The sequence below is a fragment of the Lepidochelys kempii genome, chromosome 21, assembly GCF_965140265.1.
Source record: "Lepidochelys kempii isolate rLepKem1 chromosome 21, rLepKem1.hap2, whole genome shotgun sequence".
NCBI classification, from domain to species: Eukaryota; Metazoa; Chordata; order Testudines; family Cheloniidae; genus Lepidochelys; species Lepidochelys kempii.
The window spans coordinates 16,452,041-16,521,987 of NC_133276.1; the positions used below are offsets into that span (position 1 = coordinate 16,452,041).

Genomic DNA, 69,947 nt, shown 5'->3' on the forward strand with positions numbered 1-69,947 from the left:
GGTTACTTGGCCACTGTGATTTATTGCTCAATGTTATGGGAGCCTGCTTAGTTTTCAACCTACTCTATGATGCAGTGTGTGTGTGGGAGAGATTTTATTGTAACAGCCTCAGAGATGCTGCTGAAGGGGATCAGCTGAGCAAGGACTTTGGGAGTGGAAGCCACTTTTGGTGGATCCAGGCGCATTCAGTTCCCCATCATCTCTGGCAACATCATGATTCTTGCTGCCAGGGAGAATCGAGCTGGATTCAGTTCCGCTTAGTGAGTTGGCAGAGTTACCAGCTAAAGGTCAATGCCAGTGTCTTCACTGCAGTGGATGCTTGAGGCAGCAGAGAGAGCTCAGCTTGGCAATACCAGACAGAAGCTAGAAACTGAGCTAGGGATGAGCTGAGGCGGGGGAATAAAACCAGTTCAGGAAACTCATCTTTACAGTCACTGGTCTAATCACTAACACACCGTAACAGGCAGCCGCCACCTGAGTGCCTCCTCAAGGCCAGGGCAGCTAACCAGTATCCTGCCTCAGTTTCCCTTCTTTAGAGCTCCACCCATCCAAAGTCCTTAGAACATTTACCTTCAGGGTCTAGTTTATTTACATACAATTCAAAACACTCAGTGCTTGTGCTCCCCCCAGGACAGGATCCTCCCATGCCCCTGGGCCACTCCCAGCCCTACCTGGCTGGAGTCTTTTGGTCCCTGTGTCTCAAACTCGCCTGCAACCTCCTGCTCTCTACAGAGCGTTCTTCTTTCCTGCAGCTTCACTATAGCACAGCTTCCTCTCAGCCATGCTGGCTGTTCCTACAGGGCAGCTGCCCTCTCTCAGGCCCTATTGAGAGGCTGTTCATGAGGCACAGATGAGCTGGACCAGTTTCCTATTAAAGGGCCCAGTCCATTCTGTGACACCCTTTGATGGAAGATAGAGATTTTAAAGCCAGCAAACAGAAGTGGCTAGGGCTGGGAGCATATGCAATAAGCAGAGCCTAGCCTACCTCCAGCCGGGATAAGCTTCAGATGAAGCAGTGTAGACAGAGAAGGAGGCAGACAGCCAGAACAAGGGAGTGGCGATATTCAGATATGGAGGATGCGGTCTTCTTCTTCTTCTATGTCAAGAGTAGCAGAGTGTATCGCTATGATGCTGCCTTCGGATTTGCAAATTTGGGCATTGAGTTGTTATAGGTTCCATGGTCTGTTCTGGGTGGCCACAGCCGCACTCTGGAGAATTTTTAATTTTCCATTTGTGCATCAAGGATCCGCGCCTGCCATGGTTTGAGCGGATGCAGTTTAGGCTTTCCCATAAGCTTCGTGGAAGATCAAAGCCAAGCACATCCCTCAGCCCTCGCGGCTTCCCGCAGCCCCCATTGACCTGGAACAGTGAACCGCGGCCAGTGGGAGCTGCGATTGACCAAAACTGTGGATGCTGCAGGTAAACAAACCGTCCCTGCCCTCCAGTGGATTTCCCTGATGGGTTGCGTGCCAAAAGTTGCCGATCCCTGATCTAGACTAGATGAGAGCCTGGTAAATGGGACAATTTAAAGGTATTTCAGATATCTCATTATGCTGCTTATTCCGCAAATGCTGTATTTTATTGCAAAATTATTCCAGCCCCAGCAGATTCCAGATCCTGTTATAATAAAAAATAAAATAAAATAATGGGCATATTAGATGGTCTCGCTCCCCTGGAGTCTGCCAGATTAGTGCTTGCCTGGGGGGCCCCCACACAGACTGTTTTATACTGAGATGACCCAAAGACATACAAAAAGACACGATCACGATAAATCACATAACCCTTTTCTCTCAGTTCCTCACCTAGCTTACTATTAGATTAAAAGAGCCAAGAGTTCTCAGACATTCTGGTTTACTTTCCACCATTTTTGCTGTTTCCTTTTTTGCACCTTGCTTCCTGCAGACTAGACCAATCAGTTTCACTTTGTTTCTAAAAGTTTTTAGTTTCTCTGATGCTACCAGAGATTCTTGAATCCCACTCTAGGGGTAAACTATTGTTACCAACTAGTGCAGGGGTGGGCAAACTACGGCCCGGGGGCCACACCTTCCGATGTTTTAATCTGGCTTTCGAGCTCCTGCTGTGGCTTTGCATGGCCCTCAGAAACAGCGGCATGTCCCCTGTCTGGCTCCTACACATGGGGCAGCCAGGGAGTTCCGTACGCTGCCGCCACCCTAAGCGCCACTCCCACAGCTCCCATTGGCTAGGAACTGTGGCCAATGGGAGCTGCAGGGGCGGTGCCTGCAGACCAAGCAGCGTGCAGAGACGCCTGGCCGCACCTCCACGTAGGAGCCAGAGTGGGGACATGCTACTGCTTCCAGGAGCTGCTTGAGGTAAGCACCACCCAGAGCCTGCACCCCTGACCCCCTCCCACGCCCCAACCCCAGCCCTGATCCCCCTCCCCTCCTCGAACCCCTCGGTTCCAGCCCGGAGCACCCTCCTGCACCCCCAACCCCTCATCCCCAGCCCCACTCCAGAGCTTGCACCCACAGCTGGAGCCCTCACCCCCCACCCCAACCCCCTGCCCCAGCCCGGAGCACACTCCTGCACCCTGAACTCCCCATTTCTGGCCCCACCCCAGAGCCCTCACCCCCTCTTGCACCCCAGCCCCTAATGTCATGAGCATTCATGGCCCGCCCTACAATTTCCATACCCAGATGTGGCCCTTGGGCCAAAAAGTTTGCCCACCCCTGAACTAGTGGAATTACTCCTTTAGCTCACGGAGGTGAGAAGTTGGTGCTTCCCGCCCATAGGGGTAATGTAAAGGGAAATGGCTCTCTCCTCTGATGATCTAATCTACCTCTTTGTGTGTCTGATCCAGCTCCTAGTGAAGACAGTGGTAAAAGTCCCATTGGTTTCAGGAGAGCAGGATTGGGCTCTAAGTGCTTGAAATCTTTAAATGAACACAGGATGTGATTCAAAGCCTCATCTAAAACATGGCATCACTCGTCGCAGAGCGCTCCTAAAGCAATGCCTGGGCATTGGTTCATCGCTGACTCAAAAGTAGATCTCGTGATCTCCAGTTTGGGAGACATTTGGGTTTTTTTTGGAATCTGGGTTCACTCTGGAACAGAATGAAACCAAATTTGCCAACATTTCTTTGCAAATTAAAAAAATTCATTTCAGAAATACCGAAACAGGGTGTTTCTAAAATGAAATGAGACACTGACGTTGTTGTTGATTACAGAACTGCTATTGAATAAATACTAGCCATGAAAATGAGAAGACAGTCAGTTTCACCGAGCAGCTGCCTGCGCTCCCAGGGTCTGTGGCTTCAGGGCAGCCCTGCCGTACAGACTATCCCTGGGCCAGAGACCCCAGGGCTTCTGGACTCCCAGCCTACCTGGCTCTCTGGGCTGCCCAACTCCTGAGCTGGTGTAACCTTTGGGTGGGCTAGAGTTCACTTCATTGCCCATCTCCAGTGCCTTAAAAAGAACACCCAACTCCCACAGAAAGTAGCTGGAGACCCAGAGTTCAGTCTCTAAGGATTTTCAGCAAGGATTGCACCAGGTCAACCTCCCCACATTCAAGTCCCAACAGGAACTAAAGAAATAAATTTAATTAAATAACTTTATTATTTGTTTCTTTACCATAAGATTTTATAATCTAATGTTTACAGCATGACATGGCTATTTTATAATCCACAGACATTACCTTCACAGGTTTCAGAGTCCCAGCCGTGTTCGTCTGTATCCGTAAAAAGAAAAGGAGGACTTGTGGCACCTTAGAGACTAACCAATTTATTTGAGCATGAGCTTTCGTGAGCTACAGCTCACTTCATCGGATGCATTCAGTATTTTCCACTGAATGCATCCGATGAAGTGAGCTGTAGCTCACGAAAGCTTATGCTCAAATAAATATTAGTCATTACCTTCACAGTTTTACATAAACACAAATTAAAATGAAAATCTGAACAGTTCAATCCCCACAGAAATAGTGAGAAGAAACAAAGTTCCGAAAAGCTTAGGTTTTGATTACCTAAGTCTCCATTAGAGTCTTTGATCACCAAATCTAGACAGTCTGCTGAGTCTAAAAGAACATCTTCCCTCCACTTGCTTGTAGGAATCTTCAGTTAGATCCATGCTCTTCCTCTGCCGAAATCACTGCTAGCCAGTCGGCTGACTGATTAACCAACCACTCAGTTACCTGTCTAGAGTTAAAGAAAACTCTGTTACAAGAAAATACACAACTGAGAATAGCAAACTAGAAATGACTCCTTCCCCATTACTGCATTGAAAGAAAAGTTGGCAACTCAGACGAGTTGAGAGAATGTAACTAGAACAGTTTGGCTAAAATCAAAACATTCAAAACATACAATTAAAATAGAAGTTATTTTCCCTCCCAATTTCCCCTGGCTATAATTAGCATTTCCCAGGCTTCCCTGTTCGAGGGTTCACAATATCACTAACAGGTTTCAGAGTAACAGCCGTGTTAGTCTGTATTCGCAAAAAGAAAAGGAGGACTTGTGGCACCTTAGAGGCTAACCAATTTATTTGAGCATAAGCTTTCGTGAGCTACAGCCGATGAAGTGAGCTGTAGCTCACGAAAGCTTATGCTCAAATAAATTGGTTAGTCTCTAAGGTGCCACAAGTCCTCCTTTTCTTTTTGTGAATATCACTAACCTGCTGCAAAATCCTTCCGAGGCAGGGACAGCAGCCTGCTTCCTGCTCCTGGGCTCAGCTTCTCCCAACTCACCCAGGGCACCTGGCCTTCTGCAAAGCAGCTGCCCTGCCTGCTCGCCCTCCTGGAGTCTGACCCCAGCAACAGGGAACCTATGGGAGCAGACCCAAAACTACCACCCCCAAGTCCAGAAGCTTCAGGATGTGGAGTGCTTAATCTGCCTCGCAACAGCATCCACGGCCGCCGCCTTCGCCCCCAAGCTCAGCCGGAGCCTGGTGAGTCCAGACCCGCACCACGGCCCCGGGATTCATTCCCAGGGCCCAGAACCTCTTCGCCAAGACCTACCCCGAGATCTGCAAGGAGTGACTTTGCCAGGCAGCAGCTGAGAGCCGCAGGCAAGGAGCAGGAGCTGCAGAACGCAGGGTGGCTGCCCCAGGGCACCAAGGGCAAACTCCTCACCACCAAGTACAGGACTCCGGTCCCGGCAGGCCTGGCAGCAGCTGCCCCGTATGTATCGCCCTTCGCCTTCCAACCGCAGGGCTCCCCCTACTCCATGGAGGACAACAACCCCCACAAGTGCTTCATCTCGGGTTTCACCGGCTTTGTGCCCCGTGCCCGCTTCCTGATTGGGGCAGGCTACCCGCTGACTCCCCACCACGCCCTGGTGGAGTTTGGCCAGAACAGAGGGAGCCAGCCTGAGGTCGGGAAAGGCAGCACGGTCCTTCCTCCGCTGCTGAAGTCGTACTCCACAGACATGGGGCCGCTGCCCCACTACGCAGGCTACGTCCCAGGCTACAAGTTCCAGTTTGGCCACACCTATGGGCAGCTTACCCACAACGCCCTGGGGCTGAGCACCATGGAGAAGCAGATGGCTGACTAGCAGCCTGGGCTGGACCGGTTCCTTCCCAGAGCTGTTTGGAGCCTGCCCCGCGGTGTGCACGAGCAATAAAGAGAAGGAGCCACAAAAAACAACAACAACAACAAAAACCAGTGACCAGACACAACTCACTCCTACCTGCCCCCAATGGGTCTCTTCAAGAGATATCTCCCTATTAGGCACATGAGTAACACTGGCAGAGAGTCTGGAAGCCCTGGGTTCCCTGGCGGTTGGTGGGACTGCCTTGGGGCCACAGACCCTGGGAGCCAGGCTCCCAGCTCCATGGAAAGGAATTGGAAGCTCTGAGCCCCTGCTTGAGCCAGGGCACTCAGGGTTTCTTGGCTGCCACTCCACAGCGGGGAGCCTGGCTGAGCTAGGAGCCTAGCCAGCTTGGAGAGCCCTAGCTCCAACCGAGCTCTGGGGGCTGGCAAGCTCCCTGCTGCAGATCAGGGAATGTAACAGCTGTGAGAACTCCTCCTCCAGCCAGGCTCTCCGCTGTGGGGCTGTCCACCCTGCAACACCAGCAGTTTTCCATGGAAACCTGCCTATGTTTTGTTGAATCTGCAACACTTTGAATAAAACATTTTGCTCCAGCAAATTGGCATTTTCCAACTAAACTAAGTTTCCCACTCACCGTACTTGGAAGCCCTGTCAATCCTAGACACATTAATTACTAGTGTTACAGCAATTGCTATCAATGGGTCAGCTGCACGGGCAGCAGCAACAGCATGAGCACTAGAGCAGACAGGCTGTCTTAACCACTGTGTCTGGAAAACCATCTCTGAGCGATTTTCCATGACCTGGTGGTAATAACTCCTTTGAGCCCTGCCTGCGTTCGTGCCTTAGTACCTGTTGCTGCTGGACCATTCGTCATAGTGTAGAAACACCGAGGTGGATGTCACGTTCACGAGGGGTGTTCTGGTGCAGTTTATTCCTGGCCTGCTCCTCACAGGAGTCTCAAATCTCTTCACAGTTGCACAGAAATGATGGACTGAGAAGTAGCTTGTGTATCGGTTGGGAGTTCTTACTGTGCGAAGCAGCTGCCAGGATGCGAGGTTCTAACGTAACACAGCAAGGCAATATGGACTAGTGTGGAGAAAGCGCTACATCGGCGACCGTTCCGACGAGGGTCCTTTGACTCAACCGTTGATGGATACTCCGGAACCCCACCCCGAAACCCGACTATTTGTGAGGAAGACCGACGAGCGTGAAGGCCTCTCGTTGTCCGCCCCTATGGAGGAAGGCGACCACGGCTCGGGGGAGTCACCGGTGGACAAGGTGAATGGAAAAGACGTCGCTCAGATAAATGAAAGATTAAGAAGGGACGGTCGAGGATGGGGTGTAGTGGGGTTAGGAACCGACTCGGGGTTGCGTAAATCTAAAAACAAGCAGTGGGGGGGCTTACACTGTTTATTTTCTGAAAAATTTCTCAACAGCTCGACAATGCCTTTCTAGAGGCCTTTGAGACTTTACACATAAGGAGCCCTGTGGGAGTAAATATGTCATGCATCAGCTGTTTTTGCTCATGTCTGAGACACAGATCTCAAGAGGAAAATCCAGAAAAGGACAAAATGGAAGAATGAACCAGCTCAGACTCCCTAATGGTAGGGGTCATGGCATCAATTTTCACAGGCGGCTGTAAAAGGTCGTGTTAAACCAGGCGAGTAATAAAATTTGTCAGTATGAATGTGTCCCCTCCATACTCGTGTTCGTAAAAGACGGTACCAGTAACAGTCATGTCTACGCAGATGGTTCTGTTAAAGAAAATATATTACACTCCTGGGGAAGTTGGGAGTTTCAGCGGGGTGAACCCTCTTTTTCAAGTGGCCAAAAAGCATAGTAAAACTTTAAACAGAAGACAGGTAATAGCTTGGCCTTCAGACCAGGATGCTTACACTTTACCATCTTTCTCACCCACACCTATGTATTTACTTAAAACACAAAACCTCATAAAATAACCAAACCAATATGCAAAATATATTTACTGGGCTTCATCCATCCACCAGCCGTTGATGCTGGTCAGTTTTCCTTTTCAGTTGTCTCTTTCCCTTTTCTTTTGAGTTTGTTTACCCTCTGGTGTAAGGATCTCTCCTGCCATACTGTGAAGCAGACAACATTATTATTATGAAACGGTCTTGTAAACTTAAGGAAATGAAATACTCATTAGGGTGTTTTTCTATTTAAAAAGTCATAGCTTTAAAACAAAATAATCCATTTTAAGCTGTACAACAAACAGAGGTTTTGAGTTTATTTCTAACACTTTAAAAAAAACACCACCACGAACATTTTTAAAAACACATCTCATTTTGAAGAATAAAACCAAACTGCTTTAAAATCAACTTTTAAAATCCCTTTTAAAAACACATTTTGCACAGAAACTCCCTGTTAGTTTGAAACTCACCAAACCAAGCTTTTGACACGGTCTCCCACAGTATTCTTGTCAGCAAGTTAAGGAAGTACTGGCTGGATGAATGCACTATAAGGTGGGTAGAAAGCTGGCTAGATTGTCAGGCTCAACGGGTAGTGATCAATGGCTCCATATCTAGTTGGCAGCCGGTATCAAGTGGAGTACCCCAAGGGTCGGTCCTGGGGCCAGTTTTGTTCTTTTTGTTCGTTTTTGTTCTTTTTGTTCAGTTTTGTTCGTTTTTGTTCTTTTTGTTCAGTTTTGTTCGTTTTTGTTCACAGTTTTGCACTTGTGGGGGTTGTTGTCCTCCATGGAGTAGGGGGAGCCCTGCGGTTGGAAGGCGAAGGGCGATACATACGGGGCAGCTGCTGCCAGGCCTGCCGGGACCGGAGTCCTGTACTTGGTGATGAGGAGTTTGCCCTTGGTGCCCTGGGGCAGCCACCCTGCGTTCTGCAGCTCCTGCTCCTTGCCTGCGGCTCTCAGCTGCTGCCTGGCAAAGTCACTCCTTGCAGATCTCGGGGTAGGTCTTGGCGAAGAGGTTCTGGGCCCTGGGAATGAATCCCGGGGCCGTGGTGCGGGTCCGGACTCACCAGGCTCCGGCTGAGCTTGGGGGCGAAGGCGGCGGCCGTGGATGCTGTTGCGAGGCAGATTAAGCACTCCACATCCTGAAGCTTCTGGACTTGGGGGTGGTAGTTTTGGGTCTGCTCCCATAGGTTCCCATAGGATTTGATAGCTGCTTTCAAGTACCTGAAAGGGGTTTCCAAAGAGGATGGCTCTAGACTGTTCTCAATGGTAGCAGATGACAGAACGAGGAGTAATGGTCTCAAGTTGCAGTGGGGGAGGTTTAGATTGGATATTAGGAAAAACTTTTTCACTAAGAGGGTGGTGAAACACTGGAATGCGTTACCTAGGGAGGTGGTAGAATCTCCTTCCTTAGAGGTTTTTAAGGTCAGGCTTGACAAAGCCCTGGCTGGGATGATTTAACTGGGAATTGGTCCTGCTTTGAGCAGGGGGTTGGACTAGATGACCTTCTGGGGTCCCTTCCAACCCTGATATTCTGTGATTCTAATACTTTGCAGCCATATACTTTTTTTAAAAAAACACACCTATGTTACACACACACACACCAGCAGTTTAAAACACCAAACCAACAGTTTGCAACAAAATATTTTTAAACACCCACATTTATCTCTAGCTTAGGCCCCTGAGTTGCTAACAATTTAAACATTAAAGCCAACTCTTTTAAGAAGACAAACAACCCCATTTAAAAAAACAAACAAAAAACCTCTCATTTTTTGCATAATAAAAACCAAACTGCTTTGAAAAACCAACTTTTAAAAACCATTTTGCACAGAAACCCCTGTTAGTTTGAAACACACCATACCATCAGTTTGCAGCCATAAAACCCCAGCAGTTTAAAACCAACGGCTTGCAACAAAATACTTTTCAATACACTCACATGCATTTAAAAGCCAATTGCAGAAAGTTACCTTCTACCACAGGATAAAGGGTTGCTGGCACATAGTTGTTCTGTTCCCCCCCATGTATGTTTGGGCCTTTGGGTTAAAGAACAAGCAAACATTTTAGTTACTATTACCCCAAATACATATGCAACCTGTGTAATACCAGAAGGTTTTTTTTGTTTTGTTTTTTGGTAATTTAACAGTATTAAGCATAACTATAATTCAAAATGTTTTTCACCTTGGCCTGATGGTGAAATGCAGCTTAAAGTTACAGGTTCCATGCTAAACAGATCACACTGCAATAACGATAGGTACCATTATTTAATAAGGACAGCATGGCCAAAGAGTGACATTATATAATATATATTTTCAGAGTTAAAAACAGGGAGCATACCTCTTCTTGCAGTCCAGCAGCAATTCAATTCATGATAGTTTCTGTTGAAAGAGGATAGTCTCCAAAAAATGGAGGTTTTTATACCATCCTAGCTCTTTGTTTCAAACAGACTTCAAAAGTCTGTAGTTAGCAGGTTGATTCGATCACCACAACTCCGAATTAATAGATACTTAAGGACTGTAGGTCCCTCTCCCTAACATTCCTTTTTGTGGTCTGGGCTGGGGGAATTAAGTTGTATGCACAACTGGGCTGCTTTTGGCTAATTTTTTTTCTTTTTGTTAAAATACATTTTTCTGTAGGGCCTTCTTACAGCATTAAACAGTAAATCACCATACACAAGAATCCTTAACGTTACTGTACCCATTCCTAAGTGTGGGGCCCCTTGCAGCTATCAATGAATGTCTTGGGGCTTGTTTGTTTTTTAAACATGTTTCTTTCATGCTTAAAGTTTGGGGACTGTTTTTGAAATAAAATGGATGTATCACAACCATAGTAAGCACCCTACAAATACCCATAGCTTTTAAATGTTTGATTGTCTTCAGAGCAAATGCTTGTTCTGAAGTATGGTGGAGGTTTGTGAACTCTTGAAACATTTCAGTTTTGGGTTAGACCCTCGTTTCTTTTTGTAAATATATTATTTTAATGACTTTTTGTTGCTAGAAAGAGTGACCCATAGCGTTCAACCTACTCCTGGGTTATATTTAAATGGTCCAATAGCGTCTGTGGACTCCTGAGGTTTTATTTCATTTCATATTAATCAGAGCTCATCATCCTGGATTATCTGGATTAAGTTTAGAAGTGTGAGCAACAAGGGTGATGTCGTGGTGGGAGTCTGCTATAGACCACCGGACCAGGGGGATGAGGTGGACAAGGCTTTCTTCGGCAACTCACAGAAGTTACTAGATTGCAGGCCCTGGTTCTCATGGGAGACTTCAATCACCCTGATATCTGTTGGGAGAGCAATACAGCGGTGCACAGACAATCCAGGAAGTTTATGGAAAGTGTAGGGGACAATTTCCTGGTGCAAGTGCTGGAAGAACCAACTAGGGGCAGAGCTCTTCTTGACCTGCTGCTCACAAACCAGGAAGAATTAGTAGGGGAAGCAAAAGTGGATGGGAACCTGGGAGGCAGTGACCATGAGATGGTCAAGTTCAGGATCCTGACACAGGGAAGAAAGGAGAGCAGCAGAATACGGACCCTGGACTTCAGAAAAGCAGACTTTGACTCCCTCATCCGAGAGTGCTAAAGGAGTTGGCAGATGTGATTGCAGAGCCATTGGCCATTATCTTTGAAAACTCATGGCGATCGGGGGAAGTCCCGGACGACTGGAAAAAGGCTAATGTAGTGCCCATCTTTAAAAAAGGGAAGGAGGAGGATCCTGGGAACTACAGACCAGTCAACCTCACCTCAGTCCCTGGAAAAACCATGGAGCAGGTCCTCAAGGAATCAATTCTGAAGCACTTGGAGGAGAGGAAAGTGATCAGGAACAGTCAGCATGGATTCACCAAGGGCAAGTCATGCCTGACTAATCTAATTGCCTTCTATGACGAGATAACTGGCTCTGTGGATGAGGGAAAAGTGGTGGACGTCTTGTTCCTAAGCTTTTGACACAGTCTCCCACACTATTCTTGCGAGCAAGTTAAACAAGTATGGGCTGGATGAATGCACTATAAGGTGGGTAGAAAGCTGGCTAGATTGTCGGGCTCAACGGGTAGTGATCAATGGCTCCATGTCTAGTTGGCAGCCGGGATCAAGTGGAGTGCCCCAAGGGTCAGTCCTCGGGCCGGTTTTGTTCAATATCTTCATAAATGATCTGGAGGACGGCATGGACTGCACCCTCAGCAAGTTTGCAGATGACACTAAACTGGGAGGAGAGGTAGATACGCTGGAGGGTAGGGATAGGATACAGAGGGCCCTAGACAAATTAGAGGATTGGGCCAAAAGAAATCTGATGAGGTTCAACAAGGACAAGTACAGAGTCCTGCACTTAGGACAGAAGAATCCAATGCACCGCTGCAGACTAGGGACCGAGTGGCTGGGCAGCAGTTCTGCAGAAAAGGACCTAGGGGTTACAGGGGACGAAAAGCTGGATATGAATCAACAGTGTGCCCTTGTTGCCAAGAAGGCCAATGGCATTTTCGGATGTATAAGTAGGGGCATTGCCGGCAGATCGAGGGACGTGATTGTTCCCCTCTATTCGACATTGGTGAGGCCTCATCTGGAGTACTGTGTCCAGTTTTGGGCCCCACACTACAAGAAGGATGTGGAAAAATGGGAAAGAGTCCAGCGGAGGGCAACAAAAATGATTAGGGGACTGGAACACGAGTTATGAGGAGAGGCTGAGGGAACTGGGGATGTTTAGTCTGCAGAAGAGAAGAATGAGGGGGGATTTGATAGCTGCTTTCAACTACCTGAAAGGGGGTTCCAAAGAGGATGGCTCTAGACTGTTCTCAGTGGTAGCAGATGACAGAACAAGGAGTAATGGTCTCAAGTTGCAGTGGGGGAGATTTTGGTTGGATATTAGGAAAAACTTTTTCACTAGGAGGGTGGTGAAACACTGGAATGCGTTACCTAGGGAGGTGGTGGAATCTCCTTCCTTAGATATTTTTAAGGTCAGGCTTGACAAAGCCCTGGCTGGGATGATTTAATTGGGGATCGGTCCTACTTTGAGCAGGGGGTTGGACTAGATGACCTCCTGAGGTCCTTTCCAACCCTGATATTCTATGACTCTATGATTCTATGAACTGAAAAGGAATTCACCAGCCTCAATGGCTGATGGAAGGATGAAGCCCAGTAAATATATTTTGCATATTGGTTTGGTTATTTTATGAGGTTTTGTGTTTTAAGTAACTACATGACAGGGATTGGTCCTGCTTTGAGCAGGGGGTTTGACTAGATGACCTCCTGAGGTCCCTTCCAACCCTGATATTCTATGATTCTATGATACATAGGTGTGGATGAGAAAGATGGTAAAGTGTAAGAATCCTGGTCTGAAGGCCAAACTATTACCTGTCTTCTGTTTAAAGTTTTACTATGCTTTTTGGCCACTTGAAAAAGAGGGTTCACCCCGCCGAAACTCCCAACTTCCCTGGGAGTGCAATATATTTTCTTTAACAGAACCATCTGCGTAGACATGACTGTTACTGGTACCGTCTTTTACTAACATGAGTATGGAGGGACACATGCATATTGACAAATTTAAACAAGTTTTATTACTCGCCTGGTTTAACACGACCTTTTACAGCCGCCTGTGAAAATTGATGCCATGACCCCTACCATTAGGGAGTCTGAGCTGGTTCATTCTTCCATTTTGTCCTTTTCTGGATTTTCCTCTTGAGATCTGTGTCTCAGACATGAGCAAAAACAGCTGATGCATGATATATTTACTTCCACAGGGCTTCCAATGTGTAAAGTCTTAAAGGCCTCTAGAAAGGCATTGTCGAGCTGTTGAGAGATTTTCAAAAAATAAACAATGTAAGCCCCCCCACTGCTTGTTTTTAGATTTATGCAACCCCGTGTCGGTTCCTAACCCCACTACACCCCATCCTCGACCTTCCCTTCTTAATCATTCATTTACCTGAGCAACATCTTTTCCATTCACCTTGTCCCCGGTGACTCACTCCCTGGCAGTGTTGCAGCCAGACAGGGGTTGGCCACCCCTGGGTCACTTCCCAGGTCCCTCTCAGGGTGTACTTGGCTCTGCAGAGGATCATCCTGGTCATTGGGGAAGAAGGCCTCTGTCAGCGCTTGCAGCTTCTCCCCGCTTGGGTCTGTAAATGGCCTTGGCCAGTCCTGGGCTCCCTAGGGGTCTGCAGCAGCCTCCCGGCTCAGGAGCTCACAGGAGGCATCTCTGTCCCTTTCTGCAGCTTCCCATTGTCTCCCCTCTGCTTCTTCTGGCTTGTGTGGGGTTATTTTCATGCTTGTCTGCTGCCTAGCTACAGGGAAACTGCGCAGCTGCATGGTCTAGTGGTTGACACTCAGGAGCAGGGAGTTGAGACTTTGGGGTTCTGTTCCCAGCTCTGCTGTTGTGTGACCTGGGGGAGTCCCTGGCCTCCTTGGTTTCCCTGCGAGTTAGTGGGTGATAATGATCCAGACCTGCTTTTGAACTCTGTGGATGAAAGACCTTTTATAGGGATCAATATAACTGGAGCTTCAGCCACCAGGTGCCTGGGATTTCTTCTCCCTCCTCTTCCTCACACTGTGCTTCCTCATCCCTTGCCAGCTCCATGGCCAGAAAGAGCCCCTGCCCCTCACCCCCATGCATAGCACCTGCTGGCTCTGCCAAGCTCTCTCCCACCATCACTGCCAGCCAGGACTCTGGGGGGGACAAGGCTGTGGTGCTGGCCACAGGGATTGACCAGTACCTACAGGAGCTCTTCCACCACCTGACTTTCAACTGCCAGGACCTCCTGCCTGGATTGGGCTTCCGGCTCCTGTGCTCTGTGCTGGGGCTGGCAGGCAGAGCTGCATCCCCGAGGAGCTGGTGTCCCATACCTTCCACATGCTGTTCTGTGCGACTACTTCTGCCTCAGGCCCCAGCTGGGTGGCTGCCGGTCTGGGTGGAAACGGAGCACATGGGGAAGCCGATCTGGCTGCAGGCATGCTGGGAGAAGGGCATCTCCTTTGACCTCCCAGGGAGTGGAGCGGAGCCTAGTAGAACCCACATATCCTGCAGGAGACCTGGCTCCATCCTCAAGTAGGAGGATCCGCACAGCTGTGCCAGGGATGGCCCAGAGTGCACGGGTAAGGGGCTGGGAAGGGGAGGGAGCCCAGGGAGACGGTGGCTGGGGTGGGAGCACAGCAGGTGGTTGAGAGAAGGGTTCCATGGGCTCCTTTCTTCTCCTCCCCCAATCCCCGTTCTCTGGCTTTGGCCAGGATTCGCTTCTGACCCCTCCCCCACCCCAGGGTTAGAGACCTAAAAGAAACCACAATACACATATGGGGTGGGCCAGGGCACCCCAATTCTCCCATCCCTTAACTGACAAAGAAGACTTACCTATCCTGGGAACCCCCACTCCTTTATCTAGGCTCCAACAAGCACCTCTGTAGATGCTGCCCAGAGACAGAATATCTAATTCCCCACCTGGGTACAATTGCCAGTGTGCGCTCCCCCTCCATCTGTGCCAAACTGCACCTTCATAGGGGGAGGGGGGCATGCTGGGACACTCTGGGAATGAGGTTTGAAAGAGACTATTCTGCATGAAAACGTCACTATCTCTCGAAGCCTCAGTTCCATTCAGGCAGCCAGGAAGGAGTAAGAGTCTGTTTCATAAGCCTGGAATTCCAGAAGTTAGCTGGTTTTTTGGCTGTTCACTTCCTCCTTGTTGGGAAAGGTACAGTCCAGTTGTTTACCGCTGCTTTTCACTGCATTTGTATGCAACAAAAACTCCCTTTGTGTTTATATACAAATCAAAGGGTATAGTGTATTATTTATTGTTTGAAAACATTATTTTCTATGCTCAGTTTTAAAACGTTTTTGGAAGAAACCCAGAGGAATACTGCATTGAGGCCGATTAAACAAATATTAGACTGGATAGGCTAATATGTATGTGTTATCACTGCCCTCTCCTGGAATAGACCAGGACTGCTGAGTTGTAAACCACAGGACCTGCAAACCCACTAGCTAACAGGGGTTCTCCTTTTGCTCAAGTGGTAGGGGCCTGTGTTTTTGGAGCAAGAGGATCAGGATTTATTCTTGCTATCCTTGTCAATGCTAAGTGACCACACCTAGTACAGCATAAATGACAACCGCCAGGCGCTCAGATACTGCAGCAAAGGTGCTCAGCAGGAGTTACCTGCTTGTACCTGGATAGACAGAACCCTAAAGTCTTAAGGGACCAGCATTTTGTTACAACAGATTGAAAACTCAAATGCAGTTTTGAAACATTATGGTCAGAAAAATAAAGATATTTGAGAGATCTGGGTGAGGGAAGGAACTAAGAATTAAAATTCCAGTAAGAAACTTGAAACAGCTGACCTAAAGCTAAACCCAACAGAAGCCCAGGTTAAAACAGTTCTGACTTTCATATAGTGTGATGGACAATAGCCACCTTTTATTGATGAGTGCAACAGAAGGGAAGACAAAGAACTGTTGTCATCCAGGAATCTCAAAGGCATCGCATCCATATTGCCTTGTTGAGTTACGTTAGAACCTCGCATCCTGGCAGCTGCTTCGCACAGTAAGAACTCCCAACAGATACACAAGCTACTTCTCAGTCCATCATTTCTATGCAACTGGGGAGAGATTTGAGACTCCTGTGAGGAGCAGGCCAGGAATAAACTGCACCAGAACATTCCTCGTGAACATGACATCCACCTAGGTGTTTCTACACTATGACGAATGGTCCAGCAGCAACAGGTACTAAGGCACTAAGGCAGGCAGGGCTCAAAGGAGTTATTACCACCATGTCATGGAAAATTGCTCAGAGATGGTTTTCCAGATACAGTGGTTAAGACAGTGTCATAATCATATAGTTAAGGGTAGCATAAAATCCCTCCTTTACCTGTAAAGGGTTAAGAAGCTCAAATAACCTGGTTGGCACCTGACCAAAAGGACCAATACGGGGAGAAGATACTTTCAAATCTGTGGGGGAAGGTTCTTGCTTTGTGCTCTTTGTGGTTCTCTCTGGGACAGCGAGGAACCAGGGCAGGGAAAACAGATCTCCTGAATCCATACCTGAACTAAGCATCTAAGATTACAAATTGTAAGTAATAGGAAGGAAATGCGTTAGATTATCTTTTGTTTTAGCTTGTGAATTTTCCCCAGGCTAAGAGGGAGGTTTATTCCTGTTGGGTTTTTTTTTTTGTAACTTTAAAGTTTTGCCTAGAGGGGAATCCTCTGTGTTTTGAATCTGATTACACTGTAAAATTACATTCCATCCTGATTGTACAGAGGTGCTTCTTTTATTTTTTCTTTATAATAAAGTTCAGTTTTTAAGAATCTGATTGGTTTTTAATGTCCTAAAACCCCAACGAGCTGGTCTGTGCTCACCTTGTTAACCTATTTGGTTGGTATATTATTCTCAAGCCTCCCCAAGAAAGGGGGTGAAGGGGCTTGGGGGGATATTTTGGGGAACAGGAACTCCAAGTTGTTCTTTTCCTGAATCTTTGTCTAACTCACTTGGTGGTGGCAGAAGTACCCATCCAAGGACAAGGAAGGATTTGTGCCTTGGGGAAGTTTTTAACTTAAGCTGGTAAAAATAAGCTTAGGGGGTCTTTCATGCGGGTCCCTACATCTGTACCCTGACATGGTGGCAGAGCAGTGGGATGATTTTGAACCAGAAGCACAAACCTCAGGATATTAAAAAAACTTTTTCCCCCCTTTCTTTTGGCTGCTTGGAAAGCAGGGAGGGGTTTTTTTTAGAGGACACTTTTTTTGTTCCCCCAGCCCCTGCTTAGTTCAGCCCCAGCCCCGATCTGCCCAGCTCCCACCCAGTCCCCATCACTCCAGCCTCATCTCTGCTCCTCCTGGGCCTCTTCAGCCCCATTCCCTCAAAGTGGTGGTGGAGAGCGGGGCGGAGAAGCGCTGTCCCATCCCCGTTGCTCACAGGAGGGGGAGGGAGTGGAGCCCTCTGGGCTGCTGGGCTCTGTGGTCCCTCCCCCCCATCCCCTCCCGTGAGAGCGGCTTTGGGTTGCTGAGGGGCTGGGGTGGGAGAGCTCTGATTGGCTGCTCTATCCCACGAGGCGGGCAGTTAGGGCAGGCAGCCAGTCAGAGGGCTCACATTTTCTGACAGGCTGGAGCTTCTGGCCCCGCATCAAAATCTCATCATTTGGCAACCAGGCCCCATGATATTCTGCTGCTGTCATGGGGGATCCTGGGGTGGAAAAGGTTGAGAACCCACTGCTCCGGCTGGTCCCTGGGGAACTAAGGGTTAACCTCAGCTCCGACTCCCTCCGCCCCCAGCACAGGAGCTGGGCTGGCACTGATCTATTTTAAGCTTTTCTCCTGCTGCCCATCACCATAGCACCTGGGCACCCTGCGTGTATGGCAACAGCATTAGTCAAGTCCCTAATGGAGGCCCCAGCCCCGCTGGGAGGGGCCTTTGGAAGGCTGGGTTCCTGGCCTAGGACTGAGCTGAATGCCAGGTGGGAGAGCTGCTCCATTCACTACCCAGCGACGTTGCTGTCTCCTGACAAACACTGAGCTCTGGAGCAGGCACCCGGCCGAGGGTCACAGTGGGTTCTCGCTGCTGGCTCCTCCGCTCAGCCCAGCCCCACAAGGCACCCGGCAGCGTTAACAAGCCAGTGACAGCACCACACCTTCCCCAAGAAATTCATGAGACTCAATTCAATGCCTCAAAAATGAAGTCTCAGATACCAAAGGGACCCCAAAGAACAACAGCATTTATTAAAGAAGGGAGCTTGGAATAAATCCAGACCAGCATGAGCCCTTGCTGTTTGGTACAAACCCACAGGGTGGGAACCCAATACTGTACCTTATTGCAAATAAGTTAATATAAAGAAATGGTGCCACAGACACTGTATATCCTTCCTCTGCAGCGTGGGGCGCGGGTCACTTGCTGGAGGATTCTCTGCTCCTTGAAGTCTTTAAACCACAATTTGAGGACTTCAATAGCTCAGACACAGGTGAGAGGCTTTTCGCAGGAGTGGGTGGGTGAGATTCTGTGGCCTCCGTTGTGCAGGAGGTCAGACTAGATGATCATAATGGTCCCTTCTGACCTTAGTATCTATGAATCTATGAAAATAAACTCAGTCTGCTACCGTAATTAGTGGGTTAATTTCTCTAGCCTAACACAGAAAGACACCTGGGCAGTTATAAATGCCACAGGGTAGTGAGCAATAGGGGACTGCTGCAGGGAACAGGGAGACACAGCAGGGATGTGCTGGCCGCCCTTCCCGCAGCCCCCATTGGCCTGGAGCAGCGAACCGCGGTCAGTGGGAGCCGCGAACGGCCGAACCTGCGGACGCGGCAGGTAAACAAACCGGCCCAGCCCACCAGGGGCTTTCCCTGAGCAAGCGGCGGACTGGCTTTGAGAACCACTGCTCTAGAGCCTAGAAAGGGGCAAGGCACGTACCCCTGTGGGAGAGCTGCAATGGTTTATGGGACTGCAGCAAGACTAATAGCCAATCAAATCCTCCCATTCCCCAGTTGCCCAAACACTCTGATCTTGACGGCCCTTGCTGCATTCTCCAGGAATGTGCCATTTGCACGGAGGTAGTGGGGTGCTCGGCAAACCAGCAGCTTCTATGCTGAATCAACAAGAGGACAATTCCCTGGCACTGGCCTGAACCAGGACACATAACGCATGACCCTGCAGGTGTCTCTCTATCAACAACGTACCATGACCCCAGCAGCTGCTTGCATGATCACAAGGCAACTGCTGCTATTCTTATCAGCTGCATGACACCTGTGAAGCAAGGACGTCTGTCCCTTGGCGAATATCCAGCAGCTGAACCAGTCCAGCCCCAAGCCGCACAGGAGGTTGTGGCCCTAAGCCGGCCCTCCTCCTCTGCTGCAGCCCACGCAAACCCATAGACAGACAGAGGGGAGTTCTTGTGGGAGGAGGCACCCCATAGTCCAAAGAGAAACGCCTCAGAAGGTAACAATGCCAGAATGAATCCAGTTCTTCCAAATGGCAGTGTCCAAATAACATGGTCAGGACTGGTGCACCCGGGGTCCTGCCCCCTTGCTAGCCCCGTCCAGGGCAACCAGCTGGCTTCCTGAGTAAGCCCCTGCGCCCAGGCTCGCTGCCGCCGCTTCTCACCAGCTGGGCGCAGGGCTCTCTTGGCGAGGGCTTGGCAGCAGGCCCAGGCTGGCTCTAGACCTGAGTGATGACCTCCCCATTCTCTGGCACGTAGACCTGCACAGGAGCTCCCTCGGGGGACTGCTTCAGGACATGGATCTGACACACCTGCATGGGCGTGAAGGAAAAAGCCTTTCAGGGCAGCCATCCCAGCCAGCAAAGCAAGAGTGTGACTCAACAGCCAGCCCGTCCCGGCCGCTCACAACCCCTGGGGGTTTGGCACTATTCCCCACCGCACACAGGGAGCAGAGGCCCGTGGGAGGAAGGGACTGGCCCAAAGTCACACAGGGAGCCTGTGCAGAGCCAGGCGCTCAGCCCCAGTCTCCTGGGGGTGCCCAGGCCCCTGCCCCCAGCATAGAGCACCCTGCTTTGACAAGGCCAGCTGCTGCAGGCCTGGCCTTTGGTGCATGGGTGGAGAGGGGCTGGGTGTGCATGGAGTTACCCCAGGGATTCCTTGGCCCTCTTGCTAAGCTCACGGGTGACGTGACCCCTCATGCTGCCCACCCTGCGGTGCTCGCAGGACGATGTGGTGTGCAGGGCCGTGCTCCCCCAGGCAGCGCTCCCGGGGCGAGGACAGCTGCCGGGCTGCGTGTCACTGCAGAGAGCAGCTCTCTGGTTCCTGGCGGGGGCGGTGATGGGAGGAAGCCAGGCACAAGCCCCAGCCTGCCTGGCGTGGGCCACTGCCCTCTGCTGCAGGCAGGGAGCTGCCCGGGCAGGAGAATGGACGTGGCTCAGGGAAGGGCCTGCTGGACAAGTGTTGCCGGTTCCACAGCTCAATGGGCTAAACCTGGGCTCTGGAGCCCCTTCCTGCACTGAGTGTGCTCGCCAAGGGCCTGGGCTTCCCAGAACGCACTGCCAGGGGCAGTGTGCCCTGCTCTGCCCAGGGAACCCCTCTGCAAGGCCTCTCTGCAGCTGCCCATGGGAGTAACTTGGGCCAGGCTGTGCGTGGCTCTTGGGAGCTGGATGTGACCAGCAGCACATTCAACTGGCCATGGGAAAACAGCAACACTCAGATGCCCCCGGCTGGGCGAGATTTGAACTTGGAGGCTTTCCAGCACATCGCCAGCCCCGGGGTCGGCCCGCACGGACCTGGGGGAAACTTGCTGGGAAGGGCTGGTCCCGCTTGCTGCTGGGGGTCGTGTGGCACGGGGAGGGGGCGAGTTCAAACATTAATAAACTCAATTCCCCCCCAGACGGGCAGGCTAAGACGAGTCCAATAATATGACATTAACCTTAGAGAGCGGGGAGGGCAGGGCCGCAGCTGGTATCAATCTGCATCGTCCCCCTGGCATCGATGATGCTGATTTACACCAGGGAGGGCCTGGCCCGCGGGCTGTGGTGCTGCCATTCCACATGCCACGTGTTACCCACACTGAGCTGAGCGTGGCCGTTCTGTGAGGAGCGTTTTACTCCCTGGCCGATCCCTTTGCAGAAGCCCAGCGGGAGGGAGCTGCTGATGGACGGTGCTGGGCCCCTGGCGTGGGCCTGCCCAGAGCAGCAGTGACCAAACGCTGTCGAAAGCCGAGAGCTGCTGGGGGCCCAAATGCTGGGTTTTGAGGGTGTCCAAGCTGGCATGAGCTGCCCTCGCTGAGAAGGGATCACGGGGGATTCCCACAGAACGGGCCCTCCCAGCAAAGCCCTCACTCCCGACCCGCAGCCCCTGCAATCCCAGCCCTGGGCTCCCCTCACACCCTGCTCTGCCGATGGGGTTTGTGTGAACTGGGGAATGATCCATGCTAGGACAGTGTATGACCCAGGACATGACTGAACCTAGGCCTGCAAAGGAGAAAGGCTGGTACATTCCTTTGCCAGCTCGCCCTTACTTGCTGGGCACTGAGAGGTGATGCTCAGTAAGGGGCCCCCAGCTTCTCCGAGTGCCCCAGGCTGTAAAGAGTCACTGGTTCCCTTCCCCTAGCACTTTCCCGGTACAGCAGCACCTCCTGCCCTGGCTGTCGCTACCCACCCCGTGCCACGTGCCGGTCCTTGCCTGAGGCTGCTGCCCGGCGGAGCGGGAGGCGTGCAGCTCCCTGCCCGGCGTGCTGCGCGCGCGGAAGGCCCCCTGCCTGTCCAACGAGTGGGGCCGCAAGGTCCGCAGCTTGGCGCGCTCGTGCCACGACTTCAGCTCCTCCGACACGGCCGACTTGGCGAGGGCCCTGCCGCTGCCAGGGGCGTAGTCCTTGAGGGACGGGGTGCGCAGGAGTCTGCTGGGGGCCGGGGCCAGCCGCTGGCCGTGCAGCTGCACCACGTCCTGCTCGGAGGGGAACGGAGCTGGGCTGCCAGCCCGCAGCAAGGGGTAGCCCCGGCAGAACTCCCGCCCAGCCACATGCTCCACAGCTGGGAAGTAACCGGGAGGCAGCAGCCGCCTGTGGGGGCTCTGGTAATAGTACGCTGCCCCGGGCCCCACGGAGCGCGGGCCCCTGAACTCCGGCGAGGGCGGCTCCGCGGACGGCGGGGGCATCGGCCTCCGGAAGGCGTCAGGGCTGCCGCTGCCAGCCGACGGGGTGCACGGGGTGCTGGAGACGTCCGAGCTGCTGTCCTCGGAACCGGAGTGGTAGATGGAGCGGGAGGCCCGGCCCGGTTTGGATGAAGGGAAGCAGTAGTCGGGGACGGGGACGGTGACGGTGTAGTAGGTGGGGCGCCGCCTTGGCAACACGCTCCTCCCCCGGGGCTCCGCTCGGTCCCGGGACACATCCAGCCTGCGGGCAGAGGGAAGCTATTTAGGGGTATTCTAGCACCGGGGGCAAGTGAAGGAAGCTGAGAGAAGCGGTCTCAGAAATCCAAAGCACCGTGTACACACAGGGCACGTGTACCAGTTGGAATAGCTCAGTTGGGAGAGCATTAGACTGAAGATCTAAAGGTCCCTAGTTCGATCCTGGGTTTTGGCAGACGTTTCCCTTGGTCAGAGGAGGTTAGTTTTGGCAGGGGGAGGATAGCTCAGTGATTCGAGCATTGGCCTGCTAAACCCAGGGTTGTGAGTTCAATCCTTGAAGGGGCCATTTGGGGCAAAAATTGGGGATTGGTCCTGCTCTGAGCGGGGGGTTGGACTAGATACCTCCTGAGGTCCCTTCCAACCCTGAGAATCTATGATTCTAATGTACAGACACACCAGCCCTCCCCACAGACCTCAATGGAGAATACCTCCGAAATCCTTCCAGACACCCTTAACCCTGCCCACCCCGAGCTCCGCTCTGCCTCCTTTCTTAACCCTGCCCACCACCTTAATCCTGCCCACTTCTTAGCTCTGCCCACGCCTTAGTTCCAGCCACCCCCTTAGCTGACCCCCCGCTTCCACCGCCATACCCCAACTAACCGACACTAACCAAGGACATTAATAACATCAAAACAAATCAACCCCCCTCCTCCACAGCAGAATTTTGACCTTGAGAAGGGAGCAGAGCCAGAGGCTCCATGGAGTCCACTAGAGACATGGCTCTTGCTAGTGATTTTATGTGGCAGGCGCCCAGACACAACAGTGATGGGTGTCAGGGTCAATGCTAAGGTAGCCAGCTGGAGTTGATTCTGCTAGAGCGAGGGCAGCTCAGGGTGGACGCGCTAATTGGGTTCCACATCCCTGCTTTGCATTCGGGGGAAGACAGATCAGTAGCACCAAAATCAGAAGCTCTCCATGAGCAGAAACTCTGGGGCTAGGCCCAGGGTCCCTCCCTTGCTGCTCCCATCTCCTCTCATTTGTCTCCCTTCTGGGGGTCCCGTCTCACACCCACATTCTGTATTTATCCCACACTCCTTATCATTTCCTACCAGCACTGCCTGGAGGCCTCAACCACTATCACCTGTGCTGCACAGAGACAGCCCCCACCCCGAAGAGCTCACAGACCAAACAGAGAATGGGTGGGAGGGGAAACTGAGGCATGAGGCTGGGAAGTGACTTGCCTCAGGTCACTCAGCAGGGCAGTGACAGAGGTAGGACTAGAAGCCTGTTCTCCCCGTTCAGTGTCAGAGCTGCTAGGCCACACAGCCGCTCTTCCTCTCCTGCCCCATCTGAGCCCAGTGCCACCCAGCTGGCTGAGAGAGCCCGTTGCTGGGCAGTACCTCATGGACTGAGATTGCCCTCGCCTCGCCTGCATCTCTGGGGTAGGGGGCCCACTGGAACCAGCCTGCCTCCACAAGGCCAAGGTCCGGATGGGGACAAAGTGGTAGGGGGGCATCTCAGGTGTCCTCTGAGCAGCTGGGCTGCGGGCAGGCGCTGGCATGGGTGTCCCGGCTGCGCTGCTGGGGAGAAACACAGTGAACAGAAACCAGTGCAGGAGAGCTGTAATCCCTCCCCTCCAATGCAACATCTGCACGGCTCCTTCCGTGGGAGCGGAGTGGCCCAGGGCCCTGGGGAGACGGGGACAGTGCCCAAACCTCTGCATTGGTGCCCTGCCCTTCAGCAACTCTGCCCCGCTGCAGGGACCCACAGAGCATCGGCGTGTAGCTCCCACAAGAGACGCAGGGTCCCGGTTCCCTCCTGTGGCCAGCGACCCACCCAGGGCATCACGTTCCAGAGGGGAGGGAAGGGAGAGCGGGGCAGAAGGGTGAGGAAAAGCGGATGGAAAAGATGATCCCCCGCTCAGTGTCCCAGGGAGTTCCGAGCAATGGAAGCTGGGGAGCGCGTGACCTCCAGAGGAGCGGGAGAGCCAAAGACACGCGTTAGCCTGTCCAGAGCCCCAGGCAATGGCACAGAACCCAGCCGCTTAGGCCAGGACATGAAGAGCATCAGGCCCAGCGGACACCTGGCCAGGACACTGGGGTCACCCGTCAGGCAGGGGCCCTGGATTTGCAATGGCTGCAGGTCTCCGCGCTCTGGCTTCCAGTCTCAGCTGTAGCGCCCCAGTGCGAGGTTGGGTCTCTGCCGGCTTAGAGGGAAGAGGCCACCAACAGCCCACCAGCACTTCCCCTGTGGTTCTCCTGCCTTACAAGCCAAGTTGTTTCTATGCCCCTTGTGGTTACAGCATCTCTCCATGGCTATTCCCCCAGACCCCTGATCCGCAGGGCTCCCCAGAGTAGAGATGGGGCGAGAGGTGCTGCCCATGCTCTGTACCTTGGCAGGCTGCAGGGCTCAGCCGCGTGCTTCTTGGGCTTCTCATAGAGCCTATCGAGGCTGGTCTCCTTCCAGGGGCTGTTCTGGATGGGCGAGCGCTCCAGCTCTAGGACTTCACCCTGCGTGGGTGGCAGCCCCTCACGCTGCTGGAGAGGGGCAGAGCGGGCGGGCAGGGCCGGGGAGCTGTGCGGTGTGCCAGGCTGGACTGGCACCATGAGCTGCTGGGCAGCATGATGATTCGGAGCCTGGGTTTCTTCTGAAACAGAACGAGGGGGGTGAAAGCAGTGCAGGAATCACGGTGTCTGCCCGTCACCTTCCCTCCAGCTCCAGGCTCAGATCCCCACACAGCCCAGAGCCCATCCCCCAGCAGCCCTGCCTGGCTCACCCCACATCAAATGCTTATCTCTGGGGGAACGGAGCAGATGGGCTCATACCCCTTTCCCAACGTGGCGGGGTGCAGACACTGCCCTGCCCGCATGCCCTGCCCACAGGAAGGGAAAATCCAAACCCTGCTCATGCCTTACCCTCCTCCAGCAGGACGGCATCGGAGAGGGAGCTGTCATCCGAGGAGCTCAGCTCTAGGGAAGCAATGGGGAAAGAGGCAGAGGTGAGGAAGGGCAGCGACGCTCACTGGGCTCGGCCAGGGGCCGCAACACAGATCCCATTGACTCTCCATGGGGCCTCAGTCAGCAGGGATTGTTGGGATTCCAGCAGCACGTAGACGCAACGCTGCACAAACCCCTAACACAGCTACACGAGCGGGGCTGGGTCTCCCGCTGCTCTGCCTCGGCTCCAGGAGCTGGGGTTAACTATACACAGCAACAGTGAAACTGTCTGTCGTCCCACGAGCTCCAACCTCTCCGGGGCCACCTCACCCACCACTGCAATGCAGCTGCCTCTGCGGTGGAACCCGTGGGACCATCCCAGGCAGGATCAAGCCGGTGGAGGCAGGGAGCACTTTGGTGCCTGAAGGGTTAACTGGCACCATGCAGGAGGCATGTCCCTACAGGCTTCCCACCCGCTCCTCTCTGCTGAGCTGGGCCTAGCAGCTGCTCCTGCGGGTTTCAGCCCCCCTCGCCCATCCCCAGACACGGGGAGCCCTCCAGAGGGCACCGGAACATGAGCATTGCAGGTGTGAAGGCACCCCCATCACTGCCCTGGTCTCGCTAGCTGCGCCCCGGCCACCCCTCTCGGGAAGGGAGATGCCAGCCGGGGGGCGAGGGGGGAAAGCAGGGTACCAGAGGGGAGGGCACACAGCGTAGACCCCAGAGCTCAGCCCAGGCCACGCAGCAGCGAGAGTCCCCTGGCCCGTGCAGAGAAGTCGAGTGCGCTGCCTCTTGCCCCCACTCCGCCACAGCCCCCAGCCCGCCTGCTGGCTCAGAAAGCAGCCCCACGCCCAGACACATGCTCAGTCCCTTTTGGGGAGACCGAGAGCCTCTTCACTCTCCTTTCCCTGCCCTGCACTCTGCCTGCATCACCTCAGGGGCTGGGTGGGGAGAGGACCATGGTGCCTGGGAAGTCCCCTCATCTTTGTGCCTCTGGTCTGTCGGGTGAGCCCTGGGTGGAGACGACGAGGCAGCCAATGTCAGACGTGGCTCAGAGGTTCCCCTTCACCTGCACCACAGGCCAAGTTCCACCAGCCCGCCCAAATCCCTGAGCTTTCAACGGGACAATCCTAACTGCCTGTTCTACATGGATGCTTTCAGCTGTTTAACAGCCCCTGGGCTCCACTTCAGAGTAGGCTGCATTTTGACAAGGATTGGAATTGCCCTGGATATCCCCTACCTGCCTCAGGGCTGTTGGGATGCTTTCATTAATTAATGTCTGAAAAGAGCTTTGAGGGCCTCAGCTGAAAGGCCCTGTAAAAAGGCAAAATATTATTCTGAATTCTTCTGCTCTCCTTCGCGCTGCTCACAGCTAGAGCTGGAGGCAACATGATGTCTCAGCCCTCCAAAACTTTCAGGAGTTTGAAAGTGTTCCCATTCTGAATTGGGACAAAAAGTCAAACTCTTGAAAATATTAGTTAACCAAAAACTGCAACAGTTTTGGTTCGAGTGACTCAGAAGATTCTGTTTTCATTTTAATCATTTTGAAACATTTCATTTCAGTTTCCACTTGTGTCTCTTTTTAAAATCTTTGTTTTGTCTAATGAGCTTCAATTTTGAAACCAAAAGTCTTTTGGAATTGGAAAACTGGAATTTTTCATTTTGAAAATATCACAACAAACCACTTCAACAATTTTGAAATATTCCCCCCCCCCGCGCACACGTTTTTCTGAGTCAGGAGATTCGCTGACTCCAAAAGGACTCCACGTACGGCTTCGCTTGGCACAAATCAGCATTTCTGCATGAACACATGATCTATGGAAACACCTCCTGCCCTGCCTGCCACAGCCCTGAGGTGGGGGAGTGCAGCGGGAGCTCTGGGGAGGGGACAAACAGAAGCATGCAGGAGAGACAGCAGCAGTTTGAGAAACGGAGTCCAGGAAGGCAAGTGAAGCCAGACTGGGGCGGGCAGTTCAGGGTGCTGCCGCGGATGACCACTCGGGCAAGTTGGTGGGCCTGATTCTTCTCCCACTTGCACTGGTGTCACTCAGGAGTAACTGGTCTGATTCCCCTCTTTCAGGCACAGCAGGAGGAAAGCAAAGCTAGGTGCTTTTAGCTGGAAGAGGAGACCTCTGGAACAGGCTGCTGCAGGAGCCCTGGGAAAGCTCCATAACCTCCAGCTATTCACTGGGGAGCTGAGACATATGTAGCTTCATCTCCTGCTCAAGGGTTTAACTTCATCAGCAGAGGAGCCAGGGAGAGCTTGCCCCCAGTCACGTACCTCCAAGAGCAGCTGAGCTCGGGGGCCCTGCCCTCTCCTTCCTCAGCAACAGCCATTACCGAACATTTACAGAGCTGGGAGACGGGCCCTGGCGGACCAGTGAGACCCTCTCTGGGGCTACAGGAGACCCTGCCGGAGTGCGAAGCTATAGCAATAACCCAGCGGACACCAGTCTCGGTGATCGGGGCAGTGCTGGCCATCCCTGTACAGCTCTACCAAGGAGTCATGGGAGTTACCACCTACCCCCCGGCCGACACGTCCCGCGGCACAGTTAACGTGCCAACCGTTGGGGCAGGACAAACCCTCACAGGGGCTGAGCCACCCAGTGCCAGTCCCAGTCACGCCAAGGCTACAAACAAGGCCCTTTGCTCCTTGGAGCCAGGCAAGCCAGAGGCAGCTGATCTCTGGGCCAGGGGCTCCCACTGGATCACGCCCGCTCTCTCTCGCACTAGGCAGGCCTTGATGGAGCAGTCGGCCAAGATCTGGCCTGCACACGCAGCTCACCCCCGAGGGCCATGGGGCTGGGCCTGGGCTCCTGCGTTGCCCTCAAGCGGCACTCATTGAGGGCATTCTCCAGCTCCTTCAGCTTCTTCTCCTCCTTCAGCACCATGTTCTTCCGCCGCTTCTTGATGTGCTTGCTGATGTTCTCTTCCCGGTAGAGGCGATGCGTGGCTGCGGCAATCTGCAGCTGCAAGGCCAGGTCTCTCTCCAGCGTGCTCAGCGGGTCCTGGATGGGAGGAGGACACAAGCCATGGAACAGCGCTTGGGGCTAGGAGGAACCACGTCCAGCTAGGCCTTCGCTCAGGGGAAACCTGAGGCTTCCATAGGCGCTGACTTCTGCTTGTGCCAGTGGGTGCTTGACCCCCCCCTCTGCTCCGGCCCCGCCCCGACTCCACCCCTGCCCCACTGGACAGATCAGGAAACACCTTGGACCCCGGGAAGTCCAGATCCCGGGCGCGCCCCAAGGCAGCCATACGGAGTCTGAGCTGGTTGCCCGCCCTGTGCTCTCCCCCGCGTGGGCCCGCAGGGCTGGGAGCGCTGCATACGAGGCATGTTCAGCCCCAGCTAGCGGGGAGTCCCAGGAACGATTCAGGCTCTGGAGAGAGCCCCGCCTGCCCCCCCCCGGTGCGGGGATCGCTGCGCACTGGGCTCCCGGCTCCGGCTGTGTCTCCTGAGGCGCTAAGGCAGAGGCTCAACAGGCTGGTCCCCAAGACTGGAGTCAAGGGAGAGGAAACATGCTCCCACCTCTCCCTCCCGCCAGAGGGAGCAGTCGTCCCCCGCTCCCGTCCCCCCATCCTCAGCACCACTCTGGACGCTGGGTCATTATCTTGGGGCGTGGGCTGGAAGAGGAAGCTGAGGCAGAGGTCACCAGGAGGTGGAGAGTTTGGCATGTTAACGAACTCTTGCAAATCAAGCATCAATGGACTCTGCCCATTTGATGGAGCCATGCCCTTTCCCCTCCTCCACCCTGCTAGCTTGAGCATCAAAGCCTCAGCACCTCTGGGCTTCCTCACAAGAGCTGGGACAGCTCCAGCTTGCTGTCCACCACCCCTCAGTGCTGGGCTCTCCTCCCTTGGAGACGGCTAGGGACAGACAGAGCCGGCTGGGACAGGCATCCGGGTCGTTTTCAGTACCGATGGGGTGGGGCAGCCTGGAGACTCCGTTGATCTACCGGGCGGGTACAGCAAGGGAAGCATCCGTCCCCTCACCGCTGCCTCCCCCTGACCTGGAAGGGCCTCCTCACTCTTTGGCCTCCGCGCTGAGAAAGCCAACAAGGGGCCGGAGCAGTTCCTGTGCTGTGGACCGACCGAGCCAGAGCCCACCAGACCGGGCTTGTGGGGGTGCTGGGGACTGTGGAACTGTTCTGAGACCCTCCAAACTCATTTCAAATGAGCCACCATGAAGTGGTGGCGGTGACCCATCCGTGCCCTGCCTAACGCCAGGGAGAGATCCCCGGGCTTCAGCAGGCTCCTTACCACTCCTCGTGAGATGACTGTCTTCTCGTCCAGTTTGAATGCGGTGCCAATCCTCCGCCGCACCATTGGGGGCCTGTCCCCCTGCTTCAGGGGGTACTCCTGCGGCAGTATGCCCGTGAGCTCCTGGGGAGGGCAGGGACAGACATCAGCCTCCAGGGCAGCACAGGGCACCACCAGGGGAAGAAGGGATCACACATGGCACGTCTTTTCCACCAGAGATGGGTGAGGAGCCGGGGCGCACTGGGGAGCGTGTCCTGCGTAGGAGTGTGCTCCCACCCTACACGCACGTGGCCCTGGGGGGCAGGCCCTGGAGGAGTGGGCACACCAGCCAACGTGCACGTGGTCCTAGCACACGGTCAGCTTTGCACTAACTGACTGGCACTGCCATGTATTCCCCATCCTCCTGGGATAGCCCAGACACCAGAGCAGCTATGGGCCCAAACTAACCCCTCAGTGCCAGGGCTAAGGTTTGCCCCAGCCATCCGGCCTGGCCGTGGCAGCCTGCAATCAAGGCCAGGGGGTTGCCAGCCCTCCAGGACTGGCCTGGAGTCTCCAGGAATTAATAACAGGTTTCAGAGTAACAGCCGTGTTAGTCTGTATTCGCAAAAAGAAAAGGAGTACTTGTGGCACCTTAGAGACTAACCAATTTATTTGAGCATGAGCTTTCGTGAGCTACAGCTCACTTCATCAGATGCATGCCGTGGAAACTGCAGCAGACTTTATATATACACAGAGAATATGAAAAATTACCTCCTCCCACCCCATTGTCCAGCTGGTAATAGCTTATCTAAAGTGATCATCAGGTGGGCCATTTCCAGCACAAATCCAGGTTTTCTCACCCTCCACCCCCCCACACAAATTCACTCTCCTGCTGGTGATAGCCCATCCAAAGTGACAACTCTTTACACAATGTGCATGATAATAAAGTTGGGCCATTTCCTGCACAAATCCAGGTTCTCTCACCCCCTCACCCCCCTCCCAAAAACCACACACACAAACTCACTATCCTGCTGGTAATAGCTCATCCAAAGTGACCATTCTCCCTACAATGTGCATAATTAAGGTGGGCCATTTCCAGCACAAATCCAGGTTCTCTCACATCCCCCCCACCCCCATACACACACAAACTCACTCTCCTGCTGGTAATAGCTCATCCAAACTGACCACTCTCCAAGTTTAAATCCAAGTTAAACCAGAACATCTGGGGGGAGCGGGGGAGGAAAAAACAAGAGGAAATAGGCTACCTTGCATAATGACTTACATGTAATTACATTATGTAGTACAGGACAGGACAGGCCTAACAAAGAAAATAACAGAATGCCACTAGCCGTCACCTTCAGCCCCCAACTAAAACCCCTCCAACGCATTATTAAGGATCTACAACCTATCCTAAAGGATGACCCAACACTCTCACAAATCTTGGGAGACAGGCCAGTCCTTGCCTACAGACAGCCCCGCAACCTGAAGCAAATACTCACCAACAACCACATACCACACAACAGAACCACTAACCCAGGAACTTATCCTTGCAACAAAGCCAGTTGCCAATTGTGCCCACATATCTATTCAGGGGACACCATCACGGGGCCTAATAACATCAGCCACACTATCAGAGGCTCGTTCACCTGCACATCCACCAATGTGATATATGCCATCATGTGCCAGCAATGCCCCTCTGCCATGTACATTGGTCAAACTGGACGGTCTCTACGTAAAAGAATAAATGGACACAAATCAGATGTCAAGAATTATAACATTCATAAACCAGTCGGAGAACACTTCAATCTCTCTGGTCACGCAATCACAGACATGAAGGTCGCTATCTTAAAACAAAAAAACTTCAAATCCAGACTCCAGCGAGAAACTGCTGAATTGGAATTCATTTGCAAATTGGATACTATTAATTTAGGCTTAAATAGAGACTGGGAGTGGCTAAGTCATTATGCAAGGTAGCCTATTTCCTCTTGTTTTTTCCTACCCCCCTCCCCCCAGATGTTCTGGTTTAACTTGGATTTAAACTTGGAGAGTGGTCAGTTTGGATGAGCTATTACCAGCAGGAGAGTGAGTTTGTGTGTGTATGGGGGTGGGGGGCGGATGTGAGAAAACCTGGATTTGTGCTGGAAATGGCCCACCTTAATTATGCACATTGTAGGGAGAATGGTCACTTTGGATGAGCTATTACCAGCAGGATAGTGAGTTTGTGTGTGTGGTTTTTGGGAGGGGGGTGAGGGGGTGAGAGAACCTGGATTTGTGCAGGAAATGGCCCAACTTTATTATCATGCACATTGTGTAAAGAGTTGTCACTTTGGATGGGCTATCACCAGCAGGAGAGTGAATTTGTGGGGGAGGGTGGAGGGTGAGAAAACCTGGATTTGTGCTGGAAATGGCCCACCTGATGATCACTTTAGATAAGCTATTACCAGCTGGACAATGGGGTGGGAGGAGGTAATTTTTCATATTCTCTGTGTATATATAAAGTCTGCTGCAGTTTCCACGGTATGCATCCGATGAAGTGAGCTGTAGCTCACGAAAGCTCATGCTCTAATAAATTGCTTAGTCTCTAAGGTGCCACAAGTCCTCCTTTTCTTTTTTCAGGAATTAACATTAATCTTTAATTAAAGATACTGTCTTCTGATGAAACTTCCAGGAATAAGTCCCACCAAAACTGGCCGCCCTAGGTAGAAGCTGTGGCTTTGGGCTAGCCGGTGGAGCCCCCTCCGTCAGACGCAGGGATCCCCAAGTTCCTGGAAAGCCACCAGGTTCCTCTCCAAACGAGAGATGGCCGAACAATCTCCATCCAGCCAACCCGCCGCCAGGCCCAGCCCACGAGATCCAGGGCTCCTTACTGCCTCGCGCAGACACAGCTTCCTCAGCTCCACCAGACAGGCCTCCAGCCGCGCTGCCAGCTCCTGCTGCTGCTTGCGCACCGCCTGGGTCAGGTCCTTCAGCAGAGACACGGGGCTGTCCTGGCCTGTGAGGGATGAGAGCAGGAGTCGCGATTCAGCAGCCAGAGGGGAGACGCAGGGCCAGCCCTGAGCACAGACTGGGGCCACTTGGGGCCTTGGATTCTAAGGTGCCTGGGGCTTGGGCACCGAATCTTGTGCCATCTCCGCAGCTCACCCCGAGCTGGTTTCTCCCCCAGCCAGCTGGGGCACCTTCATTCATACAAGTCACCTTGGCTGGGGACACTGCCCCTTTCCAGGATGAGAGCGGCAGCCTCCACGCCATGCGCAGGGCTGGGCACCAGGAAATCGATGGCTCTACTCCAGTCACCGACAGTGACTCCCCCCCCGTGGCCTCGGACAAGTCACTGCCCCTCTCTGTGCCTCAGTTTCTCCCTCTGAATAACAACACAAACCAACCTGCTGTTGGAGCCGTTGTGAAGATTTAACTAAACAAGTGGATTCACTGTGTGTTGTTACGCTGCTCTCTACAGCTTGCTCAAGTGCATCCCAGGATGCTAGTCCCTGTGCTGAAAAAGAGCCCAGAGACGATCCTGCCCCACAGAGCTCCCCACCAGTCCAGAGGGATCGAGCGTCCTCCAATTCTGCTCACTTCGCGTTAGCAGCTGGGAGGTGTTGGCTGATCCGGCTGCCAAGCCCGCCAGCGTCACTGATCTGACTGAGGATTTACTCGGGGGTCTGGAATTTCCCATCTAAATGTGTTTTTTTGATGCAAGATGCACTAACTGTCAAATCAAAATTTTCGGCAGGAAAAATTTCAATTTTGCCAAAATGTGTTGTTTTTCTATTGGGAAAATCAAAATGGGAGATTCGGGTCTGGGCTGGGCCAGCCCAGCGGCGACGCTCTGGTTTGTCAAACCCAGGTTTCATTCCGAGTCAGTTTTACATTAATCTGTCCACCAGCACTCGTGCCCCCACTGGCCTCTAGGGACTGGGCTCCTGGCTGGGCTATATCTCCCATGATGCACTGCGGTCACCCTGTAGTTAACCGAGGCAGTGCATCATGGAAGTCATGTGACCACAATCTTTTGACTTTTCAGCCCAATTTGGGATAAAAATTAATTTAGAAATATCGGAATTTTCCATGGGACAGAAATTCCAATTTTCAGCCCGCTCTGATACTTCCCACAATGCGTCTGAGGCTAGTTCCCTGCCCCAGCCTGTCAGCCCAGCGCCACTCCTCATCCTCTGTGGGCTGGAGCGGGGGCGCTGCTGGAACCAGGTGACCGTGACAGCTGATGTTTAATGACCCAAACAGAGCGGCCCTTCAGGCCCTCCCTGGAGTGGGATTGGGGCTGGTACCTAAAAAGGCTGACCTTTAGGGCTATCCCAGAGCAGGAATGGCCCATCTCAGGGTAAGTGGCACTTCAAAGTACAGGCTGGCCTGCAGGCTCCCAGCCCAGCCCGGAATGTTTCTAGCTGGAGCATCAGCAGGCTGCAGCCAGCTCCAGGTCACTGCCATCAGATAAAGCAGGGAGCCCTGACTGCAGGTTTCTGAGTGGAAACACTGCTGGTTTCATCCACAGCGGGGGCTGAGCTGGGTCCTGGGAGTGGAATGCAAATGGAGGGGCAGGAGAGAGCCATGTTTCCCCTTCGCACCAGGACATTCCTTTTAGCCCAGAATTTCCTACGGCTCAGCACCTGCCCTTGGGGCTGGATTTTGCCGAGAGCTCAGCACGCCTGTAGCATAGAATCATAGAATATCAGGGTTGGAAGGGACCCCAGAAGGTCATCTAGTCCAACCCCCTGCTCAAAGCAGGACCAATTCCCAGTTAAATCATCCCAGCCAGGGCTTTGTCAAGCCTGACCTTAAAAACCTCTAAGGAAGGAGATTCTACCACCTCCCTAGGTAATGCATTCCAGTGTTTCACCACCCTCTTAGTGAAAAAGTTTTTCCTAATATCCAATCTAAACCTCCCCCACTGCAACTTGAGACCATTACTCCTCGTTCTGTCATCTGCTACCATTGAGAACAGTCTAGAGCCATCCTCTTTGGAACCCCCTTTCAGGGAGTTGAAAGCAGCTATCAAATCCCCCCTCATTCTTCTCTTCTGCAGGCTAAACAATCCCAGCTCCCTCAGCCTCTCCTCATAACTCATGTGTTCCAGTCCCCTAATCATTTTTGTTGCCCTTCGCTGGACTCTCTCCAATTCATCCACATCCTTCTTGAAGTGTGGGGCCCAAAACTGGACACAGTACTCCAGATGAGGCCTCACCAATGTGTCACCACTCCTGGCCATTTCTGTTCCATGCTGCAGACTTTCCTGAGCTGCCTGGAGCTAAGAAGCTTCCTCTGACACATCTGGTACCGGCCCCTGCCGGAGCTAAGGTCCTGGACCGGGGGCCTGATCCTGAAGGCAGTGTTCTCGTCGGTGAATCCAGCTGTAAATCTTAGCAGTGGTTACCGTGCCCCGCTCACTGACAGCCCAGGGGATTCAAGGTAAGGTCTCAACCTTCATGAAGCTGGGGACATCCTCAACCTCCCCCCGCCCTCCAACCAGCATCTCTAGGTGTGGGGGGCACCTTTAGACTGACTTTGGGAATGACTGGGCACATAGGGAGCAGGATTTTCAACTGGAAAATCTGAGGGCGGGGGGGAGGGGGAGTTGTGACAGTATCAGCTGATTATTTTTGCCAAATAAATGCTGAAAACTGGAAGTTCACAGATACATTGATGACTCCACTCACTCCCGGATCTTCAGCCACCCCAGGCTCTCCTCACACAGGCCAATCTGCCGCTGCTCCTCCGTCCTAACACACAGCCCCTCTGCTACCCCAGCCTGGGGCTCCCCACCAGTTCTGCCGGTGCCCCTCTCTCCCAACCCGCAGCCCCTGCCAGCCCAGCCCTGGGTCCCCACAGCTCTGCCGGTGCCCCTCTCTCCCAACCTGCAGCCCCTGCTAGCGCAGCCCTGCCTACGGTTACAGTTACAGGACGGATGTGTGTGACATACAGGCACTTCAGGGCTCACGTGTCCCTGGCAAATGGCCTCCCGCTCCAGACACAGCTCTCAGTGCAGGGAAACCTACCTTGAGAAGGGCCCAGGAGGGGAATCCCCAGAAGAGACACTGACCCAGAACAGCTTTTCCCCCCACACCCGCCTTCCTGGGCTCACATTCCAGCCCCAGGCCGATGCAGAGGGCGGCAGCCGGCAGCTGGACTTAGCCTGCCATTCACCCACCTGAGTGCAGCATGATCCCGCTGTCCGAGTCGCTGATATCCTCTTTACTCTCCATGGGCAGTGGTGGCCCCGGGGGCAGGAACAGTGAGGGGCAGAGACCCACGCCGAGGCTCCCGGGAGTGGGCGACCCTGAGTGGGAACTGGTTAAATAAAAGACAAAGACTCAGAAGTGCTTCACACACACACACACAGAGTGTTGTGTAAGGCCATCGCACAGACACACACAAACAACGAGGAGTCTGGTGGCAGTTGTTCTTGTGGATACAGACTAGCACGGCTACCCCTCTGATACTTGGTACACACACACAGAGCTGTGTAAGGCCGTCGCGCACACCCGCACACACACACACACACACACACTGGGGCATTCGTTCAGCTGGAACGTTCCTTCTCATGCCTTCTCGCCAAGCTCCCGTCTGAGCTGCCCTGCAAAGGGAGCTGGGCCCACGGTGCAGACGGGCCCTGGGGCAAGGCTCGGGGTTTGCCTCAGGCCCCCTGGGTTCACTTAGAACATTAGCTGCACCGGAGCTTTGGCCCAAGCTCTCTGATGCTGCACCAGGCTGCGTGGGGGGAGCTGGGGCCGGGAGCTGCTGAGGCCCCTAGAGGGCATCTCAGATGGCACCCCTGGGGACTGGCAGCTCATCCCCTTCCCCAAGCCCTTTCCCTGCCTCTCCGTCCCTCCATCCCCTGGCGCAGGAAAGCCCTGCGGGCAGCTGGAGTGCACTGTCCTTCTGGAGCTGTAGGGGCCACAGCACTGGCTGCCCCAGTCCCAGTGAACAATCCCGCTGCGTGGCCCCCAGCCTGCGAGAGTGGAGCCCTGGGGGCCACCTGTCCCACTCACTGCTGCTCACCCTGCAGCTGTTCTGGTGGGGGCAGAGCCGGCGTTTGTGCCTGTCTCCCCGCCCCCGCCAGCTGAGTCAGCCTGTTACATGAGAAACTGAAAGTCTCCCAGAGTTCCTGTCTGGAGCTGGGACTAGCCGCTCCCTAGGGGAGGGGCAGAGGGATCCCACCCAGAAAGAAAGCGAATCCCCCCGCCCTGCGTATCTGTATCTCTGTGGGTCCCCAGGGCACGCTGCTGGGGTAGACCCTCTGCACTAGTGCAAAACGCGGCCTTTGCTGGGGTGACGAAAGCAAGCTGGCATAAGCAGCCAGCTAACTACACCCCGGGTCCCTGCACCGATGGAGCAAAAGTGCAGCCACTCTGGGTGGCCCCTGGCCAGCCTCCTGGTGTGCAGAGCTCTGGAGAGCGGGACCCTGGGGCCGGTGACTTTCACGCAGTCACTCCATTGGCTGGTGTCCGTCCCGGAGGAGGAAGGGCAGCTCACCAGCCAGATCCCAGCCGAGTCTGCCAGCCAAGCACGGCACGCAGAACACCACCTTTCGGTTCACAGGGCCCAGCCCCCCAGCAGTTTCAGAAAACGCTGGAATCCCAGCCACCGAGTTTCACTCGCACTTTCGGGTTCCTGAGCCGAGCTGCTCACCGTTCGCCTCACTGTGAGCGGAAACCACAAGCCACCAGACTGGCGTTGACTCCGCGTACTCCTGCAGACCTGCCCTGATTGATTTAGCCAGTTCTTGTGAACGGAGCGCGGGAAGAAACCCAGTCCGTTTCCCGAGGGGAGCTACAGGCTGAGCCGCGTGCCTAGCCAGCGTGGGCACCCAGCCCTGACAGCAGATACTCCCAGTACCATCCTGCTCCAGCCAACGAGCTCTCAGATGCAGCCTCTGAATTTCAGGAGCCTAAATACCCCCAGCCAGGGCCTGGGGCCAAAGGTGCTGAACATCCACAGGTCACCCCAGCTTCCTCACACCCCGGAAATCAGATCCACTGAGACCCCCACAGCGGAGGCCCCTCAAATCAGAGGTCACTTGGAAAGTTGGGCCCCAAACTGTTTGGCTGAATCCCCAGGAGCCCCCTGTGAACCACCCTGCCCATGGGCCCCCCTGTCGGGAGCACTCACAGGCTGTGTTCTGCCTATGGGGCTATGCCAGGAACTCAGGTCCAGGGCACAACCCCGGGCACAGACTCAGCAGCGGCCACACGGTGGTGAGGAAACTGGTGAGGCTGCTGCAGCTGCTGCCATCGATTCCCCGGAGTCACCGGGCAGACCAGCTGTATGCTGCGAGTCACACAGTGGGGAAATTCAGGCTCCCTGCGAGTCGGCCGAGGAGCACGCCTGGGAGCACAGTGCCGGCTCCAGGGTTGCAGGGTCCCTGCAGATCTGCTCTGGCGCCCCCCTCTGGTACGGGCAGAGCTAGCTCTGAGTGTGGGGCGCTGCTGAGCAGCAGCTAAGCTACGTCTACACGGCCACGAACACCCGCAGCCGGGCCGGCTCTGCTGACGCAACCTCACGGGGCTTGGGCTGGAGACCAGGCTCTGGGACCCCAGGAGTGGGGAGTGTCCCTGAGCCCGAACATCGACCCTGCAATTCTACAGCCCCATGGCCCGAGCCTCGCGGCCCCAAGGCAGCTTAGCTGGGCCACCCACGGGTTCATCACAGTGTAGACATAACCTGAGAGTTTAGCTCAAGGCCCCGCCGGTCTCTGTCCTGCCTCCCGCATCCACCCACTGCTGGACAACAACCCCGCTCCATCCCACCCCATGTCCACTGGGATGTCATACCCTCCCCTAATTCCTAATTAGGCTCCCTAATTCCACCCCTCCGCCTGCTCCCAGCCGTCACCCCCACCCCTGCCCCAGCCGACGCCTCCACCCCTCCCCCGGTCCTGGCCAGCTCTTCCTTTCTCCTCTCCCTCTTGCTGCGGCTCCAGGCTGTCTGTGTCTCCCCCATCCAGCACCCTGAGCTCACCTAGTCCCACTCCCAGGCTCCTGTCTCAGCAGCAGGGGAAGGGCCCCTCCCGCTTCCTGTGACAAAGGATTCGCCCCCTAGCCCTGGCAGGTTCAGTCAAGGGAATGGCCAGTTTCTCTGGGCACCAAGCCCAGGTTTTGTTTAACTCTCACATCTGTCAGCTGGGAAACGGGCACGGTGCAGAGCTGCCTAGTGTGAGGCCAGCACCGGAGCTGCCGGTGTCAGTGGGGGGCCTACGCCCACACTTTAATGGGCTCCGGGGAGGGACCCATCCCCCTCATTTCTTCCCACCCCCATGTCCTCATCCCCTGAGTTCAGCCTGGCTAGTTGGGAATCCCAGCACAACAATCCAGATTCCACTTGGTTTTGCAACCAAACCTCAGCAGCCCCATAAATCCACCCCTGCTCCCTCACGGCCAGGTCCCTGGTTCAGGGGGAGGCGTGTGAGCTGCACAGCACCCGGGGCGGGAACTGAGCATAAGAACATCCGAACAGCCAGACTGGGTCAGACCCAAGGTCCAGCTAGCTCAGCCTCCTGTCTTTCAACAGTGGCCAGTGCCAGGTGCTTCAGAGGGAGTGAACCATCCTATCGTCCAGGCCCAGCATCTGGCAGTCAGAGCTTTAGGGACACCCAGAGTATGGAGTTGTGTCCCTGACCATCCTGGCTAATGGCCACAGGTGGACCTATTATCCAGAAACTTGACTAGTTCTCTTTTTTAACCCTGTTATAGTCTTGGCCTTCACAACATCCCCTGGCAAGGAGTTCCACAGGTTGACTGTGCATTGTGTGAAGAAATGCTTCCTTTTATTTGTTTTAAACCTGCTGTCTATTAATTTCCCTAGATGACCCTTGGTTCTAGTGTTATGTGAAGGGGTAAATAACACTTCCCTGGTCACTTTCTCCACAAAAGTCATGATTTTACAGACCTCTATCATGTCCCCCCTTAGTCGTCTCTTTTCCAAGCAGAACAGTCCCAATCTTTTAAATCTCTCCTCATACGGAAGCCGTTCCATACCCCTAACCACTTGTGTTACCCATCTCTGCACCTTTTCCAATTCCAATACATCTTTTCTGAAATGGGGCAACCGCATCTGCACGCAGTACTCCAGGTGTGGGTGTCCCATGGATTTATATCGAGGCAGTATGATATTTTCTATCCCTTTCTTAATGGGAAAAACAAGAAACTGGGAAAGCTTCCTGAGGTGTCAGCCAGGATTAATTTATGAACGAGAACAGAGCAGAGCCCACAGGATCACCCTGCTGGCTGCATGCCCCTGTTCTGTCCAGGCCAAAGCCTGCCTTGCTCCCACCACAGCCGTAACAAATCATAATATTTCTCACGCACCTCTTCCTAGCCCCTCCCCTTGTCCTCTGGAAAGTTCACCAGAAATCCGTATTCCGGCCCGTTGGAACCTTGGCTCTTTGCCTCTGTGATTCGTGTGCTGCAGCCCTGCATGTCACTCCATCTGGCACCTGCCTGCCAATGCCAACGGCCACCCCTCCTTCTGCTGCCCACGCATGGATCCCTTTTGGGGATCAGGCTGAGGAGCCCCTGCTGCTGAGGGAAGATCTGCCATGAGCGCAGCCCCTGAGGACACCGTCTGAGTGTCTGGCTCACTCTGTTTTCACATTTGATTCGGCAGCCATCCTGAGCCAGTGTCTACAATTCTTTCATGAGCAGCCTTCTCCAAGCCAGTGCCAACCTCCCTGCTCTGCCCATGCACAAAGGGCCAGCCCCTTACAGCCTGTGTTTGACCGTCTGACTCTCAAGATGAACAGTGTGGCCCGGATTCTCTGAAGCATTCAGTGTGCTGGGCTCCCAGAAAATCCAGACTTGCATCTCTCCAAACCGAGAGCCCATGTGGCTCTGTTGTGGGCACACAGCCACGAATGCAGCGTCCACACAGCCCTGTGCTCTCTGTGGAAGGGAGGCAGGTTGGTTTGCTAGGGACGCTGCTGAGTTCCCTCACCCCCAGGGAGAGGCAGCAGGGCCAGGGCATGACACCTCCACTCCTGCCCAGGGACAGCCAAGTCCCCTTCCCGAACCCACTGGCGTCAGGGAAGGGGTTAACTGGGAGCAAGTCACAGGAGGCGAAGCAGCCTGTCTCCTTCCTCATTACTCATGCAGAGCGATAAGTCACTGATTGTACATTTCACCCGGCAGGCCCATGCGGGGAGCAAGGCAGGGCAGAGGAGCAGGGGCCAGCAAGGACACACCCGCACTGGGCTCAGTGGTGAGGGGAGTGGAGAGGCCAGGTCTCAGGTCAGGACACAATGCAGAGCAGTTCCTGGCACGGACACGTCCCAGAGAGGGGCCACCCGCTATAGCGGGAGAGGGACCGGCGCAGAGCAAAGGCAACACCACAACAGGCTGATTCTTCAAACACCCCTGGGCTGCGAGGCGCCCCCAGGCAAATCGGAGAGAAGCCTGGATGGGCGTTAGCCCAGGTTCCAGTGATTCCTATTTCTACTCAAGATAAGATCATAATGAATAAATAATAGCCGCTCTTATCTGGAGCTTTGCATCAGCAGATCTCAAAGTGCTTTACAAAGCAAGTCAGGATCATCATCCCCATTGTACAGATGGGGAAACTGAGGCACAGGGAGTGGTAGTGATTGCCGGGATCACCCAGCAGGCCAGAGGAGCCGGGGAAAGAAGACAGGTCTCCTGAGTCCCAGTGTAGTGCCCCATCCAGTAGGCCAGTGGTTTTCAAACATTTTTCTGGCGACCCAGTTGAAGAAACTTGTTGATGCCTGTGACCCAAAGGAGCTGGGGCAGAGGGGTTTGGGGTGTGGGAGGGGCTAGGGTGCGGGGGTGAGGGCTGTGGGATGGGGCCAGGAATGAGGGGTTCAGGGTGTCGGAAGGGGCTCTGGGCTGGGACAGAGGGTTGGGGTGCAGGAGGGGGCGAGGGCTCTGGGCTGGAGGCGCAGGCTTGGGTGGCGCCTGGGATGAGTGGTTTGGGGTGCAGCGGGGGGCTCAGGGCTGGGGATTGGGACATGGGGTTGCCTCAGGAGGCTCCCGGTCAGCGGCGTAGCGGGGGTGCTAAGTCAAGCTTCCTGTCTGTCCTGGCACCGCGGACCACGCTGTGCCCCAGAAGCAGCCAGCGACAGGTCCAGCTCCTAGGCAGAGGTGCACAAGCAACTCCGCGCAGCTCTCACCTGCAGCCACCGCCCCCTCCCACCCCAGCTCCCATTGGCCAGGAGTGTGGAGCCGGTGCTCGGGGCGGGGGCAGCACGCTGCTGGCCGCGTCTGGGGGCAGTGCGGTGTCAGAGCAGGTCGGGACCAGCCTGCCTTAGCCTGGTGGCACCACCAACGGGACCTTTAATGGCCTAGTTGGCAATGCTGACCAGAGCCGACATGACCCAGGACTGGGCCGCGACCCGCCGTTTGAAAACCACTGCTCTAGGCCACGTGGCCAATGACCCCTAAATCTTTGGAGCCTCCCATACTGTATCAGGAATGGCTCCCTCAGGGTCTGGCTCTGGGACATTTAGGAGGCCCCAAGTCCCTTGCTCCAGTCCTGCTCACACCTGTAGTCTTTGACCCACTCCTGGGCCCTGGAGTTTCCTTGCCTGACAGCACAGGGCTCCTGGCAGTGACTCGGCCCCATTCGCTGCCTCCCTGGCCGTTGGGCGTGAATCTTCCGGACGGGTCCGTCCACCAGAGCCATATCCTGGCTGCTCTGCCAGCCGAACAGCACAAACCTCCTGCCAGCCCAGACATCAGCACCGGGGGCTGGCAAACTCTGAGCCATGGGGATTTAGCAGAAATAAAAACCCCCAAGGAGCGTCCCCAGCCCCAGAGACTGCAACGAGGGGAGGGAAAGCGAGGGGGCTCCGGAGAAAGGACTAGGGGTTGGTTTTGTCTCCACTGAGAACATACTCCTGTAGTGAGTGCTGGGGATGGCACGCCCCCCGGAGCTAAGCCAAGCCCACTGAAGTCCCTGGGTGTCTCTCTGCTGGCTTAGTGTTGAGCGAGGTTACTCTGCTAGTCCCATACTGGGGGGGCGGCGGGGTACCAGCAAAGAGGGGCCTCTCAGGCCCTGCCACGGCAGCTGCCCTCTCCCTCCCAGGAGCTGTAATTAGCACCCTCCAGAGAGGGGATGGCCAGAGCCACTCTCCTTGAATACAAAGGGCTTGTGGTAAACAAGGAGGCTGCCTTTCCCCTCTTCCTTCCCCCATCTCCCCGCAGCCCCAGCGGAACCAGGGGGCTCCAGAATGGCACAGGAAGGAAATGTCTCCCAGGCCACAGCCATGTGCTCTGGTACCACGAGTGGGGCTGGCAGGGCTGGCGAATTTCTCCACCCCAGGCCCCCGGGTTTCCCTTCCATTCATTCCCCCGCCCCAGCTCACCTACCGACCCCCGGGAAGGAGCAGAGCCGTCCTTACCTGGCGGGCTTCTCCACCCTGCGCCGGCCCAGAAACAGCTGCCTTCTGATTTGAAATCCAGCTCACGGATTTCTCCCAATCCCCCCACACACAGTCGACTGGTCCCCTCCGCCAGCCTCTGTCTTCGCTCTGGCTCCACTCCGCTGGCTCTTGCCGTGCCAGGGGAACCAGTGAGTCAGAGAGGAGGGGCAGGTGAGCAACACCGTCCCAGCCCTGCCAGGCGCGGCGGGGCCAGGCGCAGAGGCAGCATGCAAGCGGCACAAGGTGTTCCCGGGGCAGGGAGGAGCAAGCCCTCTTCCAAGAGCTGCGTGGGAAACCTGCACCACACAAGACGCACAGCCAGGGCGCAGTGGCCTGTCCCACCCAGCCAGAGGCTCAGCTGTGCCACCGGCCTGGGCCTTAGCACAGCACATCGCCTGCACCCCACAGTGCGTGCGGATCCCTCCTGCTCGGTCTGTAGCGCTTACACCCCTCCCACTGCCCCACAGCAACAGGAGAAGCTCAGCCACGCACACCCGCACACAGTGCTACGATTGTGCAAGCTCAGCTAGGGGTAATCTGAGCTCACCAGCCCACAGCTGCAGGGGTGAGGCGGGAGGGAATCCCTGCACGCTGTCTCCCAAACACAGGCCTTGCCTAACCGGCCAGAGGCACACCAGGGAGCAGTGGCTGTCACAGAGGGATACGGGAACTGACTGAGCTCTGAGCAGGACCAGCCTGGGTAAACGACACATCCGATTCCCCTCTCACTCCCCTCCTCCCTCCCCACTGAGCCTGATTCCCCTCTCACTCCCCACAGTGTAAATCAGGCGTAACCCACTGGGGCCAAATCCCCCTCACTCCCCTGGTGCAAATCAGAAGTAAAACCCACTGGGCCCCATCCTCCTCTCTCTCACCTGGATGTAAATCAGGAGTAACCCTCTGAGCCCAATTCTCCTCTCACTCACAGGAGTAATCCCATTTAAGGAAGTGAGGTTACACCAAGATGAAAGTGGTGTGAGAGGAGAATCAGGACCAGGGTTCTTAGCTAATCACAACACACCTGAACAGCTGAAAAAGCAGGAGAACTGAGGCACTTCTTCCCTCCAGCAAGCAAAGAACCTGACGGTCCCAGAAAACTCCTTCTGAACAAAGATTCAAACAAAAATGAAACTAAGCTGGAAACTCGGCCAAGAGAAGCTCTGCCATGACTGCTCCTTCCCTCAGCGCCGGCCTGGGGAGCACCAAAGACAGAGCTGGGTCTCAGCCCGCCGGGCGCCATTCTAGCTGTGCCGGGGACGGTCTTCACGGCGGGCTGCACGCGGGGCAGGCTGGCTCCAGTTGGAGCGCCCGTACCGAGAACTAGCATGGGAGCCGCTGTGTCCACACAGGCGCAGCGCACGACTTCTGGGGCACCCTGCCTGGGTCTGAGCGCTGCAGGAAGCCGAGCTGCCGGGTGAATCCCTTGCCAGCGTATCGTGGGAGAACGTCTCCGTCCATCTCTGTCTCAGAATGGTAACAACACTGCAGCATTTGCCAAGAAAACCCCTCACACAGCCTAATCATTACTCAGCCCCAGTGCGTTCAGCCCTGGACAAACACTCCCCTCCCCAAGTGGCTCCCCTGCTAACCCAGACCCAGACAGTCCAGGAACGTCACATCTGACACACGGGTTACAGGCACAGCACGATAAAGGCAAAGGAAGGGCTGGATTTCTCTTTAGTGGAAATCACGCTGAGCGGCTGGATTCCAAAGGCCAGGGAGTGGAGACTCCGCCAAACAGCCGGGATCCTGCCGCTGCCACAAACGCTCTGCTGCAATCAGTGCCCACGCTGGGCGGCTGCTGGTTCTACATTCACACGCTCGGCTAGACGCACCCTGAGTCAGAGGAACTCCAGCCAGCTGCCAGAGCTGGGCCACGGGGCCCGGTTCTTTCAGTGCAGCCCCGTCACAGAAACAAATGGAAGGAAATTCACCATCTCTGACCAACCCTCCACGGCGGGGCTGGAACAACGCTCCGCACCTGTCTCCTTCAGACAAGACGGCGTCTAGGCTGGCTCAGTGATGGACGTGCAGTAACTGCATAGCCAGAGTGAGAGGTCGCATAGAATGGAGCCGCCCCTTGCAAGGGGCTGATTGGTCACAGAACTGTGACTTTTCTCTGAGGATATCTGCAGGGAGTACAGTCTAGTGGTCAGAGCAGAGCCCAGGGGTTCCTCTGCTCTCAACTGGCCGGCTGGCAAGTCACTTCCCCTCCCACGACTTCGCTTCCTCACCTGTCGAAGAGGGCTAGTGAGACTGGTCTGCTGGGAGGCTGAATTAACCAACCTTTACAGTGTGCTTGGAGATCCTCGGATGAAAACCAGGCTACTGATGGGCGGCACTGGGGGGTGATTATTAGTTGTTCTCATCACTAACCAGGCCCAGGTGTGTAAGTGCCACCAGTCCCCCACAACCCTTAGCCCTCGTCTCCACACAGAACTTGTACTGGGTTACAGGGCCATTAGGGTTAAAGTGGTCCAAGCCCCGAGTGTGGACACAACTATACTGGTATGAAGGTGTTCTTACCGGTCCAATTCATCCCCAACCAGGAGGGGGAACAGACTCTCCTGGCTTAAGGCACCTGTATACTGGTATAACTGCACCCACATTAGTGCTCGCAGTGGTATAACTGTACTGGTAAATAATTACACTTCTGCCTGACAGCGATACCAGCAGAAAGCGTGTGTGCATAGCAGGCCTTCAAAACAAGGAAATGCCCAGTTAAAGGATTTTCTTTACCATACCCGACCCCACACACATCCCAGGAACCGTGCTCAGCAGCACATCTGCTCCTGCAAACATGGCCAGAAACACAGTCCCCGTGCCCCGTCCAGCACACTGGGATGTATAGCCCATCTCTGCAGCACTCTTCAGACATCTCTGCCTGAATGAAGCAGGAATGGGAGGTGTCATAAATATAAAGGGAAGGGTAAACCCCTTTGAAATCCCTCCTGGCCAGGGGAAAGCTCCTCTCACCAAGAAGCTAAAGGTAACCTCGCTGGCACCTGACCAAAATGACCAATGAGGAGACAAGATGCTTTCAAAAGCTGGGAGGAGGGAGAGAAACAAAGGGTCTGTGTCTGTCTGTATGCTGGGTCTTTGCCGGGGATAGACCAGGAATGGAGTCTTAGAACTTTTAGTAAGTAATCTAGCTAGGTATGTGTTAGATTATGATTTCTTTAAATGGCTGAGAAAAGAATTGTGCTGAATAGAATAACTATTTCTGTCTGTGTATCTTTTTTGTAACTTAAGGTTTTGCCTAGAGGGGTTCTCTATGTTTTGAATCTAATTACCCCGTAAGGTATCTACCATCCTGATTTTACAGGGGGGATTTCTTTATTTCTATTTACTTCTATTTCTATTAAAAGTCTTCTTGTAAGAAAACTGAATGCTTTTTCATTGTTCTCAGATCCAAGGGTTTGGGTCTGTGGTCACCTATGCAAATTGGTGAGGCTTTTTATCCAACATTTCCCAGGAAAGGGGGGTGCAAGTGTTGGGAGGATTGTTCATTGTTCTTAAGATCCAAGGGTCTGGGTCTGTAGTCACCTAGGCAAATTGGTGAGGCTTTTTACCAAACCCTGTCCAGAAAGTGGGGTGCAAGGTTTTGGGAAGTATTTTGGGGGGAAAGACGTGTCCAAACAGCTCTTCCCCAGTAACCACTATTTGTTTGGTGGTGGTAGCGGCCAATCCAAGGACAAAGGGTGGAATATTTTGTACCTTGGGGAAGTTTTGACCTAAGCTGGTAAAGAGAAGCATAGGAGGTTTTTCATGCAGGTCCCCACATCTGTACCCTAGAGTTCAGAGTGGGGGAGGAACCTTGACAGGATGGGAGAAGCATAAGGGATAGGATACAGAGGGCCCTAGACAAATTAGAGGATTGGGCCAAAAGAAATCTGATGAGGTTCAACAAGGACAAGTGCAGAGTCCTACATTTAGGACGGAATAATCCCATGTACCGCTGCAGACGAGGGACCAAATGGCTCGGCAGCAGTTCTGCAGAAAAGGACCTAGGAGTTACAGTGGACGAGGAGCTGGATAGGAGTCAACAGTGTGCCCTTGTTGCCAAGAAGGCCAATGGCATTTTGGGCAGTATACGTATTGGCATTGCCAGCAGATCGAGGGACGTGATCGTTCCCCTCTATTCGACATTGGTGAGGCCTCATCTGGAGTACTGTGTCCAGTTTTGGGCCCCACACTACAAGAAGGATGTGGAAAAACTGGAAAGAGTCCAGCAGAGGGCAACAAAAATGATGAGGGGGCTGGAACACATGAGTTATGAGGAGAGGCTGAGGGAATTGGGATTATTTTGTCTGCGGAAGAGAAGAATGAGGGGGGATTTGATAGCTGCTTTCATCTCCCTGAAAGGGGGTTCCAAAGAGGATGGATCTAGACTGTTCTCAGTGGTAGCAGATGACAGAACAAGGAGTAATGGTCTCAAGTTGCAGTGGGGGAGGTTTAGGTTGGCTATTAGGGAAAACTTTTTCACTAGGAGGGTGGTGAAACACTGGAACGGGTTACCTAGGGAGATGGTGGAATCTCCTTCCTTAGAGGTGTTTAAGGCCCGGCTTGACAAAGCCCTGGCTGGGATGATTTAGTTGGGGATTGGTCCTGCTCTGAGCAGGGGTTGGGACTAAATGACCTCCTGAGGTCCCTCCCAGCCTTGAGATTCGATGACTCGATGAGGTGACTGACTTCGATGGAGTCACATACCCAGGCAGCACCTCGGAAGGGCCCTGGCTTCTCAAGTGGCTCTGCCAAAAAAAATGAGTGCCCACATCAGAAAATCCCTGGCCAACATTTCTGGCCCTAGTTCCATCCCTGCCAGCCTTCTTCCCACCCACCAGCCCGCCCACCCACTCCGGTAAGAACTCAGCCATGGGCCAGGGCAGCCAATGCCTGGCCAGCCGCAGAAGGAACACAGCTGGGTTCTGGCCTGAGAACTTTCCTTGTTGTCCAAGACAAAGACTTGACCTGCCCAGCCTTGTCTGGTGCAGGCACTGGACACACGGGTCGGGATGTTGCAGCAGCAGAGGGATTATTAACCATGCTCTGGGAAGGCTGAAAATAAATACTAACCATGAAACGTCAGCGCCGCAGGGAGAGCTCTTCAAAGAGGCCGAGTAGCCTTGGATGACAGCACTGAGTTCAGGTGGAGAGGAAGGTTGGCCTTGTGGAGATGTGGATTCAGTTCCTGGGGCAGCCCCAGAGTCTCATGAGCTCTTGGACAGGTCACTTCCCCATGCTGTGCCTCAGTTTCCTCAGCTGTACAATGGGGATAACACTTGCCTGCCTTGGATGGAGCCCACTGATAGCTGGCAGATGCTCAGATACTCCAGCGCCAAGAGCCACAGAGGCTCTTAAATAAATGCAGAGCCAGAGCCATGGTCTCCAGGTGTTTGGAACTGGGGCAAAGGTTCTGATGCTGTTCCTCAAAGCCTGTGGCGCTTGTCAGTGCCACTGAGTGGACTGCCACGTGGGGCAGGGGCTGTACCCTTCATATGGGCAGGACAGGTCACCATGCGACTGAAGACAATGAAAAGGGGAACAGAAGGAAGATGGGTCCTGTCCCAAGCTCCTGAGAAGCTTCTCTGCTCTCCCAAAGCCACAGCAACAGCTGATCTGAACAGGCGGGGGCTTTACCCCTCTTGCTGACCCTGGGTTTACCTGTGAGTAAGGCCAGTGACTTCAGCAGAGTCACTCCTGATCGACACAGGTAGCAACACAATCCAAGCCCAACCCTGTGCATGGCCTCCCGGCGTTTCCTGACATCTTCTCCCTCCCCGCTGGGAGGGCCACGAAGAGCAAGCCCGTCTGTGGCCATGACCAAAGCAGGAAGGGGGAGGCAGCCAGCAGAAGGCGCACGTTCTGCCAGCAGAGAAGAATTCTGCACCCGAGTGCCTCGAGCTGCACTGACAATGGGGCTGTGGGACTGTGCACATGGGCATCAGAGCAGTGCAAAGGACGAGCTCCCTGCTCTCACGGGCAGGCGGGTGTTATATTGTGCACACAAAGGCAGCCCAGATACCACAGTGCCAGGCGCTCACCAGGTGGAGGTGGTGTATACCTCCAGGGTCACTTTAAAACGAGACTATGGTCTACATCAGTGGGTCTCAAACTTTTGTACTGGTGGCCCCTTTTACATAGCAAGCCTCTGTGCGCGACCCCCCTTTTAAATTGAAAACACTTCTTTACATATTTAACACCATTATAAATGCTGGAGGCAAAGTCGGGTTTGGGGAGGATGCTGACAGCTCGCGACCCCCCCATGTAATACCTCACAACCCACCCTGGTCAAACCCCCAGTTTGAGAACCCCTGGTCTAGATGCTCCGTTGGTGGAAATCAGTCTAGGTCGATAAGACTTCAATGGAGCTATGTTGATTTACACCGGCTGAAGATCTGACCCGCTATCGTTCCTTACAGCTGATGTTACAGAGAACCCTTGCGGAAGGTGCAAAGGTCAGGATTTCCGATTCCCCACTGAGGGTGTGGGCCCAGTGACACCCCTGTCTGGGCTAGGGAGGTACCGCTAAAGTACCTGAAAGTCAATGGAACTTGTGCTCCTAACTCACTTGGGTGCATTTGAAAATCCCACCTGTCATCTCTGTGGGGAACTTTTTCAGAAGTGCCTCAATTACTGAGGAGCCTAAGTCCCACTGGCTTTCAGTGTGTCACCGAGCACTTCTGAAATATTACTCACAGAGACTGCAGGTGGGATTTCCCAAAGTGCCTAAAGTGAGTTAGGCGCAAAAGACCTCATTCAAACAGGCCTATGGTAGTGCAAACCAGCTACCTTTTCATTTGGTCCAGCAGCCTCCCCACGGGGCGGTTAGAGCTCCCTACTTTTGGGTGCACTATCATTCACCCACCCCCCACAGTCCACACTGCAGTGCAGGGTGGGCGATCCCTTAGGCTGGTGCCAGGGAATCCCCTGGAACTTCATGCTGCTGATTTGAGATTTTATTCTTCGTGTTTCCAGCCTGGCCTGATTCCCTCTTCCCCCTCCAGGGGAGTCGGCAAAACAATTTGGACAGCTCCTGGTTAAATAAAACCAAGGTTGTTCCAAGGTGATGAGCCAATCGGACAATTGCTTAGCGCTGCTTTGTTCGTGGGAGATCACATGTTCCCTTGTACTGGATCAATCCCATTGGCTCACAGACGCCCCCTTCTCTCCGCATTCCTGCTATGTCAGTCACAGCAAGGCCAAGCTTATCTGGCTTTGTCTCAGATGCCAACACCTGTAATCCAAGGCCAGGGCTACCCTAGACATTTTTGCTGCCATAGCAGTGTGGGTTGGGGTGTATTTCACGCAGGGAACTGGTACAATCTATACTGCCAACGGCGCTTTCTGGCCAGTGGATACTGCATCCCCACCAGGAGGGTTTGCCAGTCCAGCTGTACTGATCGAGCTGTGCTGGTACCCCGTCCAGTGCAGCCTCGGCCTCTCTTCTCACAGGAGACTCCCCCCAATTCACAGCAACAACGGGGAAGCCGATGACTGCATCCTGCGGTGTCCGGCCAGGCTGGGATTGCCAACAGGGACCAGGAGAGTTCATTGCTAAACCACATGTCCCCCTGGACGTTCGTCTAGCCGAGCTACTCTAGCTCAAGCACAGCGTAGGGGCTGCATGCGGGAACCCAGGGGTGGGTCTCTGGCCTGTGCTGTGTAGGGGCTCAGACTAGATCATCAGCGCGGTCCCTTCTGGCCCGACCCTCTGCGAACGCCTGACACACATATCAAGCAGGCTGCATCACAAACATGGTTTGTTCACTTCTTTTGACGAACGACAGACTGGGGCTCTGGTCCCAGCTCTGACACTAGCTTGCTTCGTGGCCATGGGCAAGCCTAGTCCAACCTCCCTGTCCCTCCGTTTCCGTATCCGTACCGTTGGGTGACAATACTGAAGCGTGCTTTGAGCTCTGTGGGTGGAGCGCGCTATAGAAGTGCAAAATAGAATTGGTTTTAATAGACTGTCCTCAGATCATTCATATAGTGCCTTCCACACAGGGATCCCAAAGCACCTCACCAACAGGGGGCTCAGTCGCACAACCCCCTGGGAAGCAAGTCAGGAGCTCATTTTTCCTTATTTGTAATGGGGGAAATTGCAGCACAGACGGGTTAAACTGGTTTAGGGTGCTTGAATTTGTGAGACCCCCCGGGCCTGATCTCCGAGATGCAGACACCCCCAGGGTCCACTGACTTCATCTGGGATTTGGGGGTGCCCAGCACTTTGGGAAATCAGGCCCGAAGTGTTTCAAGTTTGACACCAAAACCAGCATCTAGCTTTGAAAATTTGGTGTGATGAGCCCAAGGTCGACAGAGCCAGAAACAGACTCCTGGGCTCCTGCCCCCATCCCCTGTGAATAACACCACACTGTGCTCTCCCTCCTGACAGTACCCTGGGGGTGGCAGCTTCAAAGTGCCAGAGTGATTTAGGAGTACAAGTCCCACTGACTCCTAAGTCATTAAGGAAAATCCAGCCCACTCTGGAAAAGCAAACAAACTGCAATGGCTTTTGGAGAAGTGACCGTGCTGAGGAGCGGGTGAAGGCCAGTGGCTGTTGGTGGGTGGGAGAGGCTGGATTATCAGGTTTGCATGTTAGCACAGTGAGCAATAAAGAGCCTGTTGATCTCAGAAACCTTGTCACATTTTCGGCCTCTTGTCGCCAGGGATCAGGACGGTTTCTAAACCTGCCTTGCTCTGTCGCTCTCAGCTGCTATGTGCCAAAGGAAGCAGCACCCAGACCAAACTGCACTGTGCAAACATTCCCTGCCCAGGAACAAGAGAAATTAAAGGCAGAAAGCCAGTGATAAAGCAGTGGTGATCCCCAGCGGCTTCCCTTCCAACACCGCTCTCCTGCCTGTCTGCACCTAGGCTCCTTTGTCTTAGCTAGACGGCAGGGAATTCACAGGCCACTGTGTGGATTCATCCCGCTTTGATAATCAGCTCTTTAAAAATAATCCACACTGCAGGACAAATGCCGGTTAATGTCTCCCTGCCTAGTCACAGACCATCCATCATCCCGCAGGGCCGAGAAAGAGACTGATTTCCCTTGCTTCAAAGATGCAAACCTCATCAGGGATGGGGATCCTTCCCCCCGACAGGCAGTAGGAGGTTTTCCTGGACAAAAGCCGCTCCACAAGTGGGCTCCTGAAGAACCGCTCTTGCCTGCACAGCAGGATTGTCAGGCGGCGTCTACACTGCCGCTTTCAGTGCTAAAACTTCAGTCGTTTAGGGGGTGTGAAAAAACACCCCACGAGCGACAAAAATTGATAGCGCTGAAAAGCGCCAGTATATAGGGCTTTAGCTCCGGGAGCCGCGCTCCCGACGAGAAAGCGACCACCGCTCGTTCGGGGGGGTTATTTGTTATTGCCGGGAGAGCTCTCCCCTGCCGATAACACACGCTGCGCACATCGCTGTAACGTGGGTAGCCTAGACAGACCCTTAGCAACTAAAACCTAAAACCTTCTGCATTTCAAGAGCCACCTCATTTGTGAGGCCCTGGGTCAGAGTCTATTGGAACTTCCATCACACGCAAACAGACCAGGCTCTGCATGGATTTCCCTCGCTGCTGTCAAAAGTTGCCCCAGGGCAGACAATGGACATTCCTGACCTCAGCTCTTTGGCCAAGTCACTGTTGAACCTTTCTGAGAAGGGAAAAATTAACCGGCTCCGCCTTTTATTTTAAAAAGTCAGTGAAGTAGAAGGTGACTTTATGCAGCGTTTGTCCCATACTCTGCATGCACTACGCTTTGCAGAGGTCAGAGCCAACCCTGCAGTTCCATCCCTGCAGGCCCATGCAGAGCCCTGCTACAGCTGATGGGCTCCTCCCAGGCACACGTGGCTCCGGCTGCAGGATTGGGGCCTGGGATAACGCCTTTCAAACAATAAATAGCAGCAGGTGAGAAGCCCTGAGATTGGCGCTGAGTTCCCAGCACTGTCACAGACGTTCATCATTCTGTGCCTCAGTTCTCCATCTGTAAGATGGGAACAATGATATGTCCCTCCCCCCACCATCTGACACGTGTGGGTGTGGGCGGGCGGGCTGTAACCCTGCCAGGCAGGGAGTGCCTCTCCCTGTGTGTGGGGCGCCCAGGCTAATGGGGCCCCGATCTCAGCTGGGGTGTGTAGACTCCTCTCTGATATTGCTCCAAAGATCTGGATCTAGGACTTTGGCCTATTCTTCACACACAGCCCCTCCCCCAGGGTCCCGATTCCAAACCCAGAACCGAAATTCCCTGAGCTCAAGAACCCTGGGCCAGACTCCAGGCTCAGTAACACTGATGTAAACCCAGAGTAACTCCACTGAAGCTGATGGCGTTACCCCAAATTTACGCCAATGTGGCCTCCTGGATCCAATGATCCCTGAACTCTGAGGAATGCGAAACCCAAGTCAGACTGGTGAGGGCCTGGCCCATCTCCATTGTAAGAATCCTTTGCAGGTTTCATGCAAGCAGAGGCAGGGACTGTCTTTGTGTTACTGGTTTGTAGGCTGCAGAGTTAGGGGCCCTGATTCCTATCGGGGGTTGGTAGGTCCTGCTGCAAGAGAAATGATGGGCCCGCTCTTCAGCTGGTGTAAGCTGGAATAGCTCCACAAGGCAGCTGAGCTATGCTGATTTACACCAGCTGAGGACTGGCCCGAAGGATCCCCGGGACTTGCACACCTCACCAGCATAGCAGCCAACCCTACCCTTCATTCCTGCTCTGAACTACGGGGCCTGGCTGGCAAACTCCTGCTCTTGTTCCTTCGGACAGCGCGAGCCAAGGAGGCGAAAGCTGCCGGCGCTGGGGATTGCCGGGGAGCCGGTCACCCCATGCCAGCGATGGCTCCCTGTCTCAGCTCCCAGGCTGCCTCTGCCCGGCTTTCCTCCTCCAAGCAGCAAACCTCACCCTTCCTTTGGCCAGATCTCAGCGGTGTAAATCCAGACCCAGGCAGCGCTAACCTACACCAGCCCCGGAGCGGGCCCAGTCTCTGTGCCTGATCCCTGCACCCTGGAGCCAGGTCCAGAGGTTGCAAACCCACCTCTCACAAGGACCCCAGCGCCCTTCAGTCTCCGGGCTCCGGCTGGTCTGAACTCGGCAGGGGGACGCAGCAACGGGGCTCAAAGGGGCCCTGGCTGCCTGCTCCTTCCTTCCCCGCGGGGAGCAAGTTCCAACAGCAACAAGTGCCATGAGAGGGGAGCAGCGCGCACGACCCTGGGGGCATCGCGAGGCGCTTCCAGCCGCAGATCCGAGCTCCCCTTCACAGGGAGCCGGGGCTGGGTTCACTTACCCGGGGCCGGCTTCTCCCCCTGCGCAGCCCGGCCGCTCCCCAGCGGCTGGTTTCACGCCGGCACAGCCCAGCGGCGTCCCAGCGGCTGGAGCTCCGGGGGCCTCTGTCCAAGCCCCGCGGGGCACGGGGGCGGGCGCTAGCGTGCTTTACAGACTCGGCCCGCGGGCCCCGGAGCGGCCCCGGGGCGCAGCAGACACGGCGAGGGCGGGGTGCCGCGCCGCGGAGCTGGTGTTCGCTTCGCCCGCTGCGTTGGGCGGTGGCCATGGAGGCCACTAGCCACCCCCCGCCCCCACGTGCTGCCCCTTTTCCGGCGCCCCGGGCTTGGCCGGGCAGCCACTGAGGCACAGGGCTCCTCCCAGCAGCCCGGTCCGCCCCCGCGGCGGCTGTTCTCCTGGAGACCCGGGCGCGTGGGGGAGGGAGGAATCTCCAAACCCGCCCCCGAGGGACGTGTGGATTAGCAGCGACCCGCCGGCTGGGCAGATGCACAACGGCAAACTAAGGGGTTGTCTGGAAAGCCAGCTCGCCTGGGTCCTTCTTAGGGGCCGAGCAAATGAACTACCCGGGGATCCGGCTGAGACCGGAACGCCAGGACTGTGTTCAGCGCCTGTGGGTTCATTCTGCACGCTCCGGATTGCTTCGGGGACCTAGGGCCCATCCGCATGAGGACACGACTGCTGATATGATATGAACAGGACAAGGCTTTGGCCAGGGCCAACACAGAAATGCACCATCCAGCTCCGGGGATCGTGGGCTCAGTCGCGCATTGTGTAATGGGCTCAGACCCGTTTGGTCCTAGCACCACTCACAGCTGAACCCGTTTCACTCCGGCAAGGACCCGTCGAGGACACCTCGAGTCAGCAGTGAGGGTACATGGGGCCCTGCAGTCTAGATACCAGACCCTGGTAGGCCAGATCCTTAGCTGATGTAAATCAGTGTAGCTCCATGCCTGATCTGGCCCTCTGACCCCCACCTCACTTGGAGGAGGAGTAGTGAACAGTTTGCTGGGAAATGGGTTTGGATGCGGAACACCTTCACGCCAAACCATCTCAACGCTCCATAACATCTGGGCAGAACCTTGCTGGTTCCTATTCCGAGGCCTGCCAAACCCTCCCAGCCTTCTGTGAGGTCAGCGAGGTCACTGCCCCATTGTACAGACTGGGAAACAGAGGTGCAGCAGTGACCATACCTGGATTCACTGACCAAGCCAGGAAACCCGATACTCCTGGGGGAATTCTGCACCACTGCGCATGCGCAGAATTTATGTCCCCTGCAGATTTCTTTGCTGCCCTGCAGAAAAACGACTTTCTGATTTCCCACCTCTGTGCAGCCAGTGCCTTGTGCTCCCCAATGCCATGCTGGAGCCTCCACATTTGTTTGACAAATAAAATTTGCAGAATTTTGCAATACTGCGTGCAGAATTTTTAATTTTTTGGCACAGAAGTAACTCGAGTCCCACAACACTTAGGATTGTTAGCTGTGATTCTTTTTCACTCTGCCCCACTCCCCTCTCACACCTGCATTTTTTTGCTGCATTTCACTCTGTTTCGCTTCCTCTTTCTTTCCCACAGCTTCCCAGAGCCTGGGCTCCAGTCCAAGACTGAATGACCACACTTCAATTTTATAGCTCTGCGAGCCCGAGGCAGCTGATACAGGCCAGTTGCAGGTGTTTTATTGCGGTGTAGACGCACCCCAATAGACTTGACCCAGGTCACATTAGGAGTCTATAGCAGAGCTGGGACTTGATCCCTGATCTCCCAAGTCCTAAATTAGTGCCCTAACCACTGGGCCTTCCTTCCTCTCTACACAAACAGACACCATGACTGGACCTGCCTTTGAGAAAAGTACTGGATAACCGAAGGTAGTTAAAAGTCCTCACTCACAGTCCTGGCTCTGCTCTTCAGTTGTAGAGGTAAAGTACAGTGAAACCAGTGGGGTTTTGCTTGTATTGTCTTTACAGATGAGTGAATTTCAGCTGAAATGCAGCCTTCTCTGGGGTAGGACAATGCAGCTGTTCAATGTTCACAGCAGTTTGCAAGAGAAAGTGAGTAAGAATACCATAGCTGATTGAAACTGCGGCGGGGATTTTATATGCCTTGGTAGCAAATAAAGTAAAATATGACAGGGGATAGCACTACTCCTTTGACAAAACTGTTGTCCAGTAGAAGCGGAGAGGTTATATGCAGACAAGTAGCTAAACAGTGCATATACAACAGGTTTCTGTGCTCATCAGAAGATGATCATTATATCTCAGTATTTCTGCGGCCTCCTGGCCAGGATTCCGATGTGCAGTTATGCTGCCTTTTGGTAGCCTGGCTGTGACTCTCCACTGCCTCCTGCTGAGATGACACTGTTCAGCACCCCGGAAATCCCAAAAGGATCAAAGTCTTCCCTTGGGTCAGAATAGGGTGATGTCGTAACCATACAGCTAAAGGTAGCCTAGAATTCCTCCTTACCTGTAAGGGCTTAAGAAGCTCAGATAACCTGGTTGGCATCTGAACAAAAGGACCAATGGGGAAAGAAGATACTTTCAAATCTGGGGGGGAGAGAGGGGGGAGAGGCTTTGTTTGTGCTTTTGTTTGTGTGTTCTCTTGGGAAGCAGAGAAGCATCAGGTCAGAAAACTCCTCCTATAAACCATCGTAAAGTGAGTCTCAATATTGCAAAAAGAGTAAGTAAATAAGGCAGGGCGCGTTAGATTACCTTTTGTTTTTAACTTGTGAATTTTCCCTGTGCTAAGAGGGAGGTTTTTCCCTGTTTTTTGTAACTTTAAAGTTTTGCCTAGAGGGGAATCCTCTGTGTTTTGAATCTGATTACCCTGTAAAGTTACCTTCCATCCTGATTTTACAGAGGTGCTTCTTTTACTTTTTTTACTTTTTACTAAACTTTTACTTTACTTTTACTCTTTTTACTTTACTTTACTTTTTTTATTTTACATTTTGTAGTGATGGAAAAATAGTCCCTGCAACTCAGCTCTCAGCTGTGGTCCTTAGACGTTTCTCATACATCATGCCCACTGCAGCCTGGCCACCTTGCCATACTGAATCAGGTCCCACCAGGTCCACTGTTCTGCCTTCAGCTGTGGCCTGCACAGGAAGCTCACAGCAGGCAAAAAAAATCTCCCATCACGTGCCTGATCAACAGCTATATTGAGTGTAGAGGGATATGGTCCTTCCTGCCCATGTGCCATCAGCTACTGCCATGAACCATGACGTCTTCCAAGGTATCGCTAAATACTGTGGTTCGGCACCGTACTTTACAGCCACAGCATGTGACTCTAATTCCCTGTGGCAGGGAGTTTCTCAGATTATCTGCAACACACTATTAAGAAGTAGCCTTTTATTAGTTCTAAATTTCCCAGCCATTAATTTCATCACATGACCCCAATTTGTTCTCACGTTATGTATAGAGCAGAAGACAAGGGAGCAATTTGCCTTGACTCCATGTTCTTTGTCAATCTAACAAAACTAAGCCCAGAGCTCTGGGTTCCCGCTGTGCAACCAGGGCCTGATGTAAGGAGCATAGCCAGCATTAGGGGCTGGTTCTGCCAGTGGGATGAGGTAATTGGTTTGGAACAGGTTTTAAATGATTTTCCACTCAGCTACTTACCATTGGTATTTAAAGGCAGCCTCCAGCCTCCATGAATAGCCACGTAGCAGTGGGGTGAGAAGGGCTGTGTATTAAGGCTTGTGGAAGTAGCTGGTAACCGTGGCGAAATGGCAGGCATTATGAAACCAGCTCCCTGCTGTATCATCTCTCTGGTGCCCCAAAGATTCAGTACTGCCAAGTGCTGAGCTCCCTCTGGTTCCATTGACCTCAGGGCATTGGGCTCTTTATGCCCACCCAGTGCGTTTGCCCCTCGCTGACCCACCCCCAGCGCGGCAGGGCTGTGTAATGTAATAAGGATCATTAAAAAATATTACCCAGCTCATGTGAAAAATACTAGGAGACTCATAAGAGCCTATAAATTGTCCTTGAGTGTGGAGACCCAGGGCTCTAATCTAGTGCCTGAGGCGATGGGGGGATCTGTAGGGCAATGGGCAGGGACCGAGATCTGAGCAGGGTTACAAGGCCAGAGTCTTTCGGTGGCTTTACTACAACACCCTGAAAACCTCACTGCCAAACCCTCTCACCATGTCACTTGCAAACCAGCCTCAGCAAACGCTTGCAGGCAGTGACTTTTGGTTAAAGCCAGGGCCCAGCGTTCCAGTCTGGGATTTGCTTGGCGCTGTGCGTGGACAGCTGAGAGCGTTCACATGAGCAAGAGGATGCTGTGGGCATCCAGTGCACCCTGAATAACCCCCAGAGATCTATCCCTGCAGGGAGTGTGACTGTTAGTGTCACCCCACACGCCGCCATTCGGTGCCTGCTCCATCCCCCTCTAGTGGCAGCTGGGCCCCCTGGCGAGGCAGAGGAGCCGGCCACCACCCTGGCTAGAAGAGCTGGGTCTTTAACACAGGCAGCATTGGCTCTGATCCCGAAGTCGTAGGTTTGCTCCCCACCCAGGGCACCGTGTGACATTAGCTGCACCCACACCCCCAATTGGCTGCCAAGCTCACTGGGAGCCTGGCCTGATGCTCCAGGGTGGACAAAAATCCTTCCCGGTGGGTGAATCACAGTGGGCTTTGGTCCCATTCACAGCCCATGAAAGAGCGGGGCAGACAGAGGCAGTAGGACCCGGTGAATGGAAAATGGGAGCTGAGCTGGAAATGGAGGTCTGGGGTCCAGGGGAGGAAGGCATCTGAGATCTGAAAGAGGGCCCTGATGGTTTGGTTCACCCAGGGGACCCTGAGGCCTGGCCAGTGGCAAAAGAGAGACTGAGGTGTGGCCCGGCTGGGGGGGAAGAGACGAGGCTGGAGGCCTGGCTGCGCAGGGGCTGACGTGCAGAGCAGGGGGCTGGTTTTGGGGGGAAGAGATGAGGATGGAGGCCTGACTGCGCTAGGGCTGATGTGGAGGGGGCTGTTTTGGGGGGAAGAGACGTGGCTGGAGGCCTGGCTGCGCAGGGGCTGACGTGCGGGGCGGGGGGCTGGTCTCGGGGGGAAGAGACGAGGCTGGAGGCCTGGCTGCGCAGGGGCTGACGTGCGGGGCCGGGGGCTGGTATGGCAGGGAAGAGACGAGGCTGGAGGCCTGGCTGCGCAGGGGCTGACGTGCAGAGCGGGGGGCTGGTTTGCGGGGGGAAGAGACGAGGCTGGAGGCCTGACTGCCCTGGGGCTGACTTGCGGGGCGGGGGGCTGGTATGGTGGGGAAGAGACGAGGCTGGAGGCCTGGCTGCGCAGGGGCTGATGTGGAGGGGGCTGTTTGGGCGGGAAGAGACGAGGCTGGAGGCCTGGCTGCGCAGGGGCTGACGTGCAGAGCGGGGGGCTGGTTTGGGGGGGGAAGAGACGAGGCTGGAGGCCTGACTGCCCTGGGGCTGACTTGCGGGGCGGGGGGCTGGTATGGTGGGGAAGAGACGAGGCTGGAGGCCTGGCTGCGCAGGGGCTGACGTGCAGAGCAGGGGGCTGGTCTCGGGGGGAAGAGACGAGGCTGGAGGCCTGACTGCGCAGGGGCTGACGTGCGGGGCGGGGGGTTGGTATGGCAGGGAAGAGACGAGGCTAGAGGCCTGGCTGCGCAGGGGCTGATGTGTGGGGAGCTGTTTTGGGGGGGGAAGAGACGTGGCTGGAGGCCTGGCTGCGCAGGGGCTGACGTGCGGGGCGGGGGGCTGGTCTCGGGGGGAAGAGACGTGGCTGGAGGCCTGGCTGCGCAGGGGCTGACGTGCGGGGCCGGGGGCTGGTATGGCAGGGAAGAGACGAGGCTGGAGGCCTGGCTGCGCAGGGGCTGACGTGCAGAGCGGGGGGCTGGTTTGGGGGGGGAAGAGACGAGGCTGGAGGCCTGACTGCCCTGGGGCTGACTTGCGGGGCGGGGGGCTGGTATGGTGGGGAAGAGACGAGGCTGGAGGCCTGGCTGCGCAGGGGCTGATGTGGAGGGGGCTGTTTGGGCGGGAAGAGACGAGGCTGGAGGCCTGGCTGCGCAGGGGCTGACGTGCAGAGCAGGGGGCTGGTTTTGGGGGAAGAGACGTGGCTGGAGGCCTGACTGCCCTGGGGCTGACGTGCAGAGCAGGGGGCTGGTTTTGGGGGGAAGAGATGAGGATGGAGGCCTGGCTGCGCAGGGGCTGATGTGGAGGGGGCTGTTTGGGCAGGAAGAGACGAGGCTGGAGGCCTGGCTGCGCAGGGGCTGACGTGCGGGGCGGGGGGCTGGTCTCGGGGGGAAGAGACGAGGCTGGAGGCCTGGCTGCGCAGGGGCTGACGTGCGGGGCGGGGCGGGGGGCTGGTTTGGGCACAGAGGTGAGGCTGAGGAGAAGCCCAGGGAAAGGAAGCTCACGTGGGGTAGAAGGGAGGCTGAGGTGAACACTGGTTTGGGGCCAGTTTGGCAAGGGGAGCTGAGGTGAGACCCGACTGGGGAGAGGCTGAGGTGGCCTGTTGTGGGGACAGACCGGAGGTAGGGCTGAGGCCCAGGCTGTGTGGGCAGAAGGGGAGGCTGCGGTGAGAGGCAGAGGCCAGGCTGGGTGTGAGGCAGTTTGGGGGGACCCCAGGCTACCCCAGGCCAGGTGCTCCCTTCCAAAGCAAGCCAGAGTGAAGTTAGCATGACAGCCCCCAGGCAGCCTGGTTGCCCTGGATGCTTCAGGCATCCCAGACACCCAGGGACAGCCCCAGCTGCCAGAGGTGCTGTGAGGTACACGCTGACATGGCTCTGTCACACACACCTGCCGTGCAGTTTGCTGCGCAGAGAAGTGAGGAAACCAGCCCAGGCCTTGGCAGCAGTTCCCTTGCCTAGTGTAGATGGGCCCAGGACAGACCCTCCAGGCTGGCATAGTATCTGGGCTGCCCTGTCCATGCCCCCAACTGCCCTCGTGGGAAATGATCTCCTGAGAGCCCGCACGGCACTAGAGATTAATCACAGACTGCGACTGGTTTCTGCTGAGCTGACCACATCCTCTACTCGTGGCAGATGGGGCAGGTGCTGGAAAATGTGCATCAACCCAACTGCCAGCCCCAGAGGGTTACAAGTTTGCAGCAGCAGACAGTGTCTTGAGGCCATGAACTTCCATCCGTCCGTCTCTCTCCAGTCTGATGCCGAAGGCTTCACCGTGCGAGGGTGGCAGCTCTCCACAGCCGGGCTGATGCTGTCTGGAGATGCCCCAGGGAATGGAAGAACCCATCTGAGAGCTGGTGAGTCTCCGGGATTTTTCCTTAATTCTGAGTCTTACTGGGGATTCACTCCAAGAACTAGGACCTCCACAAATTGGCCAAGGTGACTGGGAAGCAGCGTCCCACTTATGCCATGGGAATTACTACAGAAGTCTGGCTGAGCCTACAGGACCTTTTCTGAAGTGACCCCCCCTTCCCCAAATTGCCTTCCTCCTCCCCCTGCCCCATGGCTCAAAGAATGGGCACAAGATACACAAGATATTTCAATGTCAGCCCCATTTCAATGTCAGCTACTGTCCTGGGTCTGAGCCCCGACAGGAGATGTGAGGGAGAGTTTGAAGTAAATCCTTGCAGTCACTTTGAGTTAGCAGGGCGGAGCTGGGGGAGAAGTCACCGTTTCAGTCTTTTATTTTACTCTTCAATAACTTAGAATAGGCTGTGGGGCAAAGCCCGCAAAATGCTGGGCTCAAGTTGGGGACGGGAGAAAACTTTCCAAGGCCAGGGGGTTGTGGTACCAGGGGCTTGTCGTTTCCCCAGGGATCACACAGCCACCATGGTGACATCTGTGCAGAGGAGAGCTGGTCCCAGCCGCAAGGCATCTCCTCGTGAGTGACAGCCTTCCACAGCAGGGACAGGGAGACACGGCAGGGAGACACAGCTGCCTCCACCAGCACAGGACCAAGAGCAGCCCCGAGATGCAGACACAGTCTGTGCTAGCAGGCGTCAGTCCCACACTCCCTGCACTGCTGCACTGCGCTGACAGACAAGCACTGCCCGCAGCCCATCCTCTGCACCTCGCACTAGCGAGTGCAGTCCCTGGTTGCAGAAGGGGAAACTGAGGCTCAGAGGAGTTAGGCACCTTATCCACAGACAGACACTGAGTCAGTGTCAGCAGGATGAGCCCTGGAGTTCTTGCCTTCTAGCGCCAAGCCAAAGCCACTAGACTGTGCTGCCTGTTGGGTGTGACAGCAGTGCCCAGTGCAGCCAGGGGGTCCCCTCCCGTAGCAGGTGCAAGCCAATCTGCCCCACACCACTGCCCTTCAGAATTACACCTGAGGGGGCTGTCTCCCTAGCTGGCAGTGCCCCCTGGTGGGCATTATGGTGTCCAGCAGGTTCAGTGCCATCCTTCCTGTCCCCTAGCTCAGGGGTGGGCAAACGTTTTGGCCTGAGGGCCACATTGGGGTATGGAAATTGTATGGTGGGCCATGAATGCTCATGAAATTGTGGGTAGGGGTGCAGGAGGGGATGAGGGCTCCAGCTGCTCTTGGGGGTGCAGCCAGAAATGAGGAGTTCAAGGTGCAGGAGGGGGCTCTGGGTTGGGGTACGGGGGGGTGAGGGCTCTGGGGTAGGGCCGGGAATGAGGGGTTTGGGGTGCAGGATGGTGCTCCGGGGGACCGAGGGGTTCAGAGGACAGGAGGGGGATCAGGGATGGGGCAGGCTGTTGGGGCATGGTGGGGTGAGGGCTCTGGCTGGGCGTGCAGGCTCTGTGGTGGAGCTGGGGATGAAGGGCTTGGGGTACAAGAGGGGGCTCTGGGCTGGGATCAAGGGGTTTGGAGGACAGGAGGGGGATCAGGGCTGTGGCAGGGGATTGGGGCACGGGGGTGGAGAGGTTCGGGGTACAGGCTCCGGGTGGCGCTTACTGCAAGCAGCTCCTGGAAGCATGTCCCCACTCCAGCTCTGAGGCGTGGCCAGGCGGCTCTGCGCGCTGCCCCGTCCGCAGGCACCACCCCTGCAGTTCCCATTGGCCGGGAACGACAGCCAATGGGAGCTGTGAGGGCAGCGCCTGTGGACGGGGCATTGCGCAGAGCTGCCTGGCCACGCCTCCACGTACTAAGTAGGAGCCGGAGGGGAGTCATGCCGGCTGCTTCCTAGGAGCCGTGCAGAGCAGGGCACGCCGCCAACCCCACTCCTCCGCTGGAGCTGCGGGCTGGATTAAATGGTCTGATGGGCCGGATGTGGCCTGCAGGCCGTAGTTTTCCCACCCCTGCCCCAGCAGATATAGTGCCTGGGAGTTAGCAGGGACAGATGATGGGAATCAGTAAGATTAAATGGCAAAAAAGACTTCATGCAGAGTTCGGGTTCCCTGGCGACAGTTCATGTCCTTCCAAATAATCGAATCCAAGAAACCTGAGATTCCAGTTCCAGTGTCCACGTCCGCAGCCTTCCCTCTGCCCCCCACAGCTGGACAGGCCCTGGGGATTAGCTGCATGCATGGCAGCTGCAGTCAGGGCACACTGTGGGGCTGGCTGGTCGAGGGGTAGGTGAACAGAGGAGCTGGGGATGGGCTTGAGGTGCGTCAAGGAGCTGGGACTGGGGCATGAGGAGATTGGGGCTTGCATCCACCCCCTCTGGGCAAGGCAAGGTAAGGGGAGCATGTGTGCCCTAAGGCGCTAGGCTGCGTCATTTCATGCCACACTGCGCAGGCTGGCTCCCTAGCAAGGCACCGGAATGGGGCCAGCCACAGGCATTGTCGAGCCAGGAGCTGAGAGCAGGCTCTGGTTTGCGGCTGGGGAAGGGGTGCCATCCTGCGAGGGAGTGTGAAGTGGGTGTCCAATTTCACAAGGGTGGGATTCTCCCTGGAGAGTAGGCTTAGGCATGGGCTGTGCTTAAAATGTAGGTTGATATAGCCACGGCACTCAGGGGCATGAAAAATCCACCCCGAGTGCCAGAACTGTGCTGCCCTAACCCCAGTGTAGACACCACAAGTCCATGGCAGAATGCTTCATTGACCTAGACACTGTCACTTGGGGAGCTGACGGTAAAACCCTGCCATCAGCCTAGGCTGTGTCTATGCTCCTGGGCTATACTGGGACTATGGCACCGTAGCTAGGCTGGTCTAGTTCCCACTGTGTACCTGTACCTTGGTGTTTGAGTGGCGGGCGAGTGTCCTTTACGGTGACATTACAGCAGAGTGTGAGTATGGGTGTTTGGGGCATCACTGGAAGAGGGCAGGGGGAGGGCCAGTGTGATGATCTGAGCTGGATCAGAACACCTCAAGCTGATGGAGACAGCTTTATAAAGCAGTGAGCAAGCAACTAGGGAGCTTTGCGAACAGGGACTGCTAACAGGGAGTTTTGAGAGGGAGTTGGGAAGGAGAGTGGGAAGGGGGCGAGGCTTACCATTCTTTGAAACCTTTGAACTAAACTATCATCAAAACTTCTTGATTTAAACAAAAACCCTACCATTAACCTAGGTAGCTGTAGGAGAGAATGCAGGCAGAAGCCCAGCAGCAGAGTGGGGGCTATTTATTGCGCTCAGTGTAACATGTATGATTACCTGCCCTGTGGGCGGGTGGCGCATGTGTGCATTCGGTGCAAGGAGCTCCTGGCCCTCAGAGACTGTGTACGGGCTTTGGAGGCCAGGGTGGCGGAACTGGAAGAGCTAAGGAAGGCAGAGAGGTATGTTGATGAGGCTTTCTGGGACACTGTAGATTTGTTCCACCTCTGGTCAGACAGCCCCTGCGCTGTTAAGGAGGATGAAAGGCTCAGAGAAGGAGAGCAGTCAACGGGAGCAGAGGGAAACCTTCCCATAGTTGGGACTCTCCTTCCAGATGATGTTGGGGTATCCTCTCGCACTGAGGTTACCTCTCCGGGGGAGGGAACTCCAGTCATTAGGAAAAGGCAGGTGTTAGTAATGGGCGATTGGATCATTAGAAACATAGAGAGCTGGGTTTGTGATGACCGGGAGAACCGTATGGTGACTTGCCTGCCTGGTGTGAAGGTTGCGGATCTCTCGAAGCATCTAGATAGACTTATGTGCAGTGCTGGGGAGGAGCCGCCGGTGGTCATGGTACATGTAGGTACCAATGACCTAGTGAAGGGTAGGAGAGACGTCCTGGAGGCCAAATTTAGGCTGCTAGGAAAGAGACTGAAATCCAGGACCTCTATGGTGGCATTCTCAGAAATGCTTCCAGTTCCAGGCGCAGGGCCAGGTGGGCAGGCAGAGCTTCAGAGTCGCAATGCGTGGATGAGACGATGGTGTAGAGAGGAGGGGTTTAGATTTATTAGGAACTGGGGAAACTTTTGGGATGGGGGAGCCTATACAGGAAGGATGGGCTCCACCTAAACCAGAGTGGATCCAGCCTGCTGGCACTTCACATTTAAAAAGTTGCAGAGCAGTTTTTAAACTAAGATGGGGGAAGCCGATGGCTGCAGAGGCACACATGGATCGGACAGAGACGTCTCTTAGAGGAGAGTCTATTGATAGAGATTCTCTAGGTTTTAGTCAGGAGGAGGGGATGGAAGAGGATCAAGTATGGGCCAGATCAGATGAGAAACGTTCACATAAAGAATTTGACACATCAGAAAAGGGCAGACAAATAAACAGTGACAAGTTTTTAAAGTGCTTGTACACAAATGCTAGAAGTCTAAAGAATAAGATGGGTGAACTAGACTACCTCATGTTCAAGGAGGTGTGACAAAGTTCCTCCTCTACCTTGATAGGTCTTGCACTTATTGGCGGATTTGCTCGCCTTGGAGCTTCACGGCAGCCCTCAGTTTGGCCATTTTCATGAACCCACAGTCCAGGTCAACTCCTCCTGTGTCTGACCAGGAGTTGGGAGGTTTGGGGGGAACCTGGGCCCGCCCTCTACTCCGGGTTCCAGCCCAGGGCCCTGTGGATTGCAGCTGTCTAGAGTGCCTCCTGGAACAGCTATGCGACAGCTACAACTCCCTGGGCTACTTCCCCATGGCATCCTCCCAACACCTTCTTTATCCTCACCATAGGACCTTCCTCCTGGTTTCTGATAATGCTTGTACCCCTCAGTCCTCCAACAGTCCGCGTTCTCACTCTCAGCTCCTAGCGCCTCTTGCTCCCAGCTCCTTACACGCGCATCACAAACTGAAGTGAGCTCCTTTTTAAACCCAGGTACCCTAATTAGCCTGCCTTAATTGATTCTAGCAGCTTCTTGATTGGCTGCAGGTGTTCTAATCAGCTAGTCAGTCTTAATTGTCTCCAGAAGGTTCCTGATTATTCTGGAACCTTCCCTGTTACCTTACCCAGGGAAAAGGGACCTACTTAACTTGGGGCTAATATATCTTCCTTCTATCACTCTCCATCTGGAGGAGCCCCGGTGGGCCAGCCTCTATTCCACCTTAGTGCCGAGGCCCGCCGGGGATATCAGTTGGCGGCTCCTTCACGGGGCCGTGAGCACGGGCGTGTATTTGGCGCGGTTCACCTCCATTCCGGACACCTGCCCCTTTTGCGGCGTGAGGGAAACCCTGGCGCACGTCTATCTGGAGTGCGCCAGGTTGCAGCCCCTATTCCGGCTCCTCACCAATCTTTTGTTACGGTTTTGGTTGCACTTTTCTCCTCACCTTCTCATCTACGCACTCCCTGTCCGTGGCCCCACTAAGTCGCGGGACCTCCTGGTCAACCTCCTCCTGGCCCTGGCTAAAGTGGCCATCTATAAAACCAGGGTGAGGAGGTTGGCCGATGGAGTCTCCTGCGACTGCGGGGCCTATTTCCGATCCTCTGTCCGTTCACGCCTCCGAGCGGAGTTCCTCTGGGTGGCGTCCACCGACTCCCTTGACGCCTTTGAGGAGCGGTGGGCGCTGTCCGGGGTTCTCTGCTCGGTGTCCCCGTCTGGTTCCCTTCGTTTGACCCTTTGACCGCACTCCCGTCCCTGTTTTTCATTAGTTGTCCCCCGTAATTAGTTGGTTCTCCAGGCCCTGTGGATCTCCCCCTTAGGCTGGGGGGGGGATCCTTTTGTAGTGGACGAGCTCTGCCCGCCCATGTCCTGGATTCCCAATAGGATCACTCTCCATCTGGCCTGACCCTGTCACAGAGGATATTGATATAATAGGCATCACAGAAACCTGGTGGAGTGAGGACAATCAATGAGACACAATCATTCCGGGGTACAAAATATATCGGAAGGACAGAACAGGTCGTGCGGGGCGGGGGGGTGAGGCGAGTGGGCACTATATATGAAAGAAAATATAGAATCAAATGAAATAAAAATCTTAAATGAATCCACATGTTCCACAGAATCTCTATGGATAGTAATTCCAGGCTTTACTAAGAATATAACAGTAGGGATCTATTATCGAGCACCTGACCAGGACAGTGATAGTGATGATGAAATGCTAAGGGAGATTAGAGAGACTATCAAAATAAAGAACTCAATAATAGTGGGGGATTTCAATTATCCCCGTACTGACTGGGGACATGTCACCTCAGGACGAAATGCAGAGACAAAATTTCTCAATACTTTAAATGACTGCTTCTTGGAGCAGCTGGTACAGGAACCCACTAGGGGAGAGGCAACTCTCGATCTTGTCCTGAGTGGAGTGCAGGATCTGGTCCAAGAGGTAACTATAACAGGACTGCTTGGAAATAGTGACCACAATATAATATCATTTAACATTCCTGTGCTAGGAAGAACACCTCAGCAGTCCAACACTGTGGCATTTAATTTCAGAAAGGGGAACTATGCAAGAATGAGGAGGTTAGTTAAACAGAAATTGAAAGGTACAGTGACTAGAGTGAAATCCCTGCAAGCTGCATGGACACTTTTCAAAGACACCATCATAGAGGTTCAACGTAAATGTATAACCCCAAATTAAAAAACACAGTAAAAGAACTAAAAAAAAGCCACCATGGCTTGACAACCATGTAGAAGAAGCAGTGAGAGATAAAAAGGCATCTTTTAAAAAGTGGAAGTCAAATCATACTGAGGTAAATAGAAAGGAGCATGAACACTGCCAAATTAAATGTAAAAATGTAATAAGAAAAGCCAAAAAGGAGTTGAAGAACAGCTAGCCCAAAACTCAAAAGTTAATAACAAAATGTATTTTAAGTACATCAGAAGCAGGAAGCCTGCTAAACAACCAGTGGGGCACCTGGACGATTGAGATACAAAAGGAGCACTTAAAGACGATAAAGTCATCACAGAGAAACTAAATGAATTCTTTGCTTCAGTCTTCACGGCTGAGGATGTTAGGGAGATTCCCAAACCTGAGCCGTCTTTTGTAGGTGACAAATCTGAGGAATTGTCACAGATTGAAGTGTCACTGGAGAAGGTTTTGGAATTAATTGAGAAACTTAACAGTAACAAGTCACCGGGACCAGATGGCATTCACCCAAGAGTTCTGAAAGAACTCAAATGTGAAATTATGGAACTATTAACTATGGTTTGTAACCTGTCCTTTAAATTAGCTACTGTACCCAATGACTGGAAGATAGCTAATGTAACACCAATATTTAAGAAGGGCTCTAGAGGTGATCCTGGCAATTACAGAACGGTAAGTCTAACGTCAGTAGAGACAATAGTAAAGAATAAAATTTTCAGACACATAGAAGAACATAAACTGTTGCGCAAAAGTCAACATGGTTTCTGTAAAGAGAGATCATGTCTTACTAATCTATTAGAGTTCTTTGAGGGGGTCAACAAACATGTGGACAAGGGGGAGCCAGTGGACATAGCGTACTTAGATTTCCAGAAAGCCTTTGACAAGGTCCCTCACCAAAGGCTTTTACGGAAATTAAGTTGTCCTGGGATGAGAGGAAGATCCTTTCATGGATTGAGAACTGGTTAAAAGACAGGGGATAAAGGGTAGGAATAAATGGTAAATTTTCAGAATGGAGAGGGGTAACTAGTGGTGTTCCCCAAGAGTCAGTCCTAGAACCAATCCTATTCAACTTATTCATAAATGATCTGGAGAAAGGGGTAAACAGTGAGGTGGCAAAGTTTGCAGACGATACTAAACTGCTCAAGATAGTCAAGACCAAAGCAGACTGTGAAGAACTTCAAAAAGATCTCACAAAACTAAGTGATTGGGCAACAAAATGGCAAATGAAATTTAATGTGAATAAATGTAAAGTAATGCACATTGGAAAAAATAACCCCAACTATATATACACAATATGATGGGGGCTAATTTAGCTACAACTAATCAGGAGAAAGATCTTGGAGTCATGGTGGATAGTTCTCTGAAGACATCCACGCAGTGTGCAGCGGCAGTCAAAAAAGCAAACGGGATGTTAGGAATAATTTAAAAAGGGATAGAGACTAAGACAGAGAATATCTTATTGCCCTTATATAAATCCATGGTACGCTCACATCCTGAATACTGTGTACAGATGTGGTCCCCTCATCTCAAAAAAGATGTACTGGCATTAGAAAAGGTTCAGAAAAGGGCAACCAAAATGATTAGGGGTTTGGAACGGGTCTCATATGAGGAGAGATTAAAGAGGCTAGGACTTTTCAATTTGGAAAAGAGGAGACTAAGGGGGGATATGATTCTCATGGGTGACTTTAATTTTCCTGATATCTGCTGGGAGAGCAATACAGCGGTGCATAGACAATCCAGGAAGTTTTTGGAAAGCGTAGGGGACAAGTTCCTGGTGCAAGTGCTAGAGGAGCCAACTAGGGGGGGCGCTTTTCTTGACCTGCTGCTCACAAACCGGGTAGAATTAGTGGGGGAAGCAAAAGTGGATGGGAATCTGGGAGGCAGTGACCATGAGTTGGCTGAGTTCAGGATCCTGACGCAGGGAAGAAAGGTAAGCAGCAGGATACGGACCCTGGACTTCAGGAAAGCAGACTTCGACTCCCTCAGGGAACGGATGGCCAGGATCCCCTGGGGGACTAACTTGAAGGGGAAAGGAGTCCAGGAGAGCTGGTTGTATTTCAAGGAATCCCTGTTGAGGTTACAGGGACAAACCATCCCGATGAGTCGAAAGAATAGTAAATATGGCAGGCGACCAGCTTGGCTTAACGGTGAAATCTTAGCGGATCTTAAACATAAAAAAGAAGCTTACAAGAAGTGGAA

General features: G+C 54.1%; 1 protein-coding gene, 1 non-coding gene and 1 pseudogene across 11 annotated transcripts; 2 read left to right on the top strand and 1 right to left on the bottom strand.

The window, feature by feature from the left end:
• Nucleotides 1–2,767: 2,767 nt before the first annotated feature.
• On the top strand, nt 2,768–5,497 carry LOC140901498 (ciliary microtubule inner protein 2B-like; annotated as a pseudogene).
• A 12,590-nt stretch (nt 5,498–18,087) lies between these two features.
• On the bottom strand, nt 18,088–54,308 carry INAVA (innate immunity activator). Of its 10 annotated transcripts, none has more exons than XM_073320026.1 (10): nt 53,998–54,308; nt 35,505–35,644; nt 32,209–32,333; nt 29,363–29,485; nt 27,891–28,113; nt 25,085–25,138; nt 24,561–24,816; nt 23,411–23,749; nt 21,483–22,215; nt 18,088–19,627 (listed from the first exon to the last, which is right to left on the bottom strand). In XM_073320026.1, the coding sequence occupies exons 2-10, from the start codon at nt 35,557–35,559 to the stop codon at nt 19,535–19,537; spliced, it is 2,001 nt and encodes a 666-aa protein (XP_073176127.1). In that variant the 5' UTR covers nt 35,560–35,644; nt 53,998–54,308; the 3' UTR covers nt 18,088–19,534. The 10 variants fall into 10 exon arrangements, with proteins under 10 accessions (XP_073176127.1, XP_073176130.1, XP_073176129.1 ...); XM_073320029.1 differs by lacking the exon at nt 53,998–54,308 and adding an exon at nt 42,705–43,001 and having other exon boundaries at nt 24,561–24,813; XM_073320028.1 differs by lacking the exon at nt 53,998–54,308 and adding an exon at nt 42,705–43,001 and having other exon boundaries at nt 23,411–23,746.
• Nucleotides 22,332–22,404, top strand: TRNAF-GAA (transfer RNA phenylalanine (anticodon GAA)). The gene has a single exon. It is a non-coding gene; the product is annotated as a tRNA-Phe (tRNA).
• Nucleotides 54,309–69,947: the final 15,639 nt, after the last annotated feature.

What these genes read in the sequence shown, in the direction of transcription:
- INAVA (XM_073320026.1), bottom strand. Translation starts at nt 35,559, where the DNA reads ATGGAGAGTAAAGAGGATATCAGCGACTCGGACAGCGGGATCATGCTG. An exon ending in CAGCCCCATGGCCCTCGGGG is followed by an intron (nt 25,139 to 27,890) that starts GTGAGCTGCGTG and finishes TTGCTTCCCTAG; the next exon opens with AGCTGAGCTCCTCGGATGAC. An exon ending in GGACCGGCACGTGGCACGGG is followed by an intron (nt 19,628 to 21,482) that starts GTGGGTAGCGAC and finishes ACGCCCATGCAG; the next exon opens with GTGTGTCAGATCCATGTCCT.